The sequence below is a fragment of the Mixophyes fleayi genome, chromosome 11, assembly GCF_038048845.1.
Source record: "Mixophyes fleayi isolate aMixFle1 chromosome 11, aMixFle1.hap1, whole genome shotgun sequence".
Classification (NCBI taxonomy): domain Eukaryota; kingdom Metazoa; phylum Chordata; class Amphibia; order Anura; family Limnodynastidae; genus Mixophyes; species Mixophyes fleayi.
Window position 1 is genome coordinate 63,404,177 of NC_134412.1, and position 72,089 is coordinate 63,476,265.

The following is a 72,089-nucleotide window of genomic DNA, read 5'->3' on the forward strand; positions in this document are numbered from 1 at the left end:
TTTCCTATATTGCACATTTCATATTTTTAAGGTTTTCCATGGGCCACGTTAGAACATTATGCCTCCAAAATGTTTATTATAAATGTAGGTGCTACATAGCCTTAAGAGTGCTCTCTTAGAGAGTATTTTTTCTCTTTATTTCTTGTCTGTTATCTAAAACAGCACTCTGTTATCCTGTGTACTACAGTACTTGCATGTAAGTTCATGGATGAAACATAGGAAAAATGTTGTTTCATTCTTTTTGTCAAACAGAACACTAATGACTTTAAATGGACCAGTCATCTTCACTTGAAACCACACTAGTGGCTAGAGAGGAATAAACTAATTCCCCAGATTTCGATACTGCTTAGGTAACAATGGTATTTACCACTTTAAGCATTATTTAAACAAAATCATATTTATTAGGGTCAATAGCTTATAAGGAAAGGTCCATGGGATAGAGCTAAGAGAGAAATATTGAAAGGCTATTATGCCTACTTAGAGCCAGCCTTACAGATATATAGTAATATAGTGATAATTAGCAGACTATTTACTGTCACTCTTTCATTATAGTCATCATAGTATTCATCCACAAAGTCTACCTTGTATGACTTTAAAAAAAAATGAAAGGATTGTGTTTACTTACCTGGGGCCTGATTTATTAAGGAACTTAAATTAAGAAGTTTCTTATTTAAGTCTCCTGGACAAAACCATGTTACAATGCAAGGGGTGAAAATTGGTTTTCTGTTTTGCATATAAGTTAAATACTGACTGTTTTTTCATGTAGCACACTTGATAGCTTATTTGTACACTGAAATTTAAAGTTGATATTTGTGTGCTACATGAAAAAAACAGTCAGTATTAAACTTATGTGCAAAACAGAAAACTAATTTTCACCCCTTGCATTGTAACATGGTTTTGTCCAGGAGACTTAAATAAGAAACTTCTTAATTTAAGTTCCTTAATGAATCAGGTCCCTGTAGTGATTTTAGAATATTTCAACCTAAAATCTATAGATTGATTCCTCAGCAATCTATTGAAAATATATTGTAAATGCAGGTTCATTATCAGTCAGTTTATCAGTGCTCATTGCAAAATAAATCAAAAAGATATATATAGAAAATGTGAAATATGATTTTACCCTTTTTCAGCTCATTGCTGATATATTCCCGTGCTGTCAGCAACCAGAGTTCACATTGCAAAATAACTTTAAATGAGCATCAGAGCTTAAATACAGCAACACATAAGGAATGATTTAACAGGAAGAATAAGCTAAATATTGAACAAAAAAGCCAGGAGTGCAGGAGTCATTTCTGCTACACAAAACTTAAATAATAACACAAGCCTGAGGAGAAGATCACTTATCTTGTTTTGTTACATTATGTTTTCATACTTTTTAAAAAAAAATGTGTGAAAGCAAATTTGTCACATAGTTCATACTTGCCAACTCTCCCGGAAAGTCCGGGAGACTCCCGAAATTCGGGTCGGTCTCCCGGGCTGGCACTTCTCCCGGATCCTGGATATCACCGAGAATCGCGTCATTTGACGCGATTCTCGGCGAATTACGCCATTTTGGAGGGCGGGAGGGGGCGTGGCGAGGCCAATCGGGTCATTTTGGCCCCGCCCCAATGATGTAAATTACGTTTTCGCCCTCCAGTCACACCCCCTCTCCGGAAACGTTTCCGGGAGTTGGCAAGTATGACATAGTTGTGCATAGCTTTGTTTTGTAAGAGGATTCTGTCTGGGACAAGCTGCTTGTGCATGGTTGAGCAACTCAAGTGGTGCCAGGTGCTGGGATGGTATTGAGTGTACTGTGAGCAATATAATCAAACCACACTGCCAGGATAACATCTCCCACCCCCACCCCCGTCAACCAGCAGGGTTCAATGGACTGCCAACCCAGTGTCAGTGCTTAAATTTCACCCAGCATCCCAGGAAAGGACATTTGCGGACACATGGGTAATTAAAAAAGATGGGACAGGAAATGAGAAGCAGCTGGAAGCCCTGACACATCACAAAAGCATGAAAGGGGTTAATTCTAGGAGGCACTGTGTACTAGCCTACATCTGGAGGTGGGGAAGGACAATTATTATCCATCATCTTTCACAGGACGGGCCCAGACATTGTGGCAGGGATACAGCAAGGGAGCCACTGTGGAAGATCAACTCAGCTCCACTCCAACTCCAACCCCCTGCTCCAGCACGCATAAATGTAGGAAAGACCGGGGAGGGGAAAACACTGTGGAAATGTTACCCGGAGTTTAAGGAACCACTCCAGGGGGAGTGGGTATTCGTGCTTTGGATTGTTTCATGGAAGGTGCAAGGCTGACTGGTGTGGAATTTCTGTTGTCTACCAGCAGACCTAGTGACCATCACTGCCCTGTGTCATGGAAAACAGGCTACTGCTACACCCTGCTGAACCAACACCAGTGACAGTGGTCCAGTATGTACAGGAGGATTACCAAGTGGGCGAGGAATTTGCACCACTCCATCCTGATGTGTCAGAGGTAGAGGATGGGGTCTACATGGTTAACTTGGTGTTGGGAAGAGGAAATAACAGCTCAAGCAACATACAGGGTCACCTCCAAGATGTTTGGATGGGGGACAGCAAGGTGCAAGGATTGAGAGACTCGGGAGCCTCCATTATGCTGGTGGAACCAGGTGTGATCCACAAGTCCCTGCTTGTTGAAGGACAGCATGTCAGGATTTCCACTGTGGAGGACAAGCGAATGGATTTCCTGGTGACCAGAGTACTTCTGGATTGTAAGGCGGGACATGGTCTTGTGGAAGTGGGAGTTTTAAAGTGATTGCCTGCAAGTGATTTTTGGTAGCGATTTGGGCCAAGGACTCATCATCCACTTTGTACAAGCAATGACTTGGAGTCAAAGCAAGAAACCTCCTGTGACCGTGTCACCCCCCCCCCCCCCCCAACGGACCCAGGTGGACTCAGAGACAAACCCCCAATATCAAGAGTCAGTGAACAGCTGTACCCTCGTTGAATAACTCTGTTGTATCAAATGCTGTACCGGAAATAGATTTGGGGAGGTGGACAGAGCAGAATTTTGGAGTTCCCAAAAAAAGGACCCTTCCTTATCTAAACTGAGAAGTGCAGCTGACAATTGTGTAGAGGGAGTCACAGGCAGTTAGATTGTGTGGAACATGGGCTTGCATGGTGGTCCTACTGTTACACACTTACCTTTCCCCGTTCCAGCACCGCGATCTCTGCTGCTTTCGGGTCCCGGCCGGGCGGTCACATGACACGGCAGGCGGGGAATTCAAAGATGCTCTATAAGAACTCTGCTCTGATGCCTGGGCAGTGTCAGAGCAACTTCCTCCTGTTCCTGGCTCATCGGTTTCCTGTGCTTCTCAGCGAATCTTGCTGATCTTCCAGACTCTGCTCCAGTGTACCAGACCAGGCTTGTTTGACCACGTTACCTCTTTGCTCCAAGTGTACCAGACCTCGGCTTGCTGACCATGTCTAATCTCTACTCCAGTGTACAAGACCCCAGCTTGCTGACTACGGCTATATCTCCCACATCCTTACCTCTAGAGGCAGACCAGTGGACCGCGACCTGCGTTCCTCCACAGCAAAGCCCATCCCGCCTTGCGGCGGTTCTTGGTGAACACCAGGGGGTTCGTTAGACTCCGCACCACCGGCCGGTCAGCGCTAATCTAGAGTAAGGCAAGTACTCCATATTTATTACTTATTTACTGCCCAGTACACAAGTGTTACACTGCACAGTACACAAGTGTTACAGTTTGCTCTGACCACAATATGGATACTTCGGGAGACCCTTCTCCTAGGGATTTGCTCCAACACCTGTTAGGAAGGGTAGAGAAGCAAGAGGCCAATCAGGAGCAGCTGCTTAAATTTTTACAAGGACTGTCAGCCCGAATGGATACCTTGCAGACAACCTTAGTAGCGTCAGGGACGGCATCAGCTCCTATACAGGCTCCTACTGTTGCCGCCTTATCTACAGGTGCGGCTTCATCTCTACGTATTCCTAACCCACCTAAGTTTGATGGGGACCCTAAGTTATGTAGGGGATTTTTAAATCAGTGCGCTATACAATTTGAGCTCCTTCCTGGGAATTTTCCGTCTGAAAAGGCTAAAGTAGCATATGCCATATCTCTCTTGTCTGGTCAGGCTTTAGCCTGGGCATCCCCGCTCTGGGAGAGAGATGATCCTTTACTACATAACTAGCGCAGCTATCAGTATCCTTCGTCTCCGACAAGGAAGCCTTTCTGTAGGTCGATATGCTGTACAGTTTTGGACAATGGTCTCAGAGCTCCGGTGGATTAACAAAGCCTTAATAGCTGCCTTCTGGCAAGGTCTTACTGACCGAATTAAGGACGAATTAATCTCCCAGGAACTTCCTACCTCTTTGGATGATTTAATTTCCTTGTGCATTAAGATTGACCTTTGTTTCAAGGAGCGATCTCTGGAGAGGGAGCAATCCCGTCGTGGCCCTTGTCGTCTTGCTCCTAGTTTTCAGACCCCTGTTCAACCTCTAGAAGAACCCATGCAGCTCAGAAGAACCCGCCTTTCGGCTGAGGAGAGAGAAAGAAGGTTCAGGAACAGATTGTGCTTATACTGTGGCGAGGGAGGTCATCTTTTGGGTACCTGCCCTAAGCGCCCAGGAAACGACACAACCTAACCTTTAGCAGGGAGGTTTCGTTAGGTCCCTCTTTTCATATCCTCTCTTCCTCCAACAACAAAGACTGCCTTATTATTCCCTGTACAGTAGTGGTAGGTTCCAAGGTCCACCCTGTTTCGGCACTACTGGATTCCGGAGCAGCAAGCAATTTCATTTCTTCAGATACCATCTCTCAATTAGGTATTCCTACTCAGTCCCTAGAGAGACCCATCTCCCTTACTGCCATTGACAGAAGCACTATTTCTGGAGGACACATTCTGTTTAGAACCATACCTTTAACCTTCAGAGTGGGAGCACTACATGTCGAGACCATCTCTTTTTTAGTTATTCCTAAAGCCATTAACCCCTTAATCCTGGGTCTGCCATGGCTTTGTCTTCACTCTCCTGTGATATACTGGCATTCTGGTGAGATTATTTCTTGGAGTTCTACTTGCCACAATAGTTGTTTGACCAAAGTAACCCCTATTTTGTCCAAAATCAATGCTCAACTGGGCAATCCCCAATTATTGCCAATTCAGTACCGAAGTTTTTCAGACGTCTTCTGTGAACAGGAGGCCACTAGACTTCCACCTCATAGAAGCTGGGAATGCGCTATTAATCTCCAACCAGGTAAACCCATTCCCCGCGGACGTGTTTTTCCCTTATCTGTTCCAGAGACCAACGCAGTATCTGAATACATTCAAGAAAATCTCTTCTTTGTAAAGAAGAAGGATGGGGGCCTTCACCCTTGTATTGATTACCGTGCCATCAATTCTATCACGGTGAAGAACAGATATGCCTTACCATTGATCTCTGAGCTCTTTGACCAGATAAAGGGGGCCTCCATTTTTTCCAAGTTGGACCTAAGAGGGGCATACAACCTAATTAGAATAAAAGAAGGGGATGAGTGGAAAACAGCTTTTAATACGCGAGATGGACACTTTGAGTACTTGGTAATGCCCTTTGGGTTGTGTAACGCCCCTGCTGTTTTCCAGAACTTTATGAACGAGATCTTCCAAGATTTACTCTATCAGTTTGTAGTTATCTACCTAGATGACATCCTTATCTTCTCCCCAGACCTTTTATCTCATCGCAGACATGTAAGAGAAGTACTGAGTAGGCTTCGAAGGTATCAGTTATACTGCAAACTTGAAAAATGTGTGTTCAAACAAAAAAACTTCCCTTCCTAGGATATATTATATCCAAAACTGGCCTTCAAATGGATCCATCCAAGCTTAAAGCCATCCTGGATTGGCCAGAACCATCAGGCCTTAAGGCCACTCAGCGATTTCTAGGATTCTCAAATTATTACCGACAGTTTATTAAAGGATATTCTTCATTAGTAGCCCCCATTACAGCCCTCACTTGCAAATCCGCCAATCCTAAAATCTGGACTCCTGAAGCAGTGTAAGCCTTCAGAGACCTCAAAACGTTATTCTCTACAGCTCCAATTCTTCTTCAACCAGACTGTCAACGGCCCTTTTTCGTAGAGGTGGACACATCCTCCGTGGGGGTCAGAGTGGTTCTATCTCAAAAAGACTCAAGTGGTAAATATCATCCTTGTGGGTTCTTTTCTCGTCGGTTTCTGCCTTCAGAGAAAAATTATGGAATTGGTGATCCTGGCGATCAAATTGGCCCTTTCTGAATGGAGACACCTACTTGAGGGTGCTCAGTTTCCGGTAACAGTATACACTGATCACAAGAATTTACTGTACCTACTGCACACTGTCTAAACCCCCTGTCAAGCCAGATGGGCCATCTTCTTTTCACGCTTCAATATCAATATTACCTTCCGTCCAGGCTCTAAAAATGTTAAAGCGGATGCTCTCTCTTGTTCATTTGATGCTACTGATACCGAGGCCCCAGAGAGAGACAAACTAATTTTGGATACCAACTGTATATTGGCTTTGTCCCCCCTGATGAAGAGAAGCTGTCCTCCGGGTAAAACTTTTGTAACCCCACCTCTTCGTGTCAAACTATTGCATTGGGCTCATTCTTCCCTTTTTTCTGGACATGCTGGGGTGCAGAAGACTTGGGAATTAATCTCCCGAAAGTATTGGTGGCCTACCATACATAAGGACGTCAAGTCTTTTGTCTCTGCCTGTTCAAGATGTGCTCAGCATAAAACTCCCAGACAGAGGCCGACTGGTCCGCTTATGCCATTACCTATTCCTGATGTTCCATGGTCTCACATTTCAATGGACTTTATCACGGACCTCCGTGTTCTAAAGGATGTACTGTTATCTGGGTCGTCGCTGACCGTTTTCTAAGGTTGCACATTTTGTTCTTTTGAAGAAACTCCTTTCGTCTCCTGTCTTAGCGGATCTTTTTATTAAGGAGATTTTTCGGCTTCATGGCTGTCCTTCACATATAGTATCTGATCGGGGATCAAAATTTGCATCTAACTTCTGGAGAGCTTTTTGCCAAAAACTAGGAACCAAACTGGATCTTTCATCTGCATATCATCCCCAGACTAATGGGTTGACTGAGAGGACTAATCAAGAATTGGAGAAGTTTCTAAGGTTTTACATCTCTGCCAATCAAGATAATTGGGTTGACCTCCTTCCCTGGGCTACCATTTCCATGAAGCAGCCTCCAATTCCCCCTTCTTTATCTTGCATGGTTGTCATCCCAGGCTACCAGCCTTCTCCTCTCTTCCTCACTCAGAGGTACCAGCGGTGGATTCTCTCTTTCGCAGGTTTTCTACCATCTGGGATCTAGTGAAAACCAGGCTGAGGAGATCCGCGAACCGTGCTAAGAAGGCGTATGACAAGAGGAAGAGGGTTGCTCCTCAATTCATCCCAGGGGACAAGGTGTGGCTGTCCACCCGTTACATCCATTTGAAAGTTCCTAGCAAGAAGTTGGCTCCTAGATTTATCGGTCCTTTTGAAACATCCCAAGTTATCAATCCGGTGGCTTTTAGATTAAAGCTTCCTTCTTTATTACGTATTCCTAGTGTCTTCCATGTTTCTCTCCTTAAACCTGTTATTACTAATCAATTCTCCACTACAGAGAGACCACCACCTCCTGTGGTAATTCAAGAACAGCCCGAGTTTGAAGTCAAGCAAATTCTGGATTCCCACCACTCTAGAGGAGTTCTGCAGTTCCTGGTGGACTGGAAAGGGTACGGTCCTGAAGAACGTTCATGGGTTCCTGCTAGCGACCTACATGCTGCACGACTCCTGCAAGCTTTTCATAAGAAATTTCCCACCAAGCCAGTATAGGTGTTCGGAGTCCACCTTTTTTGGAGGGGGGCACTGTTACACACTTACCTGTCCCCCTTCCAGCGCCGCGATCTCTGCTGCTTCCGGGTCCCGGCCGGGCGGTCACATGACACGGCAGGCGGGGAATTCAAAGATGCTCTATAAGAACTTTGCTCTGACGCCTGGGCAGCGTCAGAGCAACTTCCTCCTGTTCCTGACTCATCGATTTCCTGTGCTTCTCAGTGAATCTTTCTGATCTTCCAGACTCTGCTCCAGTGTACCAGACCAGGCTTGTTTGACCACGTTACCTCTTTGCTCCAAGTGTACCAGACCCCGGCTTGCTGACCACGTCTAATCTCTACTCCAAGTGTACCAGACCTCGGCTTGCTGACCATGTCTAATCTCTACTCCAGTGTACCAGACCCCGGCTTGCTGACTATGGCTATATCTCCCACATCCTTACCTCTAGAGGCAGACCAGTGGACCGCAACCTGCGTTCCTCCGCAACAAAGCCCATCCCGCCTTGCGGCGGTTCTTGGTGAACACCAGGGGGTTCGTTAGACTCCGCACCACCGGCCGGCCAGCGCTAATCTAGAGTAAGGCAAGTACTTTATATTTATTACTTATTTACTGCACAGTACACAAGTGTTACACTGCACAGTACACAAGTGTTACACCTACCCACTGGAGATCAGGATGCAGGGACGCTGGTTAGACAGTGAGTAGTACCCCGACCCTATAGGGCAGTTACTAGCCCTGGCCCTTGAAATGCCTGCTAAAGGGCATTTTAGTACTCGCAAATCTCTGGCCCGTGTGCGTATGAACTTTTTCTGGCCCCGAGTCTCCCAGGAAGTCAAACATTATAAAGCCTCTTGTGACACATGTTAAAGTATAGGAAGAGGCCCTAGGAAAGTTCCATTGCAACCCATCCTCATCGTCCCAGAGCCCTTTGCCCGGGTAGCCATAGATACTGTGGGCCTATTAGCAATACACTGGGAAGAACTGTATCCTGACATGATGGATTTTGCCACTAGGTACCCTAAGGCTGTAGCGCTGTCATCCATAGATGCAGAGCATGTAGCTCAGGCCTTGGTGGTATCTTCAGCAGAGGATACCCAAAGGAGGATGTAATGGATTAGTGGACAAAATACAAGGGGATCCTGTCTAGTCCCTTTGAGATAAATGGGGTATTAGACCCCTCCGGACCACCCCTTACCACCCGCAAACCAAGGAACTGTGTGAGAGGTATAATGGCACCTTAAGACACCTACTAAGGGCCTGTGTGCAGTCTGAAGGGAGAGATTTGGGAAGTGCCCTGCAGCAACTCCTGTTTGTGTATAGGGAGGTTTGCCAATTGCTTTGTTTCATCTCCTCCTTCAGTTTCTCAAGCTGATTTTCCAAAAGTCTAATTAAGGGAATCATTTGACTCAAGCTAGCAGTGTCTGAACTCACTTCACAGGTGACTACTTTGAATGGTTTCAGCACCTTGCACAACATGGAAAGTATTCTCCACTTTGCTTGACTAAAATACATTCCCTCTCCTTTCCCAATGTCATGGCTTGTGGTGTAAGCGTGGATGGCTTTGCGCAGTTCCTCCATCCTCAGAAGCATATACAAGGTGGAATTCCAACTTGTTACCATCTCTTGCTTCACTTGGTGAAAGGGCAAATTAAATTATTCTTGTAGCTGCTGCAGTCTCCTACATGCTGTTGCAGAATGGCAGAAATATCCCAACATTTTTCGGCCCATAGACAGCATCACCTGCACAACCCTGTCATTTTTCAAAAAGCTCTGCCCCACCAAAGTTGATTGTGAGCAAAACAGGGAATGTGATGGAATTCACCCTGTTGTAATGCTCTCACAATATTGGTGGCATTATCAGAAATGACGTATCCTAAGGAGAGTCCAAGTAGGATGTAGCCATGTAGCAATGACACCACTTAGTTTTTCTAACAGATTGTCACCTGTATGCCTCTTAGTGAAGCTGGTGATACACAGAGTAGCCTGCCTCTGAAAAATGTGATGTAGTCGGGTACATGCTGCTGCTTTTCCTGCTGCTGAAGGCGAATTACCAACCCAGTGGGCTGTCACAGTCATATAATATTTAGTTTGCCCAGATCTGCTTGTCCACATATCTGTGGTTAAGTGTACAGTGGGGAGAATGGCATTTTGTAGCCCTATAATTACATTTTTACAAACCTTCTGGTAGAGGTGAGCAATACATTATCTAGTAAAATTATGTTGTAATAAAATTTGGTAACAGAGACACAAGACCTCAAATATCTGTCTAAAACCAGCTGCATTAATAGTGGATATTGGACAGGATTCTTTAACAGTAAATTGTTGTAAACTAATAGTAGTCTTTTTCTTAGTCTGCTCTGGGATGAAGATCCACCCTCAGCAGCAGCAGCATCGGAACTAACACTCAAGAATTCTTCTGAGTAATCCTGGATAGTGGAGGAATCATCTAGCCTTAGCAACTTGGATGTAGGACTAACTGCAATCACTATTGAGGATATTGATGAAGGTGTTGTGGGTGTACATTGCAGGTGCAGGGATCTAGATGAGAGAAGCAGGCTAGCTGATGCTGGACTGCTTGTTGTTATTTTTAAAGCATAAGTTTCTGATTTTCCCAAAAGCTTCCCATGAACTCTCTTCAAATGGCATAACATGGATGAGGCTAACTGTGGCTTTACAAACTCTACAAATGGCGAGACAACTGTTGTCAGGATTTGGGTGAAAATAATTCCACACATAAGAGGTGGATTTTTTGGTCTTATGCCCAGGCATGACAATGGCCTTTTTCTTATCACGTGCAAGAACTGCTTCCACTGGTGCAGGACTTACACAAACAACATCATCGTCATCAACATCCTCATTAGCGCCGTTGTCAGCTACACAAATATCCCCCTCATCCTGTTGCAATTCCAAAGTGGCATCCTCAATTTGTGTATCACCGGCTTTACTTGGGCTGCTCATGCATACATCTGCAGAAATTTTGAGTACAGTATCAGAAAGGTCAGGCTTACACATAGCAATCGTGGATAGACTGTCCTCAGGGATTTGTGTCATTTCTGAATCTGAACATACAGTTTCTTCTAATGCCCTACTGTTTTTTCCAGCTCAGCTTTTACACTTAAAAGTATTTGGGCACCATTTTTCGAGTCTGAATGACAAGGTCTTGCATCATCATGACTGATCTTACAAGAAGATGCCTCTCTGAGAGTTGCAGAACTAGCACTGATACAGAAAGGCGGTAGCCTGATTCTTTCCTTGCCACTGCGTGTGAAGAATGGCATGTTGCCAATTTTATATTTTTCTGCCGTTGACTTTGCCTTGATTACAGGTGTTTTTTTCTTTACCAAGGTAAAAGCTTTCTTTTCCATTTTGTTGCCCTGACACTATGCACTTGAACAGCTTTACCAGATGACGTAGAGGGATTACTATCATTGTGACTGGTGCCAGCAGCTGCTTGGTGCTCCTGTTCTTCTGTGGACTGATGTGAATTCATATCGATGGCACATAGCAAAGTGACTGGAGACTGGAGAGTGACAAGAACACCGCTACCCCTTTTGTTTCTGTGTGACCAATGGCACTGAGACTGGAGAGTGACAAGAACAATTCGACTGGAGACTGCAGACTGACAAGAACACTGCTACTCCTTTTTCTGTGTGATCAATGTGTCACAGTTAAATACAGGAATACAGCTAGGAGCCACGAATATGGTGAAAACACTCTATGTTTATTTGCAGAAATGCACAAATAGCAGGTAATCATGAGTTTGTAGTAAATACCAGGTGCAAAGCTGATGCAGGAAGCAGGAGGTAATATGAATTTGCAGAAACCACCAGGTACACAGCTAATGCAGGGAAGCAGGAGGTATGGACAGATCCCAAGCAGCAGGTAACCAGAAGCATATCAGAAGGCAGGAACAAGTAACAACAGGATGTGACAACAGAGAGTAACATCAATAACCAGCAATGAATGCTGGGAGAGACAGGTATACATAGTGAACATTTACTACAATCCAAAGGAGGAGAAAAAGAATAATGACCTAAATAAGCACTCCAGGTACATATAGGTAGTAAATTAATACATATTATTTATTGGTATACATTAAAAATGGTACATGCAGATATACCACACAAATAAAAAAGCGAAATATAAAAAAGAGATTATAGTGTTGAGAAATATAGAGTTTAAAAAATAATAAGTTGACCCAGTGGTGGAGCCGATCAGAGTTTATAATATTTCCAAAAGGAAAGTCACTGATATAAAATCTTTTGTGGGACTATACAGCACAAATTAGTCCATAAGTGTCAAAATAGAGTGGCAGAGATTAAACGTATTCTGCCTAGTGACAGCGTATCGCTTATATAACTCTCAATATTTAGTGTTGTATATAATATAACTGATACATGGCAGTATTGGCCTAATATATTCCCCACATATAGAGATTGTATTAGATTATCATGTATCTTAACAAGTATTAGAGATTCATAAAGCACGAGCCCTATTTAATGTATCACAAAGTAGCCAAAAGTCTAATGGCTGATTATCATTTGTGTGCACCTGTTTAGGCTGATAAATAGTGTCTCTAAGAGTAATTGGGTAACTCGTATTTAATAAGTAATCTCTATGCCAATGGTCTCCTCATTAAGGCGCTAGGTTGCTAATAATATGATATTTTATTAATCCGCTGATGGAGTGTTTATAGAGGAATCTAGCTTAGACATATTCTGCCTAGCAACAGCGTGTCGCCTATGCAGCCCTCAACAATTAGTATTGTGTATAGTATGAGCTGTAGATGGCAGTATTTGCCTAAAATATTTCCCACATACAGAGATTGTAATAGTCTCTATACCATCGGTCTTCTCATCAGAGCGCTAAGTCGCTAATAGTATGTTCCCTTACGCTATTACATAGATCTACTGTACTGGATAGCGAGTCTAATAGCGCTAATGAAATGTTTATGGAAGAATCTGCATATCAGTTTATGGATCTGTGTTAGCGGCAGGACGACGCGGTCGGCTCCACCTACTTCCGGGTCTGACGTCACACAGCGTGACGTCACCCCGACGTACGTTTCTCTATTGCTTAATCATCCAATTCCATGATTATATAATATACCTACTGACTGCCTCTTACAAACCCTTCTCCCGTGCTTCTCCCCACTGATGGAATTCCGTGTTATGTTAATTCAGACTTGCACACAGCCATCATAACTTTAGATGGGGTTGACAAAGAAATCCCTTTGTTACAGGTGAGCTTAGCCTCGAGAACAATATTTACATGTAATCCACCCGCAGAACTGTCCAAATCTCGACTTGGCCTCTTACACTTAGAATGTAATGACCATAATGAGTCGGGTCCTTAATGGCCTTTGATTTATGGTTTGAATTTGTTGGGTCTACCTTGTATGTCTTTGTTTAGTTTGCTGCTAATAGTTGAAAGGATTGCATTGGCCATTCATGGGCAAAAGTTTTGAGAATGACACAAGTATTGGTGCTTCAGTGTTTTTAGAACTTTTTGTCAGATGTTGCTATGGTATACTGAAGTAAAATAACAAGCATTTCATAAGTGTCAAAGGCATTTATTGACAATTGCATTAAATTTATGCAAAGAGTCAATATTTGCAGTGTTAAACTTTGTTTTTGAAGACCTCTGCAAATCGACCTAGCATGCTGTCAATCAACTTCTGGGCCACATACTGACTGATGGCCGCCCATTCTTGCCTAATCAATGCATGGAGTTTGTAAGAATTTGTGTGTTTTTGTTTGTCCACTCACTTCTTGAGGATTGACCACAAGTTCTCAATGAGATAAAGGTCTGGGGAGTTTCCTGGCCATGGACCCAAAATTTCGATGTTTTGATCCCTGAGTCACTTAGTTATAGGGATGAGCGGACTCGGATTCTGGCAATCCGAACACCCCCGAACAGTGCGGATCCGAGCCCGATCCAAGCACTGTTCGGGTATTCCCGCCGATGGCAAAACTGAAAACGAGGCTGAACTTCAGGATCCCACCGTCGGATCTCGCGAGATCCGGATTCTTTATATTCCCCGCTTGCCGCCGCCATCTTCACTCGGGCATTGATCAGGGAAGAGAAAGGGTGTGTTAGGTGTCCTCTGTCCTGCTCTTTCTCGTGGTGCTGTGCTGTGTCCTGCTCAGTCCAGTGGTGCTGTGTCCTGTGCTCTGTCCTGCTGAGTTCAGTGGTGCTGTGTCCTGTGCTCTGTCCTGCTGAGTCCAGTGGTGCTGTGTCCTGTGCTCTGTACTACTGAGTCCAGTGGTGCTGTGTCCTGTGCTCTGTCCTGCTGAGTCCAGTGGTGCTGTGTCCTGTGCTCTGTCCTGCTTAGTCCATTGGTGCTGTGTCCTGTGCTCTGTCCTGCTAAGTCCAGTGGTACTGCAATATAATTAACTACGTTCACTGTTCCTGCAGTATAAAAAAATTGCTACTGCAATCTATAACTACGTTCACTGTTCCTGCAGTATAAAAAAATTGGTACTGCAATCTATAACTACGTTCACTGTTCCTGCAGTACAAAAAAATTGGTACTGCAATCTATAACTACGTTTACTGTTCCTGCAGTATAAAAAAATTGGTACTGCAATCTATAACTACGTTCACTGTTCCTGCAGTATAAAAAAATTGGTACTGCAATCTATAACTACATTCACTGTTCCTGCAGTATAAAAAAATGGTACTGCAATCTATAACTACGTTCACTTTTCCTGCAGTATAAAAAAATTGGTACTGCAATCTATAACTACGTTCACTGTTCCTGCAGTATAAAAAAATTGGTACTGCAATCTATAACTACGTTCACTGTTACTGCAGTATAAAAAAAATGGTACTGCAGTCTATAACTACGTTCACTGTTCCTGCAGTACAAAAAAATTGGTACTGCAATCTATAACTACGTTCACTGTTCCTGCAGTACAAAACAATTGGTACTGCAATCTCAAACTACGTTCACTGTTCCTGCAGAATAAAAAAATTGGTACTGCTGTATAACTCCAGTCCGGTGGTACTCTCCTGTACAGTATATAATTTTTAAAGGCTTTGCCGAGTGTGTGTGGTTTAGGGGTACGCTCTCTTGTGCTGCATATAATGGAGTACAAAAAATTGAAGGATAAAGTAGGAAAAGATCAGGAACCACTTGCTCCTAATGCTGAAGCTGCTGCCACTAGTCATGACCTAGACGATGAAATGGCATCAACGTCGTCTGCCAAGGCCGATGCCCAATGTGATAGTAGAGGGCATGTAAAATCCAAAAACCCAAAGTTCACTAAAATTAGCAAAAAAAGGAAATTAAAATCATCTGAGGAGAAACGTAAACTTGCCAATATGTCATTTATGACACGGAGTGGCAAGGAACGGCTTAGTCCCTGGCCCGTGTTCAGGACTAGTGGTTCAGCTTCACCCAGGGAACTAAGCCCTCCTCCTCCCCCCCTCAAAAAAATTAAAAGAGTTATGCTGTCAGCAACAACACAGCAAACAACTTTGCCTTCTAAAGAGATGGCATCACAAATCCCCAAGGCGAGTCCAAGGGTGTTGGTGGTTGCGAAGCCTGACCTTCCCATCACTGTACGAGAAGAGGTGGCTCCTTCCACCATTTGCAGCACGCCCTCTGCATATGCTGGAAGGACCACCCACAGTGCAGATCCAGATTTGGATAATGAAGGTGTCAATGTTGTACACCAGGAGAAGGATATTGATGTAGCTGGCGCTGAGGAGGAACTTGACGAGGAGGATGCTGATGTGGTTATTTTAAATGAGGCACCAGGGGGAAACAGTTGTTGTCCATGGGAAGAAAAAGCCCATCGTCATGCCTGGCCAGAAGACCAAGAAATCCACCTCTTCGGTCTGGATCTATTTTTATTCCAATCCGGACAACAATTGTATTGCCATATGTACCTTATGTAAAGCTGCAATAAGCAGGGGTAAGGATCTTGGCCACCTAGGGACATCCTACCTTATACGTCACCTGAAGAACCTTTATAATTCAGTGTTTAGTTCAGGAACTGTGGCTAGGACCGTCAGCAGTCCAGGGACACCTAAATCCCTTGGTACCATTGTATCCACACCAGCAACACCCTCCTCGTCAATTTCCTCCTCGATCTGGATCGGAGATAGTCCTGCAGGCCATGTCACCGGTATGACTGAGTCCTCTTCAATCTGGGATTCATCCGGAGGATCCTGCAGCGCTACGCCTACTACTACTGCGGCTGCTGCTGTTGCTGCTGGTAGTCGGTCATCTTCCCAGAGGGGAAGTCGTAAGATCGCAACGTCTTTCACTAAACAATTGACCGTACAACAGTTGTTTGCCATGAGCACGAAGTACGACAGCAGTCATCCTATAGCAAAGCGGATAACTGCGTCCTTAACAGCTATGTTGGTGTTAGATGTGCGTCCGGTGTCCGCCATCAGTGGAGTGGGATTTAGACGGTTGATGGAGGTATTGTGTCCCCGGTACCAAATCCCGTCGAGATTCCACTTCACTAGGCAGGCGATACACGGGATGTACAGAGAAGTACGAAAAAGTGTCCTCAGTGCTCTGAAAAATGCGGTTGTACCCACTGTCCACTTAACCACTGACATGTGGACAAGTGGTTCAGGACAAATTAAGGACTATATTACTGTGACAGCCCACTGGGTAGATGCATTCTCTTCCGCAGCAACAGCAGCAGCTGCATCAGTAGCAGCATCTCCGAAACGCCTCTTAGAGAAACTGAGGGAAATCATTTCGCAGTGGCTTACCCCACTTACACTCTCCTGGGGATTTGTGGTGTCGGACAACGCCAGTAACATTGTGCGGGCATTACATATGGGCAATTTCCAGCACGTGCCATGTTTTGCCCACACAATAAATTTGGTGGTGCAGCATTAAATGAAAAGTGACAGGGGTGTGCAGTATATGTTTGCGGTGGTCCGCAAAATTTCTGGACACTTTTGGCATTCTGCCACTGCCTACCGCAGACTCTAGCAACATCAGAAAAGCCTTAACCTGCCACTGCCATCACCTCAAACAAGAGGTTGTGACGCGCTGGAACTCCACCCTCTATATGCTGCAGAGGATGGAGGAGCAGCAAAAGGCCATTCAAGCCTACACAGCCACCTATGACATAGGCAAAGGAGTGGGGATGCGGCTGAGTCAAGCGCAGTGGAGTCTGATTTCCGTGTTGTGCAAGGTTCTCCAGCCGTTTGAACTTGCCACACGAGAAGTCAGTTCCGACACTGCCAGCTTGAGTCAGATGATTCCCCTGATCAGGCTGTTGCAGAAGCAGCTGGAGAAAGTGAGGGAGGAGCTGGTAAACCATTGTGATTCCACAAAGCATGTAGCTCTTGTGGATGAAGCCCTTCGTACACTTTGCCAGGATCCGAGGGTAGTCACTTTTTTAAAGTCAGAGGAATACATTCTGGCCACCGTGCTCGATCCTCGGTTTAAAGCGTCCTTACTTTTACTGGCAGGAAAAAAAGGCAGTTTGGAAGCCCCTGTACAAACTGGCTCTATTTTACCTGAGTTGTCCCCCCTCCAGTGTGTACTCCGAAAGAGTTTTTAGTGCAGCGGGGAACCTGGTCAGTGAGCGGCGAAGGAGGTTGCTTCCGCAAAATGTTGAGAAGATGATGTTAATAAAAATGAATTATCAATTCTTAAATCAAGACCAGCAATGGCCTCCAGAGACTACAAAGGGACCGGTGATTGTGGAGTCCAGCGGGGCCGAATTGATAATGTGTAAGGATGAGGAAGTACACACTGAAGAGGGCGAGGAATCAGAGGATGAGGATGAGGACGACATCTTGCCTCAGTAGAGCCAGTTTAGTTTGTACAGGGAGAGATGAATAGCTTTTTTTGTGTGGGGCCCAAACAAACCAATCATTTCAGCCACAGTAGTTTGGTAGGCCCTGTCGCTGAAATGATTGGTTTGTTAAAGTGTGCATGGCTTTTTTCCAAAAACTAAAGGGTGGGTGGGAGGGCCCAAGGACAATTCCATATTGCACCTCTTTTTTTTCTTTGCCAGCTCGTTTTGTGGGGGTCCAAATGAACCAATCATTTCAGCCACAGTTTTGTAGGCCCTGTCGCTGAAATGATTGGTTTGTTAAAGTGCGCATGTCCTATTTCACCAACATAAGGGTGGGTGGGAGAGCCCAAGGACAATTCCATCTTGCACCTCTTTTTTTGGCATTATGTGCTCTTTGGGGCCTAGCTTTTGAAACTGCCATCCTGTCTGCCACTGCAGTGCCACTCCTAGATGGGCCACGTCTTTGTGCCGCCCACTTGTGCAAGATGTCGTCCTCATCCTCATCCTCATCCTCTGATTCCTAGACTCCTTCAGTGTGTACTTCCTCATCCTCACACATTATCAATTCGTCCCCGCTGGACTCCACAATCACCGGTCCCTCTGTAGTCTCTGGAGGCCATTACTGGTCTTGATTGAAGAAATGATAATTCATTTTTATGAACATCATCTTCTCAACATTTTGCGGAAGCAACCTCCATCGCCGCTCACTGACCAGGTTCCCCGCTGCACTAAAAACTCTTTCGGAGTACACACTGGAGGGGGGACAACTTAGGTAAAATAGAGCCAGTTTGTACAGGGGCTTCCAAACTGCCTTTTTTTCCTGCCAGTAAAAGTAAGAACTTTCTGACATGTCTACTTGGATGGTGTCAGGAAAGTAATCCTCCACCATTTTTTCAATGGTGACAGCATCCAATGCAGCGACAGTAGACATGTCTGCAATGGTTGGCAGGTCCTTCAGTCCGGACCAGATGTTCTCTGCATCCCCGCCAGCGGGTCGTTTATGAAATCTCAGCTGTTTCCTCGCAGCCACAGGTGTGGAAGAAAATGAAGGAGGAGCTGTTGGCATGTCACGGTCCTCTTCAGATGACAATCTCCTGACCAGCAGGTCTTTGCACCGCTGTAGACTTGTGTCCGCCGGAAACAGAGACACAACATACGCTTTAAACCGAGGATCGAGCACAGTGGCCAGAATGTATTCCTCTGACTTTAAAAGAGTGACCACCCTCGGACCCTAGCAAAGCGTACGAAGGGCTTCATCCACAAGAGCTACATGCTTTGTGGAATCGCAATGGTTTACCAGCTCCTCCCTCACTTTCTCCAGCTGCTTCTGCAACAGCCTGATCAGGGGAATCACCTGACTCAAGCTGGCAGTGTCGGAACTGACTTCTCCTGTGGCAAGTTCAAACAGCTGGAGAACCTTGCACAACACGGAAATCAGTCTCCACTGCGCTTTACTCAGGCGCATCACCACTCCTTTGCCTATGTCGTAGGTGGCTGTGTAGGCTTGAATGGCCTTTTGCTGCTCCTCCATCATCTGCAGCATATAGAGGGTGGAGTTCCAGCGCGTCATAACCTCTTGTTTGAGGTGATGGCAGGGCAGGTTCAGTCTTTTTTGATGGTGCTCCAGTCTTTGGTAGGCAATGGCAGAATGGCGAAAGTGTCCCGCAATTTTGCAGGCCACCGCAAGCATATCCTGCACACCCCTGTCACTTTTCATTTAATGCTGCACCACCAAATTTATTGTGTGGGCAAAACATGGCATGTGCTGGAAATTGCCCATATGTAATGCCCGCACAATGTTACTGGCGTTGTCCGACACCACAAATCCCCAGGAGAGTGTAAGTGGGGTAAGCCACTGCAAGATGATTTCCCTCAGTTTCTCTAAGAGGTTGTCAGCGTTGTGCCTCTTACTAAAACCGGTGATACACAATGTTGCCTGCCTTGGAACAAGCAGGCGTTTTGGAGATGCTGCTACTGATGCTGCTGCTGCTTTTGCTGCGGAAGGCAATTCATTTACCTAGTGGACTGTCACAGTCATATAGTCCTTAGTTTGCCCTGAACCACTTGTCCACATGTCAGTGGTTAAGTGGACAGTGGGTACAACCGCATTTTTCAGAGCACTGAGGACACTTTTTCGTACTTCTCTGTACATCCCGGGTATCGCCTGCCTAGTGAAGTGGAATCTCGACGGGATTTGGTACCGGGGACACAATACCTCCATCAACCGTCTAAATCCCACTCCACTGATGGCGGACACCGGACGCACGTCTAACACCAACATAGCTGTTAAGGACGCAGTTATCCGCTTTGCTATAGGATGACTGCTGTCGTACTTCGTGCTCATGGCAAACAACTGTTGTACGGTCAATTGTTTAGTGAAAGACGTTGCGATCTTACGACTTCCCCTCTGGGAAGATGACCGACTACCAGCAGCAACAGCAGTAGCGTCAGTAGTAGGCGTAGCGCTGCAGGATCCTCCAGAAGAATCCCGGATTGAAGAGGACTCAGTCATGCCGGTGACATGGCGTGCAGGACTATCTCCAATCGAGATCGAGGAGGAAATTGACGAGGAGGGTGTTGCTGGTGTGGATACTACAGGACCAAGGGATTTAGGTGTCCCTGAACTGCTGACGGTCCTAGCCACAGTTCCTGAACTAAACACTGAATTATGAAGGTTCTTCAGGGGACGTATAAGGGAGGATGTCCCTAGGTGGCCAAGATCCTTACCCCTGCTTATTTGAGCTTTACATAAGGTACATATAGCAATACATTTGTTGTCAGGATTGGGATAGAAATAATTCCAGACCGAAGAGGTGGATTTCTTGGTCTTCTGGCCAGGCATGACGATGTGCTTTTTCATCCCATGGACAACAACTGTTTCCCCCCCTGGTGCCTCATTTAAGATTACCACATCAGCATCCTCCTCGTCAAGTTCCTCCTCAGCGCCAGCTACATCAATATCCTCCTCCTGTTGTACAACATTGACACCTTCATTAGCCAAATCTGTAACTGCACTGTGGGTGATCCTTCCAGCATATGCAGAGGGCGTGCTGCAAATGGTGGAAGGAGCCACCTCTTCCCGTACAGTGATGGGAAGGTCAGGCTTCGCAACCACCAACACCCTTGGACTCGCCTTGGCGATTTGTGATGCCATCTCTTTAGAAGGCAGAGTTGTTTGCTGTGTTGTTGATGACAGCTTAACTATCTTAAATTTTTTAGAGGGGAGGGAGGAGGAGGGCTTAGATCCTTGAGTGAACCTGAACCACTAGTCATGAACACGGGCCAGGGCCTAAGCCGTTCTTTGCCACTCCGTGTCGTAAATGGCATATTGGCAAGTTTACGTTTCTCCTCAGATGATTTTAATTTTCTTTTTTTGCTAATTTTAGTGAATTTTGGCTTTTTGGGTTTTACATGCCCTCTACTAGGAGATTGGGCATCGGCCTTGGCAGACGACGTTGATGGCATTTCATCGTTTATGTCATGACTAGTGGCAGCAGCTTCAGCATTAGGAGGAAGTGGTTCTTGATCTTTCCCTACTTTTTCCTCCAAATTTTTGTGCTCCATTATATTTTTTTATTAATATTATATATATATATTATATATATTAATATTATATTATATTTTTTTAGACTGCAGGAACAGTGAACATAGTTAGATTGCAGTACCATTTTTTTGAGACTGCAGGAACAGTGAACGTAGTTAGATTGCAGTACCAATTTTTGGAGACTGCAGGAACAGTGAACGTAGTTAGATTGCAGTACCAATTTTTTGAGACTGCAGGAACAGTGAACGTAGTTAGATTGCAGTACCAATTTTTTGAGACTGCAGGAACAGTGAACGTAGTTAGATTGCAGTACCAATTTTTTTAGACTGCAGGAACAGTGAACGTAGTTAGATTGCAGTACCAATTTTTTTAGACTGCAGGAACAGTGAACGTAGTTAGATTGCAGTACCAATTTTTTTAGACTGCAGGAGCATTGAACTTAGTTAGATTGCAGTACCAATTTTTTTAGAATGCAGGAACAGTGAACGTAGTTAGATTGCAGTACCAATTTTTTGAGACTGCAGGAACAGTGAACGTAGTTAGATTGCAGTACCAATTTTTTGAGACAGCAGGAACAGTGAACGTAGTTAGATTGCAGTACCAATTTTTTGAGACTGCAGGAACAGTGAACGTAGTTAGATTGCAGTACCAATTTTTTTAGACTGCAGGAACAGTGAACGTTGATAGATAGCAGTACCAATGGACTTAGCAGGACAGAGCACAGGACACAGCACCACTGGACTCAGCAGGACAGAGCACAGGACAAAGCACCACTGGACTCAGCAGGACAGAGCACAGGACAAAGCACCACTGGACTCAGCAGGACAGAGCACAGGACAAAGCACCACTGGACTCAGCAGGACAGAGCACAGGACACAGCACCACTGCACTAACCAGGACAGAACCACAGGAATGACCAGGACAGAGGATACCACTAACAAAACACACCCTCCCGCTTCACTGATCAATGCCCGAGTGAAGATGGTGGCGGCAAGCGGGGAATTTAAAGAATCCGAGTATCGCGAGATCCGACGGCGGGATTAGGACATCAAAGCCTCGTTTTCATTGTGGCCATCGGCAGGATTACCCGAACAGTGCTCGGATCGGGCTCGGATCCACACTGTACGGGGCTGTTCGGATTGTGATAATCCGAGCCCCGCTCATCCCTGATAGGATCTATATCCTGAATATCAACTGATAACCCTACTACCATATATGGTTCAACTTTTTATTCTAACAGACTTTCAATACGGGAATGCTATTTTTGACTTCTTATTTTGCAATTGATATTAACTTTTTCAGATTAATTCACTATAAGTGCTATGAGCATGGGATAAGAAGGAACAAAACACAGGGCTAGATTTTCTGAGAATCGAGTTTGGTGGCGGTTTGAAACCGCCACCCATCGCCACTGACTTAGTGGTTGAAACCGCCACATTTACTATAGGACGGTTTGAGATTTCAGTTTAAATTGACTGGCGATGTACGGCGGATTGAAAAAGCTATCAAAACCGCCATCCAAAAGACAGGACAGGACAGTTTTAATACCTTATTCTGAATGACTTGATGGTTTAAACATGCTGTTTTAACTATTTTGCCATTCAGAACATACGAGAAAGCACCATTGACATTTAAATTATTTTGGCAATCATTATTTATTGATTAAGGGGCAAAATGAATTTAGTATTAAATTATGAGGGGGAAAAAATGTCATTATATTAAGAGGACAACATTAATTATTATATTATTTAACCACTATGTGAAGACAAATTGTGCAACATAAATAATTATATCCACATTAACAATCAGTTAATAATATTTTATATTCATATTTCCCCCATAATATAATGCTATAATAGTGTCCCCTTAAACAAATATTTTAAAAAAATCCCTCATAATTTAATATTAATTTCATTTTGGCCCTTAATCAATAAATAATGATTTCCCAAATAATTTTAATCTCAGTGGTGCCTTCTCTTATATTCTGAATGGCACAATAGCGGAAACAGTTTTCTGTTTCATCAATCTCGCCATTCACAACCACCACTTTTACTTTTGCCATTTGGATGGCTGTTTTTGTAGCGGTTTTGCAAACCCCAGCTTAGTAAATCAGACTGTTTGTATATTCATCATTATTAAAATCGAGATGGCGAGTTGCAAAGTGTTGGTTTTGAAAAATGACAATTCTGGCCGTTTTAGCGGTGGTTTGGGCTTTATTAAATCCGGCGGTTTCAAAACCGTCTGAAAAATAGCCACAAAGCGACGGTTTGAGCAAACTGCCATTTAGTAAATCTAGCCCACAGTCTTTTTTTAATTTCAGTTTTTATTTTACTTATCACACTAATCACATTTATTCACTTCATATTTCACTGTTTTTATTCATTTTATTTATATGAATAAAGGTTAAGTTTTATCATTCTATAGGGGCTCTAACGAATTTTGACAAGTGACAAACAATGAAGATTTATTGCACTTGGCTATACCAGTTCTGTGTCTTCTCTTTTGCTCTTATGTTATACCAAATAAGTTACAATTATTGTTAATAATAATAAAGTTTACTATTTTTTTATGCTGTAATCATGGACATGATTTTAAGTTCATATACTGGTTTATTTATGAGGGGCTCCAAATACCATTTCCTTCATTTCTATTTTTTGTTTGCAATATAAGGTCATGGTTCTGGTGGAGCACCCCTTGTGTAATTAATCAAGAGATTCTCCAAAATTTTAACATTGAAAACATAGCAACAAATAAAGATACAAAGAAGGGACATATACCGGAATTTAGCAACTTAGGCTCTCATTTGGTGTGGATCTCTTGTAACTTCAATATATAAGATTATTGCTAATAATAATATCCAAGAATTCATTTTGGTGTGGATATGTAACTTTGACCAAAATTTTCTACATGTCATTCTTTTTTAAAAAAATGGTACATTAGTACTATAATTTGTTTGTAAACTTACATTGCTCTCTTCCTACTACATATTAACTCCCATACATTTATAGGCATCAGTAAATTTGTGTGAAGGAGCTCCTATATCGCCACTGATGCAGTTGCGGTGGGCGGAGCTTGAGCCATGCATAATGGCCGCTAGCATTCCACTGCTGTTTACATGCGCCGAATTTATGCGCAGGTTATATGAATTGGCTGAAAGCCAGAGCATTTCAACCAAAGAAATTGTCTCTCATATGTAGCTCCACAATAAGTAAGGTTCAAACAAAGGAAAAACATGTGCTCACAAGACAGGAAGTCATAGCTAAGAAGCAGAGCAGTGAGTCCTCATTGCTGTTGTCCAGTTGTGGGAGGTCAACAAGCCCCACCTGAAGCAAGGCATTTTAGGTAAATGTTTATAAGCCACTGAAACAGATATACACAGTCTCTTTTGACCCCAACACATACACACTTGGAAGATGGGACTTCTCTTCCACCTGGAACCTACAGGACACACACTCCACAGTAAGCTTATACCCTATCTGTCTGTAACTTTTTGCACAGTAAGACTTTCCTCTAGTCTTCAAACCTTCAAGCGTTCACTGAAAACCCACCCCTTCAGACAAGGTTATGATATTCCTCAACCACCATCTTAATTTCCCTAGATTACTCTATTACCATCCTCTACACAGCTAACGCAAGACAACAATCCTCTGACTGACATTGCCACACACACAGACCACTCAATACTTATACCTTTGCATTCTAGCTGGTCCATTGTGCAATATGATTTAGCACATGCCCTTGTGTTTCAAACTCCCATTGTCCTATAGATTGTAAGCTTGTGAGCAGGGTTCTCTTACCTCTCTGTCTGTATGTATTACCTAGTATTGTCTTATTAATGTTTGTTCCCAATTGTAAAGCGCTACGGAATCTGCTGGCGCTATATAAATAAATGTTGATGATGATGATGAACTTTTATCTTCTTATATTTGTCTGTATATCTTCTTATTATATGTCCATCTATTTCCATTAACTTTCCTCTGAATCTTGATCTGTTTATTTATTTTATATGTATTCTGCCTGCAACGTATAATTACTTTGCTTGCACATATATGTTCCATTTAACTTTCTGATCTTTAAGTAACCTTTTCACACATGCTTTACAAAGGCTAGCTTCTCAGGAATGCTTGGTGTCTACACTACAATGGACTCTTTCCCATCCTCCCATCTCTTTAACTATAGGCTTGACCACTGTTATACACACACATGCATTATGCACTCTCATTTATCTCCTATCTTTTTCTCTCTCTCATTTAATCTTTCTTTATCTACTACTTAAATACCTTTCTGCTTACAAATTTAAACATACACGAACATGTGCCTGCTTACACATTTAAACATACACTAACATGTGCCTGCTTACACATTTAAACATTTACGACAATCTGCTTGCTTCTCTTTCTCTTGTTACATCTAAACACACACTACACAAAAGAGCAATACTGACCATACGCTCATAAACAGCATATACACTAGTACATATATATATATATATATATATATATATATATATACACACACACACACACACAACAGAATATGATATTATATACTTCTGAAGTTTTAACATTGTCTGTTGAATATATAACGTATTATCTGTATTGTATGTATGCATCTAAGTATTGTATGTTTGATTATCTTTGTAAAAGTAAAAGACTTGTATCTTTATGCCTGTTTTGTATGTTTAGATAACTGGAATGAATAGGATGAATGGATGTTTATATAGTTAATGCAGTATAGTGAGGTAAATGATAAATTGGTATTTATTTAGCAATTAACACATAATGGTGGGCTATTTGACAGTGGAGATCAATAGATGTGAAATGCTTAGGTGATATATATATATAGCCTTGTCAAACACAGGGATCGCATAAGTCGCTCTTACGGATTTCTAGTTGGGATGCGCAAGCATAACAACTGTGATACCTTGTTTATGGTTGGCATAGTACAAGGTGAAAGCTCAAAAGGTTGAGTGAAATAATGCCTCTAAAGTACATCTGAGATGTCATGGGTACATACGATTCAACGTTACTAAAATAGCAAAAAAGACGCAAATTGCATTATATCCCAATAACTAATGAGATTAGTTATTAATAAGAGCCAAGGCATAGTATCATTATTATGTTGGAACACAGGTTCCTATTACAGTTTGTGACAACGCTAGTCGGTATCCATAATTCAAGCTTTACCTAAAACACCACATTACATAGCAAGATAACCCATATGTTAGAATTGAAATCCTCTATGCAGCTTCAACAAGTTTCAAATTGAATACAGCAAAAATAATTAGAAATCTGTTAACCCTGATTTCACTATCATACAGAAATTTACTTGGCCTCCCACAGCATAGTGTCCCCCTGCCATAATGGCAACCAAGCCCAGAGTAGTCACCACTGGGCAGCATTCCATAGGGAGATGTGATACCCCCCCCCCCACATAGGGGTTTTCACCCATGGGCAGAAAATAATATATCCCTCCACTAAGCAGTGTGTGTGGCCTAATAATATTATAAGAATGAAACAGTGTAGGTCCAAGGATAGCCAGGTTGAACCTAAGTAGCACTAGTACTACAAGGTCAAGAATACGCCATGCCTGTCTGGCCATGCTGTGACCTAGAGGGCCTGATTCTGAAGGAAAGGAAAGCTCAACCAATGTGTCACTTGGCACCTTTGCTAAACTGTCACAAAGCAAGCGGTAGCAAATAGTGTGTTATTTGGAACGAAAGGAAACTACTGTCTTTTTTTCACGGTAGGCCCCCAAAAAATGACACCTTTATGTATACACTGACACATGTCCAGTTCTGCTAGTACAAGCACTACCCCAATTATAACTCTGTCCCCACCTTATACATTTAACTCCCCCTCCAATGATACATGGTTTGGCCAAACTGAATAATGACTCATTCTTTTCTAAAGGAATTATGGCCATAGCTCAACAAAGAAACCTATACATACAACATAGACACCAGTTCAAATATCCTTAGACTGATATAAATTATGAAGTACACACACATTAATGGTCACCACAGTAATGAACAGTCATCTATATTTGTGTCTTGATTTTTCAAAATATGCTCAATCACAAACTATTTCATGTCAAACAAAAGAACTGTTAAGCATCCATGCTTCTCACTATCCAAAGTACTAGTGTAGTCTTATGCTACAGATCTGTACCTGTGCCTTAAGGAGTATTTAGGAAAACATTTTAGAGCAGTATTTTGTAATTTCATTTAAGATTGATGTTCTGAACTGAATTCCACTGTCATTGCTCTTCACAGAGCATCCGGAAGGAGTTCTAATGTGTCCTGCTACCGCTAGGCCTTTATCGGAAGATAGGCGGTTCTCACTGCTCTTCTGAGATAAGCTTTTCTTCCTCACCACCAGAGTCGATTCACCGCTATTATCCACAAACTTCTTCTCCACATACTTGGCTTTGATGTATGCCTCCCGCAGGCTAACCCACAGACCTCCCCCACTGTCTGTGGGTTAGCCTGCGTCTTTTGACTCATCCACCTCTTCATCCTCCTGAGCTGAAAAAAACACAAATAGACAGATGTTTAGTTATTAAAAATATTACCTACAGGTTGCCTATTTTAAATAATAGCTATTGTAAGGCATCCATGTAGATGACTATTACTTGTGAAAATGAAACTAAAATCATATATAGAAAAAACTACAAAACACATTATATAAATCAGCATAAATGAGTTTGTTAGTATCAAAGAGGCATAATTATTTGTAGGTTTTGAATTTGAAAAATATTTAAACAAATAGCAATACCCTGGGGAATTATTGTACTGTATGATGTGTCGAACTAACTATTATTGTCAAGGTATCATTAAGCCATATGCTGACAGAGGTGGCACAAGTTCTTTTTATTTGTATGTTTTCTCGGTATCGGAATTGTGGTAATCGTTTTAACGATTACTACCGCTTCAACTCTTAGGGCATTCTTTGTAATAGATGGCAGCATACACATAATGTGAATGAATGTGCCCTGTTGGCCAGTTTCATTTCTGAGAGAAAAACATTGTCATAAATACAAAATGCACATAAGCCTAACAAAGTTGCATTTGAGGGGGAACAAAATTTAAAATATGAGGACAGATTTATAATTGTGGTAGAGCGTGTCGTAGATCAACTTTGATTGTCAAGAGTAAAAATAAAGTCATAAAGTGTTTGTGTGGTACATGAAAAAATAACCATTATTTTCTTTATGTGCTAAAAAACATCTGGTTTGGGCAAAGTTCCTCTTCTGTTCCTTTATGATTCAGCGCTACAAACTATTATTATTATTATTACCATTTATTTATATAGCGCCACTAATTCCTCAGCGCTGTACAGAGAACTCACTCACATCAGTTCCTGCCCCATTGGGGCTTACAGTCTAAATTCCCTAACATACACACAGACACATAGACAGACAGACAGACACACAGACTAGGGTCAATTTGTTAGCAAGCAATTCACCTACCAGTATGTTTTTGGAGTGTGGGAGGAAACCGGAGCACCCAAACGAAACCCTCGCAAACACGGTGAGAACATACAAACTCCTAACAGATAAGGCCATGGTCCATTAAATTTTAATGTGACGATAAACAGTGAAGGTACTTAGTGCTCTATGAATAAAAACTTTATTAAAACACCAAACTGTAGTGGTTTGTAAATTTTCTATAATATCCAATTTCTTCTAACAATTCCTTTTAACATATGTCTATATTTGCACACAAAAAGTTTATACAGTTTGTTCATTTAAGACCAATTCATTATTATGGTATTATCATGTAACGCTGCATTACATATGAGATATCTTGTAGATAGCAGATTTGATATAGATCTTAGAAAAATAGTTGTTCCTTTCAGGGCCATCTTTTCCATTGGGCACGATGGGCAGCTGCCCGGGGGCCCCATGGGCAAGGGGGCCCCATAGGCACGGCTCTTAATGAGAATAAATAATCCTGCAAAAGAAAAAAACCTGCAAAAAAAAACTACAAGGGTCACTGACAAAGTACATCTATCTATCTATATCTCTATATATCTCTATCTATATCTGTATCTGTATACATCTATATATCTATATCTAGATCTAGGGGCCCCGGTGCACTGCTTTGCCCGGGGGCCCATAATGTTGTTAAGATGGCCCTGGTTCCTTTGGTTTGATCAAATAACTCAGGGATTTAAGGGTAACAGGTACCTGTTTTTGACAGTTATTTTATTATGTCCTCTGTAATTTACAAGGTCACAGACCACGATCCTTATCGGAGACAAAGCCTTTTCTAAATTCTCTTTAATGTAGTCTTCCATAACTCTGGACTCAGTGGCTGAGAGAGAGTTTATATTTTCCATTTAGGAAGCTTTGATCCAGGAATAAGGTCAATAAGACAATCAAAACATCTGTTGGGGGAATCACATCAGCTGCTTTCCTACAAAAGACATCAGAGTATTCCTAATATGGAGCAGCATTAACTGGGGATGACAAACAATGTTCCTGACAAAATATATTCCAATGGGTTATCTCGTCTGAAGCCCAGTCAGTAGAAGGATTATGTTTAACTAACCTGGGGTAACCCAAAATCACTGGATACAAAGTTGAATGTATAAGAAAGAATGAAATTACTTTTGAGTGCAATCTCCCAAACAGCAAGGTCAGTACACTTGACTTGCTTCTAATGGTCCACAATGGTCCAATTATATGGTAGGAATTTTCAACCTATGGGCCAAACCGATATTTAAGAAATTCCCTGCTGTCCCGCTGTCTATGAAGGCCTGAACATTAATGGAGCAAATACTGAAAAAAATTAATTTGCGGAAAGAAGGAGTATGTTTCTTGTAGAAAGCAATGAAGGATCTAGGGGATCCTCCCTAATGTCACCTAGGCCTTGAAATTTCCCAGCAATTGAAGCAAAGTGGCATTTATTGCCACAATACAGGCACAGAGCAGCAGCACGTCATCCTAGCTTTCTCTTCTGCTGTCACTCTAGACATACCAATTTGCATAGACTTAGTGGCCTCTGGACTTGGGTGCAGCAGATTCCTTATCTTACTTCTTCTCTTTAATACGATGGTCAATAGTTGATGAATGCATTAGAGCCTGCATGACTCAGGATGAGAGTACGGAACTAAATAGTCTTTAATCTGTTCTGAAAAACTTAGGCGGAACTGGCTGGGTAAAGCTTAATAGTTCTAGTTGTAATCAGTTGCTCAGCACCTAAATTCAGACTATATTCTTCCACTGAACAACGGCACTAATGAAGGGATCATAGGAGAGATTCGGCAAAAGTCACTCCAGGCCAAAGGCTTATGTCTGTGGCTCTCCCTAAAATAGAGCTAATACAATTCCAACCCAATATTGTTCCATATTTGAAGCACAAGGTCTCAATTTTATAATTTAGTTTACAACTATTATAATATTCTTTAATCTCTTTAAAAAACGGTCAGAAAGATTACACTTGGGTTCCTCAGAGACTACAGGAGAGACATGACATGGGCTAGCTACTTCCTTCTAAGTGGCTAATGTGTTAGTCCAGCACCATTTATGTTAAGACTTACAATTGGTTATCAAAATTTTGGACTGCATAGTCGCCATAGAAGGATTGGTTATAATGACAGGCCAGGGGTCTGAACTAGGATAAGATACTGGAACCAAACTAACCATGGTATTCATGTTAACCTCTATCAGCCCCTTAGATGCCAACTATAGATTTTCTTCCTGAACTGGGTGCTGTTGCCTTATTGGATTACTTTTTCTGAACTGTGCTTTGTTTTTTAACCATTGTTCCTTACTACCTGCCCTAGCCTTAGTGCCTGTTTTGGCCTGGATTCACTGCTGACTTTGCAAGGCTTCTGTCTGTATGTGTATAATGAAGCTTACTTTACTTCTCTTGCTTTTATTAGTTGCAGTCAAATAAGGCAACAACTATTACTAGGTGTACAAGACCAGAAGGCAACCAAGTTAAAATCACTATCTGACCTGTCTATAGTAGTAACCTACTCGTATCACTGTGGTGAGGATTACAATAGCTCTGTTTTCTTTCTTGATGCAATTATTTTACTGCTATTATTTCTTGTTGTGACCTTATAAAGAATCCTGTTTAAAAAAATTACTACACAGATGTTAGAAATGAAACTGAAACCTGGTTAAACAGTTATAAAAGGCATCAGCACATGTAGAACAGCCACACTTCACATTCTTTGTCACCAGGTAAGTACATACTAAGAGTGATCTGAGTTCAGGGAAATCACTGTACTGACATGGAGTAAAACTTATTGAACAAGTACTAGTATAGACAGTATTTAAGAATAAGGATTAACACATATAAACTAGTGCAGTATTTACTAATCTTTTGATTTCTCAAGAAACATTTGTTTGAGATTTGAGACAAGTTTAGATTGCAATGGAGAATGTACCAATACTCCACTAGTATGTCAGCAACAAAGGATATATTTCGAGACAAATAGATATTTTGAGAAAAGCTGCACTAGTGATACTCAAAATTGTATACATGAAATCCAAAGGAGGGAACATGTGAAGGATGGAGGGAAATTTGGATCTCAGGGCTTACAGGGGGTGTTTCTCCGTTATGAGAATTATTTACTATTCTAATATGACCTATACAATAATGCAAAGTTCACAGAGTGTGTCAGTGCTGGTGTAACAACATCTCACCCCTTACCCCTTATTCTGACTGTGATGTGCAAACAAACAGAGGGGATAAGTGCGGAGGCTCTCAGTTAAAATATACAGGCAAAATAGAACAAAGCACTACAATTCATACTGTATCCATATAGGCTGCAACCTGACCTAATGAGATAAATGTCATATCACTGACTGATAAGATAGCAGACACTCCAAGGTTCATTGCTGATACTTATAAAGGTGCTATTGACACTTAATGATACATTAGTAATAATCATTACAAACAGTCTGTTTAGTATTAATAAAAAATACAACATACAAAAGTGCAATATGATAATTTTTTATAAGATAGAACTGTCCAACAAGAGTCTTTTTGACATGTGTTCTCCAAGACTTTTCTGTGCCAGTGCAGCAATGTTTCTCTGACCACCTTTCTTGAACTACTCTTTGTAAATTATGTGTTTTAGTCTGTGGCTGAAGGAAGCATATTGCTAAAGTGACAACTGAACCAGTGATAAACCCTGACAATCTGAGGTACAGTAATCTCCATATCTCATGTTTATTATTAAGGATAATTTGAAAATCAGTCACCAATACAACAGTGCTGAATTTTTGAAAAATGATTAAATGCTGAGTTATTCTGTGCAACTATATTTAAGGATCTAGGGCCTGATTCATTAAGAATCTTAACTTAGGAAACTTCTTATTTCAGTCTCCTGGACAAAACCATGTTACAATGCAAGGGGTGCAAATGAGTATTCTGTTTACACATAAGTTAAATACTGACTGTTTTTACATGTAGCACACAAATATCAACTTTAAATTTCAGTGTACAAATAAGCTATCAAGTATTTGTGTGTGCAAAACAGAATACTAATTTGCGCCCCTTGCATTGTAACATAGTTTTGTCCAGGAAACTGAAATAAGACGTTTCTTAAGTTAAGATCCTTAGTGAATCAGACCCCTATTTATCATCTGTGGATAGTGGGCGACAGTAAGGATCATTTTGTATCACTGCGTATAATTGATATTGTGTTAGTCTTTTATGGCTGACTGTCAAAAGCAAAGTCAGTTATGTCACTAGTGAGAAAGGCTTTAATTAATATGTTATTTGTTTCAGTAATTTGGTTAGAACCTGCACTGTTCTGAAACTGTCACAACTAATACTGATGTCAGTGATGAGGTTTAGTATGAGACTAGTCATTCTCTCCTGATATCAAATTAAAAAAGTATGGAGTATCAGAAAAAACACTAACAATGATCAAAGCTATATATGATTAAATAATATGAGAGCATCAGTACTGTCAGCAAATGCATAAAGTACACCTTTTTATTATTTAATTTTCCATGTTGCACAATATACTTTTTCTAGAGAATGTGAAACTTCTCATTTTAAAGACATAGTTATAACCTCAATAACATGCATTTCTTATCAGTACACAGTAAATGGTTCTAACTGAAATCTATAAATAATTTACTACTACTACTAAAATGCATTAATCATTACTCAGTATACAATACAGTCTATGTCACCACAACAATTCTAAGACTAGATAACTTAAATCTTTCACTTCTTTTCATATTTTTCACATAAGTTAAGCACAAATGTTATCTAAGAAAGCATTGACACATTTCTGATTCCATCATCCAGCAATAGTAAACTTTAATACACATCACACTAAACGATACATATCCAAATAGACCAATACAGATTTATATAAAATCAGAGGAACAACAAAATCATGGATGCACCAAGCCTCAAAATGTACACAGTTGACAGGGCAAAACAGAGGCATGAAAAGTGGGATTCCTCAAAAATCAAGAAAAGTAAAATCTATATGCTAGAAATCACAATGTGTCAAACATACTTAATACATTAATTTTATACATACACATGATTAAAACAGTTGTTATCCTTACCATAATGAAAGAATAGACATTGCTCCTGGACAATAGTTATAAAAAATAGATTCTGATCTTTTATGTAGGAGTGCATTTTAGGCCGGTAAAGTACCATCATGTTATCACGCCTGATCACAGTAATAAGAGATCAATTTATGATCCTAATCAAGCCGGGGACAGTCCTTCCAATAAGAGGCTATCCCAGCAAAGACAATTCTAATGAGAACATTCATACGATCCACACATTAATATGACCCCCACACATTATATTAATATTATACACTAACATTACTATCACACACACATAACATTAATATAACACACACAACATTAATATCATATACATTACATTAATATCACACAAACATACATCACATTTATATCATACACACACACCATTAATATCACACACAGCATTAATATCACAGTAACGCACATAGCAAATATGGAGATGCTTCACCTGCGCTCCTCCAGGGATAGGGGATAGGAAATTGGGAATGCAGCCTCTCCTCCCTAGGGATTGCCTAAAATATCCCCACAGATTAGATTGCAAAAAAGGAGAAGATTGGGGTAAGGCGCAGACAGGGTGGGGAAAGATAATGGGTATAAAAATCTTGTGTCAATAAAATATATACATCAATAATAATCAAAAAATGAGTGGTATAGCAAGACGATAATTCCACATTAATACAAAGCACATAATGAGCGGTAACGGAATTGCGTATCAACGCTCCTACAGTTAAAAGTCATTTCTGTTTCCCATATATACTTGTACGATAATGTTCATATTTTCATTAGTACTGTAGTGGTAAATTCCTACGGAGTCCTTGGCTTCTCTCTGGATTACCTCATATAAGAGAGAGAGATAAGAAGAGATACGGGTGCTCCGATGGTGTAATAACGTACAAAATATTTATTAGTAAAAACAATCAAAATGAACATACATTTAGTAAGTACAGCTGTGCACATAAAGGTTTCTTTTAACCTGGTTCTGACTCCAAACGCTCGTATTGGCAGTGCCAGATTGTCTGCACACTCGAAGGTGATTGTCTCTCTGCTCGGCGTCTATGTTACTTCCCGATAGCAGTTGCTAGGTAACGGATCTCGGCTCTCATTGGACCCTACGCGTTTCGTCACTATGACTTCATCAGGGGATAACCAGTGAGAGCTGAGTAGTTCTTTATATAGATTGTAGAGCTCCTATGTCCAAAATTGTTTCCAATTAAGCAAAAATGTTGTGACGGTCAATGAATCAGGCTTCTAATAGATCTCTCCTCATTACAAAGACCATGGGGTAAATGTATTAGAGGCAAACTTGCCTTTACAAGCCAGCGCTGCTTTAAATTTTAGCTGTAAACTTGTCGATTTCCGGCGAGTTTAAAAAACCGGACCATAATACATTTACCCCCATATTTCCAAAACGGACATGTATAACAATCACATTTCACATAATGGTTAATTTGTAAAGCCGTACATATATTAATATTGTGCAAACATCCAGAAGCTAATATAATGATAAAATCATAATAAAATCATAATAAAAGTAAACTTCTAGATAGCAAAGTTATAGAGGATTTCAATTCGAAATCTGCATTTAGTCCCATAGGCGATAAAGTTCCCAAAGTAAATATCCATTTAGATTCTTCTTGATTTAATATTCTATTATAATCTCCTACTCTCCAATGCCTTTGAACTGATTTAATGTCCACAAATCTTAATCCTGTTGGATCTTTTTGATGATTTACTCTAAAATTATTTGACAGGTTGTGGGCTTCCAATCCAATCCTTATGTTCCTAATATGTTTCATTCATTCGTGTTTTTAACTTTCTGAATGTTCTGCCCACATATTGTAGACCGCATGGACATGTGTTAAGATAAATAACTCCCATGGAGTCACATGTGAGATGGTCTCTTATCTGAAAAGAATTGAATGTAGTTTTTGATGCAAACTCAGCAGTTGGCTTTGTATCTATTCTTTTCATGGTTTTGCAAGCTTTGCATTTAGTACAATGAAAGAATCCTTTAGTTTGTTTAGAATTAACAAGCCAGTTACCTGGATTTATCTTTTTGTCTTTATTTCTCGGTAAGTGACTAGTGACCATCTTTGTTTTAGATTCTGAGCTTTCCTGAAGGTGATTACTGGGTTGGTGGGAAGAAATTGCGAGAGAATTTCATCCTATTTGAGGAGGTGCCAGTGTTTTTGTATTATCCTCTTAATTTCTCTTGCTGACTCAGAATATTGTGTTATAAATGGGATGGAAATATTGCATTTTTCTTTGTCTTTCTCTTTATAGTCTAAAAGGTTCTCTCTATTTAGTACACCTACTTCCTCTTTTTCCACTTTGGCCCTATTTTTCATAAAAATGGGATTTTAAAGTATCTCCCTGTTTTTTAAAATCACAAATATTCAAACGGTTCCTTCTTATGCGGGTAAATGACTCATGATAGATATAAAACTGTTACAATCAACTGTCTTAAAGTGGGTCTGTGTTTCGATCTTTCCATTCTTTATAAATATTTCTAAATCTAGAAAGGTGACTTTTTCTTGACTGATACTAGTATTAAACTTTTCTTGGATTGTTTATATTTTGTATGAATTCCTGCAAAGTTTCCGGGCTGCATCTCCAAATAAAGAAAGTATCATCGATAAAGCGCTTCCAGAGGACCAAGTTGTCACCAAGCTAGGATTGGGCCAAATGGTTTCCTCTTCCCATTGGCTCATGAAAAGATTCCCATAGCTTGGTGCAAACTTGGTCCCCATTGCCGTGCCCCTCGTTTGGCGATAATGAACATTTCCGAACCAAAAATTATTGTGTGACAGAATGAATTGGATACCTATGATAATAAACTCTGTCTGTTCTAATGGAATAGTAGAATCTTTTTCCAAAAAGGTTCTAATGCTACTTAACCCATCAGTATGATTAATGCATGTATATAGCATCCGAACATCACTGGTAGCCAGTATGAAGTGGTTTTCCCAGTGAACCTGGTTCAATTGATTGAGTATTTGTGTCGTATCCCTTAGATACAATGGTTCTTTCTTTACTAAATCCTGTAGAAATATATCTATTTACTCTGATAGTGTGGAAGTAAGGGAATTAATCCCTGAAATGATTGGTCCACCTGATGGTTTCTGCATGTCTTTATGTCTTTATGTAACTTTGGAAGGTAGTAAAATACTGGCAGTCTGGGGTATCCAACTTTCAAAAACTGGTGTTCTTTACCTGTAAGGATTCCTTGATGTAGTCCTTCTTTCAAAAGGGAAAAGAGTTCACATTGATATTCCAGGGTTGGGTCTGTTTTCAGTGGTATGTATGTTTCTTTATCACTAAGGAGATGAACAGATTCAGATACATAGTCAACTCTGTCTAACAGGAAAAGACCCCCACCTTGGTTCGCTGGTTTTATGACAATAGTAGTATCCTTGGATAAGTCTTACAAAGCTTGTTTTTCTCTATAAGTAAGGTTTGCTTTCTTATTTTTCTTATCCGTCTCCAAAAACATGACCTCATCCTCTACAATTTTTTTCAACGTTGTAATATAACTTCCTTTCATGTATGCCGGATAGAAGATAGATCTAAGTTTTAGATTTGTGTGTTTGAAATCCAATACGTCATGGGTGTTCTTCAGGTCTGAAGTTGTAGAATCTTTTAGATAGTACTTTTTGAGGGTAAGGTTCCTAACAAACTTTTGAATATCTATGTAGGTCTGGAATTTATTCATCTGGTTATTTGGAACAAATTTTGTCAGCAGCCAATTCACCTTCCAGTAAAGGAGTGTGGAGAGTATTGAGTCTTTGGAGTGTGGGAGAAAACAGCAGCACCCGAAGGAAACTCACGCAAACAGGGGGAGAACATATAAACTCCACACAGATAAGGCCCTGTTCGGGAATCAAACTCATGACCACCAGTGCTATGATGCAGCAATGCTAACCACCGAGCCACCGTAACACATTGTATTAATAAGAAACACACACCATAAATATCACACACACACACATGATTAGCATCACATACACATAACACACACATAACATTAATATCACACACTCATGCATATTTACATACATAAATCATATGACATTAGTAGAACACTACACTTACCTGATCTGCAGAGATTGCTGTGGGGAGAAACCTCCGTCTGCAGAGGTCACATCTACTGAAGAACAATTGAAAAATAGGGACATTTCTAGGGTCAAAGTTTTCCAGGGACAAACCCATAAAACCTGGTACCAACCAAAGTTAATCCTTGTAACCTGAGAGGAGAGAAGTTGTAATATATATATATATATATATATATATATATATATATATATATAACATAACAATTATCATCATCAACATCGTTTATTTATAAGCTGTCATAGATCCTGCAGGGCCTGACAGTCAGCATACAGATACATGAATACAAGATAACAAACACATAAATATACATAAGTATAATAAATACAACTAAGCATAGTAGCAGACTTGTGGTACAAAACCCAATCCATTTGAGTAATGATCAGGCAATTACAGGTAGCACAAAAACAAGTACAAATTGTGTGTGTGTGAGTAAAACAGCATAGCCATTCCAGACAAGCTTTTATTTCTTCATAATAAAGTATGGAGCGTTTTAATTTTCACAGCAGTATTGTGGTCTAAATACTACACCATAAACTCTCTCATTTTTTAATATTTCTAGATTAATGTGTTACAGGTTGAGGATTATAACAAGAAGACGCTGCTATCATCCTTTGTATTATCTATTTTACCTTGATGATTATATTATGATGTATTTCAGTTGGTGGTTTGAGTGCTAATTTAGGACTGGTAACTTTATATTATCACCAATTAACTTTGAAAAACATATGTCTTTTTCTACATAGGAGAAATGGCCTTTGCATTTGGAATAAGTTCAGATGAAATTTGGAGAGAAGAAACCTTGCCAGACTTTACTGAAACATTTCTCACTAGTAGCAATCAGCCACAGGATGGAAAAATCTATGTTATGTACCACGGCACTACACTGGGAGCAGCCATTATGATCATTGAGAATGGTTTTAAAAGATCAGCAGCAAAAGACAATATGTTAGGAGCAGGGGTCTATGTTAGCAGAGATATAGAGAAGGCAGAGAGGTACCCCCTTGATAATAAGGGTGACCAAGTAATTTTAAAGTTGAGAGTGAATGTAGGCAAGGTAATAAAGATAGATTATCAAAGACATCGTCTGCAGAAGACATGGCATAATAGCGGGTATGATACTGCCTGGGTACCTGAGTACTGTGGTATGGTGGAAAGTGGATTAGAAGAGGACTGTGTTTGGGATCCCAATAGGATTAAGGTGGTTGCTGTTGAAAAAGCCCCATATGGGTGTAAGGGTCGTCTGACTGAATTAATTAAAATGTATAAAAGGTAATAAAAGCTAGTAAAACATATACTGATGAGTGCAGCAAATATAACGCTGCACATTTATTCCGTAAACCACCACATTTGAACATCTCCCTCATATTAATCTGCTTCATTTTTTATGTATATAATCACTTATTCTTTGCAATGTAAAAGAAAATATTTCTGTTCACTCACATAATTGTTAATGTTTTTTCTTCCTTTATTCATATGAGTAACTAAAGAGTAATGACCTTAAAGCTTGAAAGACATAAATAAACCCATCCAGAATTGCAGGCTGAATGTCTACCTCAGCATATCTCTGTATTGAATACTGCTTTCCAGTACCAGACTGCCACCCATCACTGTGATTATTACAGTATACTATGTAAATGCTGCTGTAGTTTAGATAACCGGCGCTAACTAGAGATGAGTGAGAAAAACGTTAATAAATTTTGAGTCTTTGCAAATTATGGCTGGTAAATCAGTTTGCAAAAGTTGCACCAAAATTTTTTTTTTTATTTAATTAAATTTTTTTTTTTAATTTGGAGTAGTTCATTAAAATGTAATATACTTAAACTAACAATTTAACACATTTACATAATAAGTAGAGATGGTCACTGACCCCCGTGTTTTGGTTTTAGATTCGGTTTTGGATCTGGATTACCGTCATGTTTTGGTTTTGGTTTTGGTTTTGCAAAACCGCTATTGCGTGTTTTGGTTTTGGTTTTGGTTTTGTTTGGTTTTGTTTTGCTATTTTGTTGGAAAATACATGTTTTTGTGCCTAAAATAACCCAATTTAGTGCTCCAACTGTTTTAGAGATAAGTAATCTAATTGTTGAGGTAATAAATCATCCAAAAAAACTGTTTAATTCTTTATTGGTAGGCCTTCATTTATTCTACACACAAAACAGATTGTCTTCCTCTCCATCTATGCATATTGGCAATGCAGCCATCGTCTTTGGATGTATATTACACCCTACACTTATAGTTAAATATGTAAAGAAATGGAAAAAGACAGTTTGCTTTCTGTCTCTATAGGCCCCCCTCCACTTTTTTAAAAAAACAAAAAATTCAGCCATTATAGACTGTACAATATTAATTGACATGGAGAAAGCCAGTTTGGTTTCTGTCTCTCTAGGCCCCCCTCCACTTGTATAAAATACCAAAAAATCCAGCCGCTATAGACTGTACAATATTAATTGACATGGAGAAAGCCAGTTTGGTTTCTGTCTCTCTAGGCCCCCCTCCACTTGTATAAAATACAAATTAATTCAGCCGTTATATACTGTACAATATAAATTGAAATGGACAAAGGCAGTTTGGTATCTGTCTGCATCAGATCCTCTCTCCACTAGGAGTAAAATAGAAAACTATTCAGCCGTTATATAATCTAGAATATAAATAGAAATTGAGAAAGGCAATTTGGTATCTGTCTGCATCATAATCATCAACATCATCATCAACATCATTAGCGCCCTCGTCGCCTACACAAATCTCCCCCTCATCCTCTTTTAATTCCAAAGTGGCATCCTCAATTTGGGTATCACCGGCTACACTCGGGCTATTAAGGCACACATCAGCAGAATGCTCACGATTAGACATCCCACTGTTGGATGGACTCTCCACAGGGATTGTTGTCATTTATGAATCAGAGCAAATATTCTCCTGTAATGCCTCACTGTTATCTTGCAGCTCGGCTTTGACGCGTAACAGTAGTTTGGGATCTGCCACTAATAGCCAAAGGTGAAGGCCTCATTCTCTCTTTGCCACTGCGTGTGTAGAATGGCATGCTTGCAATTTTTTTTTTATCGTCACTTAACTTTTGCTCAGTTACACTTCTTTTTCGCTTCAATACAGTAAATTTTTTGGGGGTTTTTGTTTTTTGCACCAATTTGGAAACACTCTGTTGTTTGACATCGCCTTGGCCAGATGACGTACTGGGAACACTAACATCAGGACTGATGACAGACCTGGTTGCTCATTCAGATCATATGTGGACTGCTTTGAATCCATTCTGAGCGCAAACCACTGGGGAGTGCTAAAAATTATTTGGTAGATACTGCTGACAGTTATGACTTTTGACAGCCAGAAATATTAATGCACAATTAGGGAGGACACCCCAAAAGCACTGAGGAGTGCTAAAAATTATTTAGTAGATACTGCTGACAGATATGACTTTTGACAGCCAGAAATATTAATGCACAATTAGGGAGGACACCCCAAAAGCACTGAGGAGTGCTAAAAATTATTTAGTAGATACTGCTGACAGATATGACTTTTGACAGCCAGAAATATTTATGCACAATTATGGGGGACACCCCAAAAGCGCTGGGGAGTGCCAAATATGAAGAAAAAATAATAAACCTCTATCCTCCTCTCTGCACTAGCGATTTTGGTTAGAGCAATTGCAAGAACAATATTGTATTCTCTGTCCCTGCTCTAATTAGCCTATGACTACACCCTGCTCTCTCCCTCTGTCAAATGGCGATGGATTGCTGTGGAGGCGTGTATTTATAAAGTTGAAGTATCGCGAGAACCGAGCCCCGAGATCCGACGACGTCACAATGACGTTCGGCCTCGATTTGGATTCGGAACGGGCGGGAGAGTACCGAGCTGCTCAGCTCGGTACTCGGATACCCAAAGTTCGGGTGGGTTCGGTTCTCGGAGAACCGGACCCGCCCATCTCTAATAATAAGCAACATTTTGTACCTTGATGAAATCTATGCCAAACAGCCCAGGCTGCCAGACCATATAATGTAATTAAGGCATTTAATAAGATACAGTGAATACTTTATTGATCACTGCCCATTTTTTTTTTTACTGGACGTATTACAGTTTCAAAACTGTTAATTGAATATTACTATTACTGTGTTATTTTTATACAATTTGTCTCTGCCTCATGGAAATATATTTTTAAACCTCATTGTGTCTTTTGGTAATAGATCTATACTCAAACTATAGTACCATTTTTGAGAGTTTCACTGATATCAGTGTCATAATTTCAGACATAGTGGCCCAAGTGGCTACAGGGCCTGGTGGTGTTCAGGGGCTGGATGCACCATATTTCTACTGGAATTGCTATAATTCTCTGTCATTAGCAATCACAGGGGTCTTCAATAATGTTAATGGCATTGGGCCTGAGTCATTAAGGAGAGCAAAGCATAAAAAAGGAGTAACTTTGCACCTGGACAAAACCATGTTGCATTGGAGGGGGAGGTAAATATGTGGGGACAGATTTATAGTTGGGGTAGGAAATGTCCTAGGTCAGCTTTAAATTAAAGCTATCAAGTACTTGGTTGCTACATGAAAAAGCAGCCAGTATTTTCCTTACATGCAAAATAATAAACTAAATTACACCCCTTACATTGTAACATGGTTTGTGCCAGAGAAAATTGACTCTTTTGATTTGCTTTACTCTCCTTAATGACTCAGGCCCAATATCTTACTGATCGGACTATGGAGACAAGAAAACATGATGCCTTGCTAGACTTATATAAATCCTAAATTTTTAAACTCACCAGTATCTAAGCAATAGCGCAAAACAGACACCACAGTGCCTGCTAATGTAAGCCCAGCCTGTTGTATGATCTGTGGTCTATTCATATTTATACTTATCATATGTGCGCTGTAGAAATATTTATGCACTAAATTACAGACAACAAATATGAGAAAAAATAACTATTACTTTCTATTGACTGCCTGGATGTCCCTTTTTACAATAACATGACGGGAGATCCATGTAGACTCCCAACTGATGTTGAAGCTCTCTATGTAATTACATTGGGGTGGTGACCAGATCTTTGCTAGCTGAGCAAAGGGGTGAGAAAAAAAAAGTGGCCATGCGGAGCTCCCTTGTCATTTATAGCTCTTCCCAGTGTCACAAAATTGCAGAGATGGCCGCTAATTGGTATTAGCGCAACTGAACAGGGAGGCACAGAGTCTAACGTACCCCCGGTAGTCACCAGGGACCCTCGCAAGGGAGTTTGGGCTTAGCTGCAGTGGGTATGCAGGTTGCGGTTCTCCAAGACAGTTACTGGTGTAGCAACAGTAGTAGCATGGGAACAAGGGAGCGTACCATTGCCAGGCATTGGGACGTGGCTTTTGGGAAGGCGCAGCCGCCCATCTCTTGCACCAAGTGTCAGTGCAGAGACGGCACCTGACATCCAGCTAAATACTTTATATCTAACACTTTTATTCTATTTGTGTATAGCAAACTAATGTTACTCATACACACTGCAATATCAGCCAATTAATCCAATATTGCCCCAAGAGGACCATAAAGCCTGATAATGATTATATCAAAATCAATAGGATCATTATCAGACATGTTGGAAATGAGGTCTGAAGATAAACACTTAAGATGACCACTATTGTCATGTGTGTACAGTCATCTTCTGACCATTCAGATATGCTGCAATGACACCAGAAGTGGTCCAACCACTTGGCTTTAGTGCAGAATGACTGGATCTCATCCATATTGGCTACCCACATGTATGTATGTTCAAACTGAACAATGTTCCTGTCTCTTGACTCTTGGATATAGTGTCATGATCGGCAAGTGTGTGGTCAACATATGGAGTGGAGATGAGTTCATCAAGCAAAGAAAGCCTTTCAAACATTAAGAAATCAACATCGGCCTGATCAACGTGACTTCTGGCTCCTAAAAATGGTCTTCAAATCTGAATATAATTTGGAATTGATTTGACCACCTATCCCTAATACTTAAAAAAAATAAGTAAGTCACGCATACAGAATGCAGAACACCGATCTGGACCAGAAAACACACTTAAAGGTGCATGCTTTTTTCCTGGTATTTAATAAAACCTCTCTCAAACTTGAAGTCAGTCTAGGTTTTCAGGCATGTGCTAGAGTGCAAATGTTACAATAAAGTTCAACTTAAATAAAATGTTTCCATTTTGTTCTTAATATCATGCTTGGTATATCCTTATGCTTGACTTGCAAATTTTCTCTTACCAGCAAAGACAACCTCTAAATGTGTTTCTCTGCAGAAGAGCAAATGCAAACCATTTTGATTCAGACATTGCAGCTTGCAAGTTTCCAGAGACAGTGATTACTAAAGAGAAATTTTCTTAACCAATGGGAATGTTTTGGATTTATGAGGTGACAGAATAATTCCTCTAGGTTTTTTAGAGTGAAGACACCTTGGGCCTGATTCATTAAGGAACTTAAATTAAGAAGTTTCCTATTTAAGTCTGATGGACAAAACCATGTTACAATGCAAGGGGTGAAAAATAGTATTCTGTTTTGCACATAAGTTAAATATTGACTGTTTTTTCATGTTGCACACAAATACTTGATAGCTTATTTGTACACTGAAATTCAAATGTTGATATTTGTGTGCTACATGAAAAAACAGTCAGTATTTAACTTATGTGCAAAACAGATAACTAATTTTCACCCCTTGCATTGTAACATGGTTTTGTCCAGCAGATTTAAATAGGAAACTTCTTAATTTAAGTTCCTTAATGAATCAGGCCCCTTCTGTTTTTAATTCTAATTACATAGGTTTTCCTATATTCATCATCAGCTATTCATATAGTGCTACTAATTCCGCAGCGCTATGCATAGAACTTATTCACATCATTGGTGCTTACAGTCTAAATTCCCTAACATACACACACACAGAGAAACTAGGGTTAATTAACCTACTTGTATGTTTTTTGCATGTGGGAGAAAACTGGAGCACCTGGAGGAAACCACGCTAACATGGGGAGAACATACAAACTCCACACAGATATGGCCATGGTTGGGAATTGATCCCTGTAATTGAACTTATGACCCAAGTCATGTGAGGCACGACCTTTTATATTTTTAATGTTTTGCAATGGCCATGTTAGAGAATTATTCCTCCAAAATGTTTATTATAAATGTACGTGTTATTCCTACACAGCCTTATTAGTGCTTTCTTACAGAATGTCCTTTCTCTTTATTCTTATCTATGTTATCTAAAACAGCACTCTGGGCCTGATTCATTACCGATTTTATCTTGTGCCTAAGTTGCTATGAGAATTTGAAGAACAAACGGGGAGATAAGAAATTTGCAATTCAACAAGGAATGTAAGTTCAAAGACACGCCCATCTTAAGTCTTTTAAGCAATGGAAAATAAAATGCAATGGATCTTAAGCAGTCAGTCCATCTTAAGATCTTCATCTTTAGATCCCCTTCTTAAGGTCCACTTCTTATTTAAAGATAAGACGGTATTACATAATGGCAAATGTGGGAGGCTAAGGGGTTAGCACTTTTGCCTTACAGCACTGGGGTCATGAGCTCAATTCCCGATCATGGACTTATCTGTTAGGAGTTTGTATGTTCTCCCCGTGTTTGCGTGGCTTTCCTCCCACACTCCAAAAAACATACTGGTAGGTTAATTGGCTGCTAACAAATTGACATCATCAGCTATAAATAGCTGATGATGATAAAATTATTGTTATCTTATTATTCACGTTAGCATTTATATAATTATATTTCCTTTTACAAATGATTTTAAAGTGTTACTCAGTTAAATCAACACACCTTTTTAATCACCGACATGAAAGATCATATAATGTGTTTGAGTTGAACTGAGCGCATGTGGATGCAAATGCATCTAATTTACTAACATAAATAAACATGCATATATATATATTAAAATTAATATTTGCTAAAAATTTGTGTCCTGACCGTTGCAAAATGAGTCAGGAATCACACTCATGACTCCATTGTTGGAAGGTGGATTTTTTAACCACTAAGGCAATGTTTATGGCCGATGTAAGCTAGATAACAGTACTTCAGGGAGAAAAAAACAACACAACACAGCCACTCTTACTTATTATCCAAAAATATATGCCAGTTAAGATCTGCACTGGTATCTTAGTGGTTAGCACTTCTGTCTTACAACACTGGTGTCATGAGTTCAAATACCAAGCATTTCCGTAGGAGCTTGTGGGCCTTATTCATTAATGAAAGAAACACAAGAATAACTTTGCCCAAACCAGCCTTTGTATTTTTTGGCAAACGGTAGTATTAGGATAGTTTTTAGCTAATAAGGAAAGTAATGGTTTGTTTTCAAGCAACACACAAACACTTGATAGCTTAATTTTTACTATGCCGTTCAAATGTGATCTACTACACGCTCTACCACAATAATAAATCTGTCCTCATATTTTAGATGTATCTCCCCATCAAATGCAACTTTATAAGGCCAAGGAGCATTTATAATTCTTAATGTTTTTGGATCCAAAATGAATCTGGCCCACAGGGCACATTCATTCACATTATCTGCATGCTGCCATCTATAACTACAAATGTCCTTAGACTTTTGCAGGGGAGGGGTTTGATTTTGAGGGGACATGCTCCTTTGGGGTTGATGCAAATATTGACTGCAAACCTTTTATTCACCTACCGCTTGTATGTTATGAATTCAACTTTTATACAAATCAATACTGACTACACCCCAGCAGCACAGTGGGTTAGTGATTAGCACTTCTGCCTCACAGCGCAAGGGTCTGGAGATCTGGGTCTCCATCAGTACGGATAGTAAATGAAATGCTAAACCAAATTATTTTTTTTAAAAAATAGGCCCAAAAGCATGTTGCAATGGAGGGGGATTTACATTTGTAATCTGGAGACAGATTAAGATTTGGGTAGGGCGTACCCTTTAGTAAAATATAAAAAATTGCTCCAAAAAACCCAAGTATGTGGATTACACTATTTTGCACCATTAATAAAGAACTCACTTCACTCAATTTCTTGCTATAGCTCCAGCAGAAGCTGAGACTGCCACTGCAGACCACTCCTTTGCCTCTGCAGTTGGATGATGGAGGGTCTCTGGTGAATACCCCTCCAAATGTAGTGGCGCACCCGCTGGTATGCCTGCAATTTTATCTCATTGGAGATATACCTGCCTGCCCTGCGGGCAAACTGCCCATTCCCTGGGCAAGGACCCGCAGCTCACGCTGAGCAAAAGTACTTGCCCTCATTTTGTCTCTGGTCTCTGCTCTGTGATTGCTTCTCAGAGCACGTGTGGGTGAGCTCACGTCACTCGCGGATCTTTTCTACACCTGTGTACAAAATGTCTGCCTGTCATTCACTCATCGTATCCTAGCACAGAGGGTCGGATAGATGGGAAATGTACTCCGCTATTCACAATTACTAGCACTTTTTAATAGGAACCTGTAGTTGCAGGCACCTGATAACAGGCCCTAGATTTATAAGTGATAGTTTTTGTCCTTGCTTATTTGTAAATGTAGAAATAAAGTGTAACATTTTGAGGAAACTACCACAAAAAGCAGACAGTAATTTACGTATTGTTGAAAAATAAGTTATATGGTTTTGATAAGGTTCAAAGTAATACATTTTTGGACCCTAATTTACCTCATGAATCTGGTCCTCCTATCCTTCTCAAACTTACTGAGGAATTAAATTTTAGGCAACACAGAGGGTATAGTTGTGTTATTGACAGTGAGTGAGATTGGAGGCCAGTTGTTGACTCTGGCATGAGGGACAAGAATGAGCTCTGTATAGAACATGATTTGCTTTAGCTATCATTGTGATATCCATTGGGTGAATGCAGAAAGACAGTGCTGAAAAAAATAGGTCAGGGAAAGCAATGTACATTTGGGTGTCCTCAGCATAAAGGTGGTATTGGAGGCCAAATGACCATTTTAGTACCCCAAGACAAGAGATGTACAATATTAAAGTACAACATTTAGAAGAAAAAAAAAGTGCCTTGTGAGATCTCAATAGAGAGTGAGAGTGGAACGGAGAATGTGCCAGAGGTGGGTACACTACAGGAGTAGTTAGAGAGGTAGGAAGTGACCCAGGAAAGAACCGTGTCTAGAGGGAGTCAAGGATGTATAGGAGCAGAGGGTATTCAACAGTGTTCAAAGCAGCAGAGAGTTATAGGAGAATGAGTGTTGCAAAAACAAAATATTATTTATAAACACAACTGCAGTAATCAAATGAAAAACAAAAAAACAAAACTGTAAATACAAACTTCTTTAAAAACAAAACAAACAAATGCATGCATGGTGGTTTTATCCCATCGGTTAGAGGTGTTGCAAGGCAGGTCATGCTGGAACCCATAATGACTGTCTTCTTTATCTGTTTAAAATATTAGAGAAAAAGAGATCAACCTTAGGCCATTTTGAAACAGATTACTCGACTGTACTTTGTACACATCTGTACTTTCAAGCTGTAAAATATACAATGTGTTGCCTTAACTAACACAGGTCCCCCAATAACCTAAAAGGAATAACATTGTTAACTATAGATACTTACATGCCACATCTCCTTTTTTGCTCCAGCTGACAGCTTGGTCTTAAGGTCTTTTGGAATAAACTTCAAACATTTAGCTATATACTAAAATGGTGTGTTTCTCAGTTATCCTTAAAATGAAAGAGAATGTAAGGTATCTCCATTAGAAAATATTGACAAATCAGTGCCTCAAAATCAACACACAACAAATAGTTTATGCACTTTATTTGAGCAGAAAAGAAATTTCACTTAGTGAAGCAGATATATGATTAACAGACTTTGCTTAATTACGGAATATTTTTCAGGTGAGGCTGGTAGTACATCAATGAAAGCCTTTAGTTTGGTCTATTTTAAGGTAAACTCTAACAATCAAGCTTCAACAGTATTCTTATAAGTGCTATGGGTAGAAAACTCACATCTGATAATCTTAGCAGGGGCTGAAAGGCAGCCCTTTCAGCCCTATTACAGAATTTATTGTTTATCCTTAAACCTTCATGTTGGCAGTAGTGCATGTGATGTGTTGTGTGTTTTTTAGGAGCACTCTAAGCTTGGTTTATGGTTTATGTACTCACATTTATTTTTACCTAATAGATATTTGAAACATGGTGCTTCTCATTCAAGTCTATATAATTTATGTAATGCTGAATCAGCACATTACCTTAGTGCGGAGATTCCCAAACTGTGCGCCGCGGCTCCCAGGGGTGCCGCAGCGCTGTCACTGGGGTGCCGCGGGCCGGGCCAGCCATAAAACAAAACAAAACACATAAACTTACCAATCCGTCGGGCGTCGGGACCCAGCAGCCTCCTCTCTCCTGCAGCTGTCACTGAATATCGACGTCAGTAACAAGCTGCAGGAGAAAGGAGGCTGTTGGGTCCCGGCGCCCGACGGATTGGTAAGTTTCTGTGTTTTGTTTTTTTTTATGGCTGGCGCCTGGCGCGGGGCAGAGTGAGAGGGATCGTGGCAGAGGAGGGGGACAGAGGATGGTGTCAGCGGGACAGAGGAGGGGTACAGAGGATGGTGACAGCGGGGCAGAGGAGGAGAGCAGAGGATGGTGACAGCGGGACAGAGGAGGCGGACAGAGGATGGTGACAGCGGGACAGGGGGACAGAGGATGGTGACAGTGGGACAGAGGAGGAGAGCAGAGGAGGGTGACAGCGGGACAGAGGAGGGGGACAGAGGATGGTGACAGCGGGACAGAGGAGGGGGACAGAGGATGGTGACAGCGGGGCAAAGGAGGAGAGCAGAGGATGGGGACAGAGGAGGGGGACAGAGGATGGTGACAGTGGGACAGGGGGACAGAGGATGGTGACAGTGGGGCAGAGGAGGAGAGCAGAGGATGGTGACAGTGGGACAGAGGAGGGGGACAGAGGATGGTGACAGTGGGACAGAGGATGGTGACAGCGGGACAGAGGAGGGGGACAGAGGATGGTGACAGCGGGGCAGAGGATGGTGACAGCGGGGCAGAGGATGGGGACAGAGAGCAGAGGATGGGGACAGAGAGCAGAGGATGGGGACAGATAGCAGAGGATGGGGACAACGGGGCAGAGGATGGGGACAGCGGGGCAGAGGATGGTGACAGCAGGGCAGAGGATGGTGACAGCAGGGCAGAGGATGGTGACAGCGGGGCAGAGGATGGGGACTTAGAGCAGAGGATGGGGACAGAGAGCAGAGGATGGGGACAGGGGGCAGAGGAGGGGGACAGGGGGCAGAGGAGGGGGACAGAGAGCAGAGGAGGGGCAGAGGAGGGGCACAGCGGGGCAGAGGAGGGGGACACAGCGTGAGAGGGGCAGTGGAGGGGGACACAGCGTGAGAGGGCAGAGGAGGGGACAGCATGTGAGAGGGCAGAGGAGGGGGACATTGTGAGAGAGGGCAGAGGAGGGGGGACAGCGTGACAGAGGGCAGTGTGTCTGGATGCAGAGGGGGCAGAGTGCCTGAGGGCAGAGTGTCTGGATGCAGAGGGGGCATTTTTACATACAACTAAATAAGTATTTCTGTCCTGACCTAAATACTTATTACAATTTTTTGACCCAACTACTTCTAAAACAGAACTGCTCAATAATTATTTTGGAGGGGTGCCTTTAAAAAATTTGGAGACTCTAAGGGTGCCGCGACTGCAAAAGTTTGGGAACCACTGCCTTAGTGGTTAGACAATCCACTTTTCAACAGTGGGGACCTGAGTTCGAATCCTCATTCACTCACAGCCTTTTCTGTGTGGAGTTTATATATCCTTCCCATTTTTGTGCGGATTTCCTATGTGTCCCTTATGCAAGAGTACGTTTGGTTTAAGTTCAGACAATTAAAAAAAATTAACCTGTTGTCTTTCGTATTATTATTAACGTATTATTAGCCTTTTTTTAAATAGGTATAGGCTAACTATTAGATATTACACATCAACCACTTTACATTACAATTTATTACAACTGTACATACACCATGGTTGAGTACATTGTTTAATGTTTGATATTAATATAAAATAAAATAAAAAAATATAATTTTTTTTTTGAGTGAACTGTATTAAGATGTATGTTGTGCATATTTAGTTGTGAGTGTTTTAAAAGAACAATGTTTTTTGAACAGTTTGGTGTTCTTAATCAGCACTGCTGCTATAGCTGCTTTGGACTTAAACATGACCCTGAGCTTCCTTAAGTTTAAGCAAGAAGTTAAGATAAAACTCTCAGCATTTCTTCTTAACTATCCAATGGATCCGGAGGTAAATGCCTACTCTTCTTAAGTCAGTACAAATAACACCTACTCTTCTTAAGACAGTACAATTTCCGCCAAATTCCACCCATTCCCCTCCCTTTTCCAACCCTTTTTTCTTAGGTGTTGGGAGAACTTCTTAAGTGCCGTTAAGAAGGATTTTCATCTTAACTTAAGAAATTCTTAAGTTACACAGTGGATTTTCTTTCTTATCTCCCTTTTCTGGGCAGGCTCAGAGAAGATTTTCTTAAGATCCTCAAAAAAAGGCAGATAAGATCAGCATTGAATCAGGCCCTCTGTTATTCTGTGCACTAATTGCATGTAAATTCATCGATGCAATGTAGGAAAAATGTTGTTTCATTCTTCTTAACAAACAGAACTCTAAAGACTTTATATGGACCAGTTGTCAAAATCTGCCTGCAGCCCTCTGCATTACATGCTGCTTGCATTGGCAGCGTCTGCCTCCTGGACTTTGGACTTGTGTTTCGTGTATTATCCACAGTGCCTCTGTTTACCAGAGATGCTGCTATTGTGCCTTCCCCTTCATCACCAGGGGTTAACTTGTTGCAACAATTATCCCTTCATCATCATCATCATCTATTTATTATAGTGCCACTGATTCTGCAGCACTGTACACAGAACGCATTCAGTCCCTGCCCCATTGGAGCTTACAGTCTAAATTCCCTAACATACACACATAGACAGACAGTGAGAGACTAGGGTAAATTTTTTGATAGCAGCCAATTAATCTACTAGTATGCTTTTGGAGTGTGGGAGGAAAGCGGAGCACCTGTAGGAAAACCCACGCAAAGACAGGGAGAACATACAAACTCCACTCAGATAAGACCATGGTTGGGAATTGAACCTATGAACTGTGAGGCAGAAGTGCTAACCACTTAGCCACCACGCCATCCTTGCACCTGGGAGTCTCTCTACTTATACCTGTCACTCCCAGCCTTGCTGGTCATTGTTATTGTAGCTATTGTTCCATATTACTATGCTGTTCCCTTCTCTGTGCTCCTGGTTCCCCCGTTCCCTGGGATTCCTTCATATTACCTGTTTATTTGCATTAGTCTGGTTCCTACTATTTGCTTTCTGCATCTCCCTGCAATCCTCATTCCTACACCGTCCAGTTTGACCTTCCAGCAATAAACATTGTGTGCTTCACCATATTCCGGGCTCCCTAGCTGTGATTTTTGCATTGAAGTGTGACACCAGTCATCTTCACATGAAACCACACTGGTGGCTAGAGAGGATTGAAATTTCCATTATTAATGAATATCAATGTTTGGGAGCTTCAAATAACATCAGAAACTGCAGCCAATTAATAAAAAAAAAGATTGTCAACCAGAATGCAGGGCCTTGGGATGGGAAATTGCAATTAATCCTTGCCAAAATGCAAATTGCCATATCAATGTAAAATGCTAACAGGTATACATTGTGATACTGCTTAGGTAACAATGGTATTTACCACTTTGAGCATGATCTAAGCAAAATCATATTTATTAGGGTTAATAGCTTATAAGGAAAGGTCCATGGGATAGAGCTAAGAGGGAAAGATTGAAAGGCTGTTCTGTCTACTTAGACTCAGCCTTACAGATATATAGTAATATAGTGATAATTAGTAGACTATTTACTGTCACTCTGTCATTATATTAATTATAATATTCATCCACAAAGTCTACTTTGTATGATTTATAAAGAAATGGAAGGCCCGTGTTTACTCAGCAATAGTGATTATAGAATATTTCAACCTAAAATCCATAGATCGATTCCTCAGCAATCTATTGAAAATATATTGTAAGTGCAGGTCCATCATTTGTCAGTTTATCAGTGCTCATTGCAAAATGAAGTCCAAATGATCTATTTAGAAAATGTGAAATATGTTTTTACCCTTTTTCAGCTCATTGCTGATATATTTCCTTGCTGTCAGCAACCAGAGCTCACATTGGAAAATAAGTATAAAGGGCCTTATTCATTACTAATCTTATCTGCCATTTTTTGAGGATTTTAAAAAAATCTTGAGCATTCCAACAAAAGCGAGATAAGAAGGAAATTCCATTGTGTAACTTAAGATTTTCTTAAGTTAAGATGAAAATCCTACTTAACTGCACTTAAGAAAATTTTCTACAGTTAAGAATAAGGGATGGGAATGGAAGAGGAATGGGCGGAGATCCGAAAGAAGTTAAGAAGAGTAGGCGTTATCTGTACTGAGTTAAGAAGAGTAGGCGTTACCTCCGGATCTTTCGGATAGTTAAGAAGAAATGCTGTGAGTTTTATCTTAACTCCTTGCTTAAACTTATGGAAGTTCAGGGTCGTGTTTAAATCCAAAGCAGTTAGCTAAATAACAGCAATAACCTATTCTAAAATCATCGTACGTTTAAATCAGTCACAACTAAATATGCACAACAAACATCTTAATTCACTTTACATAAAATATTTTTTGGGAAAATGTATTTTATATTTATATCAAACATTAAACATTGTGAACCTCTTTTTAATTGCAACCACAATTGTAATAAATTGCAATGTAAAGTGGTTGATGTGTCAACAGTTAGGTGCTGATATTTGGGGATTAGGTTAAACCCGGAACTGCCAGAATGCCGGAACACCGGAATGAGTCAGTTTATTATAGTGCTCCCTGCTGCTTGGTGTCTTGAGTGAAGCTTGCTGTGTTATCTATGCCTGTATAGTACATTTTGTTCTGCTACACAGATAAGTTCTCTGTAAAATGTGGAACAACTATTACACATATTATATTACATATATATTGTATATCCCAGCTATATATTCTAGTTATCCGTTCTACCTGCCTTAATGTATGTCGGAATGGAGCGCTGAGTGCATTCCCCATCCATTCCAGCTGCTGGAATGAGGCTAAGAGTACCCTAATCATCCACTCCGGCTGATGGAATGAGTCTGCCAGTACCTTAGCCATCCATTCCAGCATGCACCCAGTGCTCCATTACGGCAGCGTGAATGGATAGTTATTCAACATATTATATAGCAGATATATTGTGTTATGTATATATATATATATATATATATATATATATACACACAAGCACATACAATACAGTATATATGCAATATAGTATGTTGAAAAGTTGTTCCACATATTACAGAGAACATATTTGTGTAGCAGAACAAACTGTACTATACAGGCGTAGAAAACACAGCAAGCTTTTCTCAAGACACCAAGCAGCAGAGGGTGCTATAGTAAGCTGACTCATTCCAGCCCTTCCACATTCCGGGTTTCAGACCAACTAAAATTTTAGAAAACGATGCCTAACAATACAGTACTAAGAATATGAAAGAAAGCTGTAAATCAAGCAGCTTGATTTTTTAAAATTGTTCAGAGAATTTGTGCGAACATAAACCAAGCGTACTCTTACAGAATGGACACATAGGTAATCCACACAAACATAGGGAGGGTATATAAACTCAAGAGAGATAAGAGCATTGGTGAGGATTTGAACGTAGGTCTCCACTGTTGAAAGGTGGATTGGCTATCCTCTAAGCCAACGTTCAAGTGGAACTAATATGTGCATGAAATATACTAGAAGGAAAAGCTGACCATGAACTTCTCTCATAATCTTTTTTCCTTTTTTAATTTTTATTAATGTCAATAATTATACTTTGAAATATTAGAGACATAAATCCTTGGTACATGCATATTTTAAATATTTGGATATGGAAATTAAGTCATGTATAATAATAATAATAATAATAATAATAATAATAATCTTATTAGTAATAATAATAGGACCTAAAATTGATTGGCTTTTTTTTTTTTGTTCTTTCGAACAGCTGCTTTTCTGTGTTGTAGCTGCACACAATTTTCAACATGTAATTTATCCATATTCCATGAAATGTAGCCGGAATCAAACTCATGAACCCACTGATGAAAAGTGGATTGTCTAACTACTATGCCAACGTGCAGGTGGAAACAGTATGTTCATGAAATAGACTAGAAGGAAAGCTGAGCATCAACGTCTCTCGTAACGCACAGTTTAACTTTAATCATTTTAATTAATGTAACAATCAATCAATTATATTTTTATTAACAATTCATAAAATAAATATTGGAGCCCTAAATCCTTTGTACATGCACAGTTTAAATATTTGTATATGGAAATTCCAAACTTAACACCTGCTTTACTGCCAACATGAAGGTTTAAGGATAAATAATAAAGAATTACACACACATTCTATTGTTGTCCATCACGAAAAATGTGTCATAGGAAATTTAAAAATGTAAATAAACATGGATGCAGATGCAACGGCTAATAAATTTGCATTCATAAATATATATAATACTCTAAAACCATTTACTAGCGTACTCTTCTATAAGTGACACATTGGAGTACATTCACTGAAACATGGGGATATAGAAAGTCAGCACAGATACAGGCATGATTCTGGATTTGAACTCATGACCCTGCTGTTGCCAGCTCATGTCTCTAACCAGTAAGGAATACATAAGATTGAAACAAACATACAACACAACACAGCCACTAGTGACATCCTAAAGAGTTAATGACCATAATTAAATGAACAATTGCACACACCTTATTAGTAACAGACCTAGAGGATCATGTTTTGGTTTTTAAAAATTAAAATAAGAATGTCTATGCTAATGCATATCAGATTAATTCGCATTCAGAAATAAACACAAACTTGTTTTAATCAGTATGAAAGGAAACAACAGATCTTCTTAAACAGCGTTGTATAGACCCAGCATCAGAACTCGTCATCTGATACCACAGGGGGCCTATACACCTGCATATACTTGTCTCATTACAATCCCCTATAAAAGACTGCTTCATGCACACTTGAAGTTGGTTAGGCCTCTATAGTGTGTTTTTCTGCTGGTGATTTGTTTAGTGGTCTTCTATTTGTATTGAGCGTTATATATATTTAGTTTACTCTTTTATAGACACTTTAAATGTTTGTGTTCGTAAGATATTTTATATTACACAATACCAGTGCATCTATATTTTCATATGTAATGTGCATTTTAATGTGTGATATTTGTTTTATAAATGGTAACCCAATTTTTTTTTTTTTTTTTTTTTTTTAGGGGTTGTGAAGCTTTTCAATCTAATATCTATTAATTTAAAATCTTATGTGTTTTTTGAAATTTTCCATGGTGCATGTTTATCCAACAGATCCCCAGCCCTCCAGAAACTGTGGAGGCAGGAAATTTCAGATGCAGCATTGATTTGCAAGGTAAAAATGTTTTCAAATATGGTTTATATCCCACTTTTTGAAATATCTGTCACCCCCCCAAAAAAGAAAATTGTATTGTGATGAAAGTAAAGGCCTGTTTCATTTTTATAAACATACAAATGCAGGCACCAGATAGTTTGAACTTAAGCAAAAGTTTACCTTTGAATTCTGCAAAATTGAAATTGTGCTGTAAGGGCTGCGTCTGCCCCTGCTGAGATTATCAGATGTGAATTTTATAGCCATAGCACTTAGAAAAATAATGATGAAGCTTGATTGGTAGAGTTTTGTTTAAAATAGAACAAACTAAAGGCTTTCCTTTTTCTACTACCAAGCCTTAGCTGGGACATGTCTGGCTCACCTGAAAATTTTTCAGTAATCAAGGAGGAATGGCAAGTTTCATTTCATGCAGAAGGATCAAGACATGGAGGCATTGCATTTTGCAGCTTGTAAGTATCTAGTTATGTTATTTCTTTTTGGTTATTGGGGGACCTGGGTTACAGTTAAGGCAGTAAATTGAAGAGTTTACTGCTTAAAAGTACAGGTGTGTCCAAAGTACACAGTCAATGCATTTTTGATTTTCAAATGGACTAAGGTTGATTGCTTTTTCTCTTATATTTTAATAAGAGAAAGAAGACAGGCATTATGGGTTCCAGTATGACCTTCCTTGCAACACTTTTAACTAATGGGCTTAAACCAACATGCATGTGTTTATAATTTTTAGTTTACAAAGGATTTGTTATTTTCAGTTTGTTCTCATCTTGTTTAATTTGATAACTGTAATTGTGCCTATAAATAAATTGTATTTTTTTTTTGTTGCAATACTTATTAGTCCTGTAACTCTCTGCTGCTTTGGACACTGATTAACATCCTCTTCTCCTACACATCCTTTACTCCATTGTCGATCTAGACACAGTTCTGTCCTGGGTCACTTGCTACCTCTCTTATCACTCCTGTAATGTACCCACCTCTGGCACATCTCCCTTTCACTCTCACTCTCTATTGAGGTGTCACAAGGCTCCTTTTTGGGCTAAATGTTGTACTGTAATATTGTACATCTCTTATGTTGTGGTACTATTTTGGTCATTTGCCCTAAAATGCCCTACTCTACGCCAAGGACTTCCAAATGTACATTGCTCTTTCTGGCCTTATTTCAGCACTATCTGTTGAAAAGCACTGTCTTTCTGTATTTGTCTTATAGATGAAAATAACACCACTGTACCCTGTGTATTGACTAAAATTTAATTTTTCTGTAAGTTTGTGATGAGGATAGGAGGAGCAGATTCATGAGGCAAATTAAGGCCCAAAAAATGTGTTGCTTTGAACCTTATAAAAACCATATCACCAAGTTATATTTTAAATTTCTGAAACATATTTTAAAATATAATTAAATTACTGTATGCTTTTTCCGGTAGTTACCTCAAAATGTTACACTTTATTAATACACTTGCATTTGCACTTCAGCTTTGTCAAAAACTAGTACACTTATAAATGTAGTGCCTGTAATTGCAAATAGAGGAGTGCTACTTTTATTGGGCCGCCCACTGTTTGCTTGGATAGGAGGAATGAATGAGAAGCCAACATTTTTTAAAGAGAACCGTGACTGACTTAAGCACGCCCACACATACTTACAGAACCAAGGACACAGTTGAATCCTTTAAAATATTAAGATCTAGAGCTAAGAAGGAAAATGAGATCTGCTACTTTTGCCCGTAGAGAGCTGCTTGTATTGGCGGAGGTCATGGATAGCATGCCCAGTGGGAGATACATGACTAATTAAATGAAGCTGCGGCCCTACCGTATGGTTTGTCGCTTCATATGGCTGAAATTACACTACCGTAGGTCTGTAGTACAACTGCAGCGGCGGTGGAGTGATTTACAGCAGTGCAAACCACCGCTCATGGAGGAGCACAATGTCAGTTCACATTATTATATCATCATCATCAACATTTATTTATATAGCGCCAGCAAATTCCATAGCGCTTTAGAATTGGGAACAAACACTAATAAGACAATACTGGGTAATACATACAGACAGAGGTAAAAGAACCCTGCTCGCAAGCTTACAATCTATAGGACAATGGGAGTTAGAAACACAAGGGCATGTGCTACATCATATTGCACAATGGGCCAGCTAGAATGCAAAGGTAAAAGTATTGAGTGGGCTGTGTGTGTTGCAATGTTGGTCAGAGGGATGCTGACTTGCGTTAGCAGTGTAGAGGATGGTAATAGGGTAATCTAGGGAAATTAAGATCGTGGTTGAGGAATATCTTAACCTTGTCTGAAGAGGTGGGTTTTCAGTGAACGCTTAAAGATTTGAAGACTAGAGGAAAGTCTTACTGTGCGTGGGAGGGAATTCCACAAAGTGGGTGCAGCCCAAAAAAAAATCCTGTTACCGAGAATGGGAGGATGTGATGAGAGTGGAAGAGAGACTTAGATCTTGTGCAGAACGGAGGTGTCGAGTTGGGAGATATTTTGAGACAAGTGAGGAAATGTATGTCGGTGCAATTTTGTTGATGGCCTTATATGTTCGTAGAAGAATTTTATATTGGATTTGTTGAAATACAGGGAGCCAATGTAGAGACTGACAGAGTGGCTCAGCAGAGGAATAACGGTTTGTAAGGAAAATCGATCTAGCCGCTGCGTGCAAAATAGATTGTAGGGGTTCAAGTCTGGCTTTGGGAAGACCAGTAAGGAGGGAATTGCAATAGTCGATGCGGGAGATGATGAGTGCATGAATTAATGTTAATGTGTCTTGTGTCAGATATATGCGTATTTTGGAAATGTTCTTTAGGTGTATATATGACTACCTTTAGGTAACTACAACAGGGAGAGAGTTTTCAAGAAACTAATGTGTTATACTTATTCAAACAGCCCGTCATCGGCCAGGGTTGAAGTGGAGGAAGTGGAGGAAGCCAAGGTGGTGGCAGACACCCAAGACGCGGATGCCTTGGTAGAGGATAAGTATTGACATAAAAGTAATTACATAATTTCCAAGATTTAGACGACCATTGCACTGTTTTAAAAAACATTATTTCACACAGGGTCAATTAAAGTAGACAGACTTAAATATGTCACAGGTTTCCATTATGGTGGCCATGCAAAGTATTTATGGAAAATACACTCCCCCTCTTTCATGGGCGCAACAGAAATGAATATATATATATATATATAAATCTGCAACCAAAAAGCCTTAGGCCTCTTGCTCCTAATGTATTTTACATACCGTTAGACATTGCTGTAATTTAAACATTTAAACATTATGTAACAGTATATGTGTCTGCTAGCTCGTGTGTTTTCAACAATCGGTAATCAACTAATCCAATATTTTTTGCTTTTTTTTTTTTTTCATTTTCAGTTCCTGAACACACGTCCATCAGGCCGCAGCAGCCACCTTCACCGAGTTAAATATATGCTTGCATCAGGTGAAATAACAACAAAATTCATAAATATAAAAAAAATTGCAAAGATTTAAAAATATTAGATAACCTGTATGGTTAATAAGTTTATTTTGTTTTTTTTGGAATTTTTTGGGAATTATAGTTTTCTCTTAATATATTAGTTCAAACAAAATCATTGTCGTGTGTGTCTTTGTTAATATAGTACATTTGCAGAACATGTGGTTACTAGGGCATTAATGAATGTAGATGTCCCAAAAAAAAAATAATTAAACGATTTAAGGTCTTTTGTTTTCTTACTACAACATCATCATTTGCAACATTTATTGATATAGCACCACTAAGTCTTCCTCACTGTACAGAGAAGGCCTTACTATCCCAACAGAGATTGTCAAAGCCATAACACAAACAGACTGGGGTGAATTTGTTAGCAGCACAGTGCTGCAACAGATAGCAGAGGATGGGGACAACGGGGCAGAGGATGGGGACAGCGGGGCAGAGGATGGTGACAGCAGGGCAGAGGATGGTGACAGCAGGGCAGAGGATGGTGACAGCGGGGCAGAGGATGGGGACTTAGAGCAGAGGATGGGGACAGAGAGCAGAGGAGGGGGACAGGGGGCAGAGGAGGGGGACAGAGAGCAGAGGAGGGGCAGAGGAGGGGCACAGCGGGGCAGAGGAGGGGGACACAGCGTGAGAGGGGCAGTGGAGGGGGACACAGCGTGAGAGGGCAGAGGAGGGGACAGCATGTGAGAGGGCAGAGGAGGGGGACATTGTGAGAGAGGGCAGAGGAGGGGGGACAGCGTGACAGAGGGCAGTGTGTCTGGATGCAGAGGGGGCAGAGTGCCTGAGGGCAGAGTGTCTGGATGCAGAGGGGGCATTTTTACATACAACTAAATAAGTATTTCTGTCCTGACCTAAATACTTATTACAATTTTTTGACCCAACTACTTCTAAAACAGAACTGCTCAATAATTATTTTGGAGGGGTGCCTTTAAAAAATTTGGAGACTCTAAGGGTGCCGCGACTGCAAAAGTTTGGGAACCACTGCCTTAGTGGTTAGACAATCCACTTTTCAACAGTGGGGACCTGAGTTCGAATCCTCATTCACTCACAGCCTTTTCTGTGTGGAGTTTATATATCCTTCCCATTTTTGTGCGGATTTCCTATGTGTCCCTTATGCAAGAGTACGTTTGGTTTAAGTTCAGACAATTAAAAAAAATTAACCTGTTGTCTTTCGTATTATTATTAACGTATTATTAGCCTTTTTTTAAATAGGTATAGGCTAACTATTAGATATTACACATCAACCACTTTACATTACAATTTATTACAACTGTACATACACCATGGTTGAGTACATTGTTTAATGTTTGATATTAATATAAAATAAAATAAAAAAATATAATTTTTTTTTTGAGTGAACTGTATTAAGATGTATGTTGTGCATATTTAGTTGTGAGTGTTTTAAAAGAACAATGTTTTTTGAACAGTTTGGTGTTCTTAATCAGCACTGCTGCTATAGCTGCTTTGGACTTAAACATGACCCTGAGCTTCCTTAAGTTTAAGCAAGAAGTTAAGATAAAACTCTCAGCATTTCTTCTTAACTATCCAATGGATCCGGAGGTAAATGCCTACTCTTCTTAAGTCAGTACAAATAACACCTACTCTTCTTAAGACAGTACAATTTCCGCCAAATTCCACCCATTCCCCTCCCTTTTCCAACCCTTTTTTCTTAGGTGTTGGGAGAACTTCTTAAGTGCCGTTAAGAAGGATTTTCATCTTAACTTAAGAAATTCTTAAGTTACACAGTGGATTTTCTTTCTTATCTCCCTTTTCTGGGCAGGCTCAGAGAAGATTTTCTTAAGATCCTCAAAAAAAGGCAGATAAGATCAGCATTGAATCAGGCCCTCTGTTATTCTGTGCACTAATTGCATGTAAATTCATCGATGCAATGTAGGAAAAATGTTGTTTCATTCTTCTTAACAAACAGAACTCTAAAGACTTTATATGGACCAGTTGTCAAAATCTGCCTGCAGCCCTCTGCATTACATGCTGCTTGCATTGGCAGCGTCTGCCTCCTGGACTTTGGACTTGTGTTTCGTGTATTATCCACAGTGCCTCTGTTTACCAGAGATGCTGCTATTGTGCCTTCCCCTTCATCACCAGGGGTTAACTTGTTGCAACAATTATCCCTTCATCATCATCATCATCTATTTATTATAGTGCCACTGATTCTGCAGCACTGTACACAGAACGCATTCAGTCCCTGCCCCATTGGAGCTTACAGTCTAAATTCCCTAACATACACACATAGACAGACAGTGAGAGACTAGGGTAAATTTTTTGATAGCAGCCAATTAATCTACTAGTATGCTTTTGGAGTGTGGGAGGAAAGCGGAGCACCTGTAGGAAAACCCACGCAAAGACAGGGAGAACATACAAACTCCACTCAGATAAGACCATGGTTGGGAATTGAACCTATGAACTGTGAGGCAGAAGTGCTAACCACTTAGCCACCACGCCATCCTTGCACCTGGGAGTCTCTCTACTTATACCTGTCACTCCCAGCCTTGCTGGTCATTGTTATTGTAGCTATTGTTCCATATTACTATGCTGTTCCCTTCTCTGTGCTCCTGGTTCCCCCGTTCCCTGGGATTCCTTCATATTACCTGTTTATTTGCATTAGTCTGGTTCCTACTATTTGCTTTCTGCATCTCCCTGCAATCCTCATTCCTACACCGTCCAGTTTGACCTTCCAGCAATAAACATTGTGTGCTTCACCATATTCCGGGCTCCCTAGCTGTGATTTTTGCATTGAAGTGTGACACCAGTCATCTTCACATGAAACCACACTGGTGGCTAGAGAGGATTGAAATTTCCATTATTAATGAATATCAATGTTTGGGAGCTTCAAATAACATCAGAAACTGCAGCCAATTAATAAAAAAAAAGATTGTCAACCAGAATGCAGGGCCTTGGGATGGGAAATTGCAATTAATCCTTGCCAAAATGCAAATTGCCATATCAATGTAAAATGCTAACAGGTATACATTGTGATACTGCTTAGGTAACAATGGTATTTACCACTTTGAGCATGATCTAAGCAAAATCATATTTATTAGGGTTAATAGCTTATAAGGAAAGGTCCATGGGATAGAGCTAAGAGGGAAAGATTGAAAGGCTGTTCTGTCTACTTAGACTCAGCCTTACAGATATATAGTAATATAGTGATAATTAGTAGACTATTTACTGTCACTCTGTCATTATATTAATTATAATATTCATCCACAAAGTCTACTTTGTATGATTTATAAAGAAATGGAAGGCCCGTGTTTACTCAGCAATAGTGATTATAGAATATTTCAACCTAAAATCCATAGATCGATTCCTCAGCAATCTATTGAAAATATATTGTAAGTGCAGGTCCATCATTTGTCAGTTTATCAGTGCTCATTGCAAAATGAAGTCCAAATGATCTATTTAGAAAATGTGAAATATGTTTTTACCCTTTTTCAGCTCATTGCTGATATATTTCCTTGCTGTCAGCAACCAGAGCTCACATTGGAAAATAAGTATAAAGGGCCTTATTCATTACTAATCTTATCTGCCATTTTTTGAGGATTTTAAAAAAATCTTGAGCATTCCAACAAAAGCGAGATAAGAAGGAAATTCCATTGTGTAACTTAAGATTTTCTTAAGTTAAGATGAAAATCCTACTTAACTGCACTTAAGAAAATTTTCTACAGTTAAGAATAAGGGATGGGAATGGAAGAGGAATGGGCGGAGATCCGAAAGAAGTTAAGAAGAGTAGGCGTTATCTGTACTGAGTTAAGAAGAGTAGGCGTTACCTCCGGATCTTTCGGATAGTTAAGAAGAAATGCTGTGAGTTTTATCTTAACTCCTTGCTTAAACTTATGGAAGTTCAGGGTCGTGTTTAAATCCAAAGCAGTTAGCTAAATAACAGCAATAACCTATTCTAAAATCATCGTACGTTTAAATCAGTCACAACTAAATATGCACAACAAACATCTTAATTCACTTTACATAAAATATTTTTTGGGAAAATGTATTTTATATTTATATCAAACATTAAACATTGTGAACCTCTTTTTAATTGCAACCACAATTGTAATAAATTGCAATGTAAAGTGGTTGATGTGTCAACAGTTAGGTGCTGATATTTGGGGATTAGGTTAAACCCGGAACTGCCAGAATGCCGGAACACCGGAATGAGTCAGTTTATTATAGTGCTCCCTGCTGCTTGGTGTCTTGAGTGAAGCTTGCTGTGTTATCTATGCCTGTATAGTACATTTTGTTCTGCTACACAGATAAGTTCTCTGTAAAATGTGGAACAACTATTACACATATTATATTACATATATATTGTATATCCCAGCTATATATTCTAGTTATCCGTTCTACCTGCCTTAATGTATGTCGGAATGGAGCGCTGAGTGCATTCCCCATCCATTCCAGCTGCTGGAATGAGGCTAAGAGTACCCTAATCATCCACTCCGGCTGATGGAATGAGTCTGCCAGTACCTTAGCCATCCATTCCAGCATGCACCCAGTGCTCCATTACGGCAGCGTGAATGGATAGTTATTCAACATATTATATAGCAGATATATTGTGTTATGTATATATATATATATATATATATATATATACACACAAGCACATACAATACAGTATATATGCAATATAGTATGTTGAAAAGTTGTTCCACATATTACAGAGAACATATCTGTGTAGCAGAACAAACTGTACTATACAGGCGTAGAAAACACAGCAAGCTTTTCTCAAGACACCAAGCAGCAGAGGGTGCTATAGTAAGCTGACTCATTCCAGCCCTTCCACATTCCGGGTTTCAGACCAACTAAAATTTTAGAAAACGATGCCTAACAATACAGTACTAAGAATATGAAAGAAAGCTGTAAATCAAGCAGCTTGATTTTTTAAAATTGTTCAGAGAATTTGTGCGAACATAAACCAAGCGTACTCTTACAGAATGGACACATAGGTAATCCACACAAACATAGGGAGGGTATATAAACTCAAGAGAGATAAGAGCATTGGTGAGGATTTGAACGTAGGTCTCCACTGTTGAAAGGTGGATTGGCTATCCTCTAAGCCAACGTTCAAGTGGAACTAATATGTGCATGAAATATACTAGAAGGAAAAGCTGACCATGAACTTCTCTCATAATCTTTTTTCCTTTTTTAATTTTTATTAATGTCAATAATTATACTTTGAAATATTAGAGACATAAATCCTTGGTACATGCATATTTTAAATATTTGGATATGGAAATTAAGTCATGTATAATAATAATAATAATAATAATAATAATAATAATCTTATTAGTAATAATAATAGGACCTAAAATTGATTGGCTTTTTTTTTTTTTGTTCTTTCGAACAGCTGCTTTTCTGTGTTGTAGCTGCACACAATTTTCAACATGTAATTTATCCATATTCCATGAAATGTAGCCGGAATCAAACTCATGAACCCACTGATGAAAAGTGGATTGTCTAACTACTATGCCAACGTGCAGGTGGAAACAGTATGTTCATGAAATAGACTAGAAGGAAAGCTGAGCATCAACGTCTCTCGTAACGCACAGTTTAACTTTAATCATTTTAATTAATGTAACAATCAATCAATTATATTTTTATTAACAATTCATAAAATAAATATTGGAGCCCTAAATCCTTTGTACATGCACAGTTTAAATATTTGTATATGGAAATTCCAAACTTAACACCTGCTTTACTGCCAACATGAAGGTTTAAGGATAAATAATAAAGAATTACACACACATTCTATTGTTGTCCATCACGAAAAATGTGTCATAGGAAATTTAAAAATGTAAATAAACATGGATGCAGATGCAACGGCTAATAAATTTGCATTCATAAATATATATAATACTCTAAAACCATTTACTAGCGTACTCTTCTATAAGTGACACATTGGAGTACATTCACTGAAACATGGGGATATAGAAAGTCAGCACAGATACAGGCATGATTCTGGATTTGAACTCATGACCCTGCTGTTGCCAGCTCATGTCTCTAACCAGTAAGGAATACATAAGATTGAAACAAACATACAACACAACACAGCCACTAGTGACATCCTAAAGAGTTAATGACCATAATTAAATGAACAATTGCACACACCTTATTAGTAACAGACCTAGAGGATCATGTTTTGGTTTTTAAAAATTAAAATAAGAATGTCTATGCTAATGCATATCAGATTAATTCGCATTCAGAAATAAACACAAACTTGTTTTAATCAGTATGAAAGGAAACAACAGATCTTCTTAAACAGCGTTGTATAGACCCAGCATCAGAACTCGTCATCTGATACCACAGGGGGCCTATACACCTGCATATACTTGTCTCATTACAATCCCCTATAAAAGACTGCTTCATGCACACTTGAAGTTGGTTAGGCCTCTATAGTGTGTTTTTCTGCTGGTGATTTGTTTAGTGGTCTTCTATTTGTATTGAGCGTTATATATATTTAGTTTACTCTTTTATAGACACTTTAAATGTTTGTGTTCGTAAGATATTTTATATTACACAATACCAGTGCATCTATATTTTCATATGTAATGTGCATTTTAATGTGTGATATTTGTTTTATAAATGGTAACCCAATTTTTTTTTTTTTTTTTTTTTTTTTTAGGGGTTGTGAAGCTTTTCAATCTAATATCTATTAATTTAAAATCTTATGTGTTTTTTGAAATTTTCCATGGTGCATGTTTATCCAACAGATCCCCAGCCCTCCAGAAACTGTGGAGGCAGGAAATTTCAGATGCAGCATTGATTTGCAAGGTAAAAATGTTTTCAAATATGGTTTATATCCCACTTTTTGAAATATCTGTCACCCCCCCAAAAAAGAAAATTGTATTGTGATGAAAGTAAAGGCCTGTTTCATTTTTATAAACATACAAATGCAGGCACCAGATAGTTTGAACTTAAGCAAAAGTTTACCTTTGAATTCTGCAAAATTGAAATTGTGCTGTAAGGGCTGCGTCTGCCCCTGCTGAGATTATCAGATGTGAATTTTATAGCCATAGCACTTAGAAAAATAATGATGAAGCTTGATTGGTAGAGTTTTGTTTAAAATAGAACAAACTAAAGGCTTTCCTTTTTCTACTACCAAGCCTTAGCTGGGACATGTCTGGCTCACCTGAAAATTTTTCAGTAATCAAGGAGGAATGGCAAGTTTCATTTCATGCAGAAGGATCAAGACATGGAGGCATTGCATTTTGCAGCTTGTAAGTATCTAGTTATGTTATTTCTTTTTGGTTATTGGGGGACCTGGGTTACAGTTAAGGCAGTAAATTGAAGAGTTTACTGCTTAAAAGTACAGGTGTGTCCAAAGTACACAGTCAATGCATTTTTGATTTTCAAATGGACTAAGGTTGATTGCTTTTTCTCTTATATTTTAATAAGAGAAAGAAGACAGGCATTATGGGTTCCAGTATGACCTTCCTTGCAACACTTTTAACTAATGGGCTTAAACCAACATGCATGTGTTTATAATTTTTAGTTTACAAAGGATTTGTTATTTTCAGTTTGTTCTCATCTTGTTTAATTTGATAACTGTAATTGTGCCTATAAATAAATTGTATTTTTTTTTTGTTGCAATACTTATTAGTCCTGTAACTCTCTGCTGCTTTGGACACTGATTAACATCCTCTTCTCCTACACATCCTTTACTCCATTGTCGATCTAGACACAGTTCTGTCCTGGGTCACTTGCTACCTCTCTTATCACTCCTGTAATGTACCCACCTCTGGCACATCTCCCTTTCACTCTCACTCTCTATTGAGGTGTCACAAGGCTCCTTTTTGGGCTAAATGTTGTACTGTAATATTGTACATCTCTTATGTTGTGGTACTATTTTGGTCATTTGCCCTAAAATGCCCTACTCTACGCCAAGGACTTCCAAATGTACATTGCTCTTTCTGGCCTTATTTCAGCACTATCTGTTGAAAAGCACTGTCTTTCTGTATTTGTCTTATAGATGAAAATAACACCACTGTACCCTGTGTATTGACTAAAATTTAATTTTTCTGTAAGTTTGTGATGAGGATAGGAGGAGCAGATTCATGAGGCAAATTAAGGCCCAAAAAATGTGTTGCTTTGAACCTTATAAAAACCATATCACCAAGTTATATTTTAAATTTCTGAAACATATTTTAAAATATAATTAAATTACTGTATGCTTTTTCCGGTAGTTACCTCAAAATGTTACACTTTATTAATACACTTGCATTTGCACTTCAGCTTTGTCAAAAACTAGTACACTTATAAATGTAGTGCCTGTAATTGCAAATAGAGGAGTGCTACTTTTATTGGGCCGCCCACTGTTTGCTTGGATAGGAGGAATGAATGAGAAGCCAACATTTTTTAAAGAGAACCGTGACTGACTTAAGCACGCCCACACATACTTACAGAACCAAGGACACAGTTGAATCCTTTAAAATATTAAGATCTAGAGCTAAGAAGGAAAATGAGATCTGCTACTTTTGCCCGTAGAGAGCTGCTTGTATTGGCGGAGGTCATGGATAGCATGCCCAGTGGGAGATACATGACTAATTAAATGAAGCTGCGGCCCTACCGTATGGTTTGTCGCTTCATATGGCTGAAATTACACTACCGTAGGTCTGTAGTACAACTGCAGCGGCGGTGGAGTGATTTACAGCAGTGCAAACCACCGCTCATGGAGGAGCACAATGTCAGTTCACATTATTATATCATCATCATCAACATTTATTTATATAGCGCCAGCAAATTCCATAGCGCTTTAGAATTGGGAACAAACACTAATAAGACAATACTGGGTAATACATACAGACAGAGGTAAAAGAACCCTGCTCGCAAGCTTACAATCTATAGGACAATGGGAGTTAGAAACACAAGGGCATGTGCTACATCATATTGCACAATGGGCCAGCTAGAATGCAAAGGTAAAAGTATTGAGTGGGCTGTGTGTGTTGCAATGTTGGTCAGAGGGATGCTGACTTGCGTTAGCAGTGTAGAGGATGGTAATAGGGTAATCTAGGGAAATTAAGATCGTGGTTGAGGAATATCTTAACCTTGTCTGAAGAGGTGGGTTTTCAGTGAACGCTTAAAGATTTGAAGACTAGAGGAAAGTCTTACTGTGCGTGGGAGGGAATTCCACAAAGTGGGTGCAGCCCAAAAAAAAATCCTGTTACCGAGAATGGGAGGATGTGATGAGAGTGGAAGAGAGACTTAGATCTTGTGCAGAACGGAGGTGTCGAGTTGGGAGATATTTTGAGACAAGTGAGGAAATGTATGTCGGTGCAATTTTGTTGATGGCCTTATATGTTCGTAGAAGAATTTTATATTGGATTTGTTGAAATACAGGGAGCCAATGTAGAGACTGACAGAGTGGCTCAGCAGAGGAATAACGGTTTGTAAGGAAAATCGATCTAGCCGCTGCGTGCAAAATAGATTGTAGGGGTTCAAGTCTGGCTTTGGGAAGACCAGTAAGGAGGGAATTGCAATAGTCGATGCGGGAGATGATGAGTGCATGAATTAATGTTAATGTGTCTTGTGTCAGATATATGCGTATTTTGGAAATGTTCTTTAGGTGTATATATGACTACCTTTAGGTAACTACAACAGGGAGAGAGTTTTCAAGAAACTAATGTGTTATACTTATTCAAACAGCCCGTCATCGGCCAGGGTTGAAGTGGAGGAAGTGGAGGAAGCCAAGGTGGTGGCAGACACCCAAGACGCGGATGCCTTGGTAGAGGATAAGTATTGACATAAAAGTAATTACATAATTTCCAAGATTTAGACGACCATTGCACTGTTTTAAAAAACATTATTTCACACAGGGTCAATTAAAGTAGACAGACTTAAATATGTCACAGGTTTCCATTATGGTGGCCATGCAAAGTATTTATGGAAAATACACTCCCCCTCTTTCATGGGCGCAACAGAAATGAATATATATATATATATATAAATCTGCAACCAAAAAGCCTTAGGCCTCTTGCTCCTAATGTATTTTACATACCGTTAGACATTGCTGTAATTTAAACATTTAAACATTATGTAACAGTATATGTGTCTGCTAGCTCGTGTGTTTTCAACAATCGGTAATCAACTAATCCAATTTTTTTTGCTTTTTTTTTTTTTTCATTTTCAGTTCCTGAACACACGTCCATCAGGCCGCAGCAGCCACCTTCACCGAGTTAAATATATGCTTGCATCAGGTGAAATAACAACAAAATTCATAAATATAAAAAAAATTGCAAAGATTTAAAAATATTAGATAACCTGTATGGTTAATAAGTTTATTTTGTTTTTTTTGGAATTTTTTGGGAATTATAGTTTTCTCTTAATATATTAGTTCAAACAAAATCATTGTCGTGTGTGTCTTTGTTAATATAGTACATTTGCAGAACATGTGGTTACTAGGGCATTAATGAATGTAGATGTCCCAAAAAAAAAATAATTAAACGATTTAAGGTCTTTTGTTTTCTTACTACAACATCATCATTTGCAACATTTATTGATATAGCACCACTAAGTCTTCCTCACTGTACAGAGAAGGCCTTACTATCCCAACAGAGATTGTCAAAGCCATAACACAAACAGACTGGGGTGAATTTGTTAGCAGCAAATGAAGCTGCTTGTATGACTTTGGATTTTTGGAGGAAAGGCCCACTAACATGTGGAGAACACTAACTCCACATAAGGCAGGAGACAAACTCATGACCCCAATACTGGAAAGCAGAGGTGCAACACAGTAAGCTACCGTACAAGCCCAGTGTTGGCTGCAGTGTTTTTCTTTACCAGATGGGGACATAACATACAAGAAGGAGATGAAAAAACTTGGTTGGCAGATGCTAATTGCATTTCACAACCACTCCACCTCTCCAAAAGGTAGGTCATTCATAGTAATATCATACATATAAGGTGCCAGGGGGCCCAGAATTGTTAAGAAAGATATATGCTAAATGGCAAACCAAAATAACGCCTTCCCTAAACCATCTTGCATTGAAGGGGGAAGTTAATGTGAAATATACGAGGTCCTTTTAAAATTATAAAAAGAGCATAGCGCACATCAACTTATAATGTCAGAGTAAACCTATGCAAACATGGAAAAGACCGTTCAAACTCCACACAGATAAGGGCATGGTATGGTTTGGAATTAAACTTATGACCCCAGTGCTGTAAGTCAGTAGGGCGAGCAAATCAACCACTGTGCTGCTTCATTGTGGTCTGCACTGTTTTTGAGGAAAGCAGAGTACATAACATAACACATACAAGCCCTAGATCAGGCCTGTCCAACCTGCGGCCCTCCAGGTGTTGCGAAACTACAAGTCCCAGCATGCTTTGCCAGTAGACAACCTGTTGATAGCTGGAAGGGCATGCTGGGACTTGTAGTTTCACAACATCTGGAGGGCCGCAGGTTGGACAGGCCTGCCCTAGATGGAGCAAAAACAAGGATTCAAGACAATGTTGCATTTTAGTCCAAGAAAGACCCCTAAAAATCAACCCACCCCCTCTGAGTCTTAGGCCATTCATAGTAATAGATGTCAGCATCAGGGCCAGATTTACCACTAGGCAACCTAGGCAACTGCCTAGGGCCTAGCGGTCCCCAGAGGGCCTAGTCAGGACTGGCGGTGAGCGGAGTAGGCAAGGCGGAGGAGCGCTCCCCATCCCACTCTGTCCGCCGACATACTAAAATAAACTGTAGCCGGAAACAGACTTAAAAAAAAGACCGATCGCGTGACAGGTCCCGTCAGTCTCTTCTCCTCATTCAGTGGGAGCAGAGAGGAGGAGAGACTGCCGGGACCTGTCAAGCGATCACATGACTGTTTTTTTTTTAAGTCTGTTTCCGGCCACAGTGAGGACTAACCGAGGAGCTGCGCTCTGGTGAAAAAAGAACACAGGAAGACAAGAAGACCAGATGACAGAAAAGAGGAATGCAAAAGAGAAAAAGACAGGTAAGTAAAACGGAGGCACATAGGGTGAGGTGATAATGAAGGGGCACAGAGGTGACACAGTGAGGGGTCACAGAGGTGACACAGTGAATGGGGCACAGAGGTGATATTGTGAAGGGGCACAGAGGTGACACAGTGAGGGGGCACAGAGATAACACAGTGAGAGGGCACAGAGGTGATATAATGAAGGGGCACAGAGGTGATATTGTGAAGGGGCAAAAGTGGCAATAAATGGGCATATTGTGATGATTGAGGGACAAAAGTGACAAGGGCACATCCTTGGATTTATGCGTATTATTTTTGCAAACAACTTAATAAGTATTTCTGTCCAGACTTAAATACTTATTAGGTTGTTTTGACCCAACTACTTAAAAAACGGGACTACTCAGTAATTATTTAGGGGTGCCTTTTTCTGCAGCAGGGTGGCCTTG

The 72,089-nt window shown here is 40.0% G+C and overlaps 1 long non-coding RNA gene across 1 annotated transcript; it reads left to right on the forward strand.

The window, feature by feature from the left end:
- The first annotated feature begins 31,319 nt into the window (after window positions 1-31,319).
- LOC142107568 (uncharacterized) lies at window positions 31,320-59,680 on the forward strand. The gene is made up of 6 exons (XR_012679978.1): window positions 31,320-31,362; window positions 32,265-32,331; window positions 56,198-56,258; window positions 56,591-56,704; window positions 59,130-59,208; window positions 59,614-59,680. It is a non-coding gene; the product is annotated as an uncharacterized LOC142107568 (long non-coding RNA).
- Window positions 59,681-72,089: the final 12,409 nt, after the last annotated feature.